Here is a 69,000-nt window from a genome sequence, read left to right as displayed (position 1 = left end):
CTCCTTTGGTCCCAGAGCAAAGCTGTACCAGCATTCAAGGGGCAGCCTTCCCAAAATCAGGGTTTTCTGTAGTATAATCAGTCCCCTTACAAGTGCCACCCAGCAGTGAAATATCCTCTCTGGCTGCAAGAGTATTCTATCTTCATCTATCTACCCATCTTCTGGTCTATCTCAAATAGAATCAGACTGGGCTTTGAATAATAAAGACCCCACTTAACAAAAGCCAAAGGTCTATTTTTCACATAAAAGTCCTGAGGCAGGCAGTCCAAAGCCAGTTTGAAGGTTTTATGCAGTCCTCAGAGACCTAAGCTCCTTCCAGCTCACTGCTCCTCCATCTTGTCTTCATGGTCCAAAATGGCAGCCAAGATTCCAGCCATCACAGCTGCATTTTGGACCATGAAGACAAGTAAGGTCTTGTCTTGAAGACAAGACCATGAAGGCAGTAAGACAGAGGAAGGATAAAGAAGAAGGAGGTGAATGGTACATGCTAGTTTACTTTATTTTTTCTTGGTACTTTACTTTTAAGAAAGATTCCTAGGGCTTCCCTGGTGGCACAGTGGTTGAGAGTCTGCCTGCCGATGCAGGGAACATGGGTTCGTGCCCCAGTCTGGGAAGATCCCACATGCCGCGGAGCGGCTGGGCCCGTGAGCCATGGTCGCTGAGCCTGCGCGTCCAGAGCCTGTGCTCCGCAATGGGAGAGGCCACAACAGTGAGAGGCCTGCGTACAGCAAAAAAAAAAAAAAAAAAAAAGAAAGATTCCTAGAAAATGACACATGACACTTCTACTTAGTCACACAACTAGCTGCAAGGGAGTCTGGGATAGTTTTAATTCCAGGTAGCCAAGTTCCCAGGTGAAAAGTAGGGCTTGTTTACAGAGGAAAATGGACATTGGGGGTAACTATCTCTGATACCCCATCCCTTCAATAAGCATTTATTGGATACTCCTTGTACTTACCCATGCTATAGTACTAATATGATTAATACCTTAGTATCTCATGAGCTATGAACAGTGCCTGGCATATAATAATTGCTCAGTGGCCATTAGTATTACTGCATCAGAGTGCTGATATAAGCACAAGCTTCTGTGAGAGTGGAGAGGAGGTCCCACCTGGGAATGTAGGAGGTCTTTCTTTTTGCTTGATCCTGGAGGGCTGAGATGGTCAACTGTAGCCACTTTAGGACCTTGTGTTACCTCCCTGACCCCCATCCCATCCCACCTCAACCTTCTCTGGGGAACGACTCTGATAACTCTGATAACACCTAAGCACAGGCTCTCCAGGGTGAAAAGTGCAACCATATGTTGGAGAAATTTGGCATCGGTTAAGGTGAGGGGGCTAGTTCTGAAGACCCTGGAATCTTCCTGAAGCCCTAGAATACTCATACTGTAGGCAGTCACACAATTACTTCTGAAATTGGAAAATAACACTAAAACGCCTCCATCTGACAGCATGGGGGTTGCAGATGCTCTGCGCCCTTCTAAGGTGATCCAGAGGAAGGAAATGCCAGACTCTGCCCTCCGGGGACAACCCTCAACCCAGGGCAGGATGAGGAAGAAGCTGAGAGCTCAGCTACACGGCCTTCCTTGGACTCGTGGAGGTGGAGGAGCCTGGGCAGTGGGTGCCTGGGCTTGGGTACCTCCTTCCCTCCCTCTACAGGGACTGTGGAGAGCAAGCTGCTGCTGGCTGACCGCCACTCCAGGCCTGGGAAAGCGAGCTACCAGTCCTTCCTGAGCACCAGTGTATGACAGGCCTGTGCCAGGCCTGTGGGGCACAGAGAGCATGGGGTGGGTGAGCCCATGAGCCTCAGGTCCCTTTCCCCAGGATTCTCTGAAAGCTCCCTCCATCCCTGACCTGGGGAGCCAGATAACACCTCCTCCAGGAAGCCCTCACTGATTTCCCTTGCCAGATGCCCACCCTCATTGTTCTCCCACAGCCCTCCACTGGGCTTTTTCCAATGCTGCTTGCTCAACTGTCCCCCACCCTTGGCTGATCCCTCTCAATATATCCCCAGTGCCTTGCACATGAGATGAGCTCTGTAGCTATGCATCAACTAATGAACAAGTGAGTGAATGAACGAATGAGTGAATGAGTGAGTGAGTGAGTTCCCTGGCTGCCAGGGTGTAGGTCCCCCAGCAAGGAGGCAGAGGCCTGCAAGGGTTAACCAGGAGCCCGCCTGTAGTCTGAGGTAAGCAGGGAGCGTATTTGTTCAGGTAAATAAGGAAGGATTACTTATAATGGGAAATCAGGCCCCGGCCAACTCTTCATCTCATGCTGCCTGACTTCCTCCCAGCACATTCCTGCACTCTGCCCGTGTCCACACTGCCCCGCAGACCCAGTCCCCTGAGCCCACCGTGGCCTCCCTCATAAGCCCCTCTGGCTGGGTCTTGCTGTGGTGTCAGCAGGTGGCCCTGGACTGGGGGCAGGGGGCTCCCTACAAGGGCACGCAGCCCTGAGATCTCAGAGGGCCACACCTCGAGGGTGGCCAGGCCCCCAGCGGCCCACCCGATTGCCACCTCTGACCCCAGCCCTGCTGGCCCCTGGTACCACTGGCCCCCCAGATGCCTGGCTGAGACGCAGCAGTGACCCAAGCTGCCCACACCTCCTCCTGGCCCCTGAGGTTGGCACTGCAGCGGACGACTCCTTGGGCACCAGGCAGCTAACGGGTAAGTCCAGTGGGGGGCAGTGCCCTGCCATGGCGGCCTTCCCCTGCCAGCAGTGGGGAGGTGGGTGGTTGAGGGTGCTTTCAAAGCCAGAACTGGTCTCCTGGACATCAGTGACCCTGATCTGGGTCCTTCACCTTCAGAAGCCCCTGATCCCTCTGCATGCTGCCCAGTCTGCCTCCCTGGGCTGACCCCAGAGCCTGGGTGAGCCCCCCTGGCCTGGAGAGGCCTGGGGTACCCCATGTCTGTGATGACCCCATCTGGGCTCCACATTGAGCCCAGCCTTGTCCAGCCTGAGGGGAGGCAGCTTTGTAGGTGCGGAGCCGCAGCCCTGAGACCGGGCCAGTTCTGCTTGGCTAACGAAACACAAGCAGCCTTTCTGCTGCTGCCAGCCACAGCTGCTCTGCCAAGGGAAGGGTCTCTCTGGGGCCTAGTCACGAGTTGGCAGGGGTTTGCTGGAGCCTAGAGGCTCAGGGCCAGGGCCAGGGTCCAGGTTGCAGCAGGGGGTACAGTCCCAGAGCCCAGGGGCTGGGTGGGGCAGTGGTGGGCACAGGAGCCAGGGGATCTGAGAAGCTGGGGAGTAACCACCTGGGTGCTTGGGTCCCCAGGGAAGCATGGGGCCTGTGGACCGGAGTCTGGGCACGTGAGGAAAGCAATGGGTTGGTGGGGGACAGGGGTGCTTGAAGGTGCTCATTTCTAGATTTGCCAGATGCCTCCTGTGGGGAGAGAGGGAAGTGGGTGGTGAGGATGACAGGGTAGAAAGCTGAAGGGTCTGGATGGCTGGGGGCTCCCCCTAAGCTGGACAAGGTGTGTGCATGCGTGCGTGCTTGTGCATGTTGGGGAAGGGGAAGCACCCTGAGCTAGTCCCGGGCCTCTCACCTCGCTGCCCTCTGGGCCCAGCCAGCAGCCCGCACCCAGGCCACAGGCGTCGAGTGGCCTGTCCCCTGTATGATGGTCATGGCCTTTCTGTCCCTTCTTGCTTAGGCCTGGGACTTGGCCTCATTTCCTGCCCCCACCTCCCCAATAAACAGCTTCACAGCAACCCCCAATAAAGCAGCATCTCCCCACACCAGCTGCTTGGCTGAGTAACAAAGCAAACAGGCATCCGAGCTGCGCCAGTCCCAAGGTGGTGGGCAGGGATGGGCAGGAGACCCCCCACCAGACGGGGGCGCCCAGGCCACGGCTCAGCCTGGCTGGCCAGTCCCACTCGACCCCTGCCCACCTGGGGGAGGGGTTGGAGCCAGGAACTCCCAGCTTGGAGCCTCCCCACCCCCAACTCAGGGAACTTCGGGGAGAGGGAGCATCCTCAGAGCCCCCAGGGAGGTTGGGGTGGTCTCTCGCGGGATGGGGGACCACCCTCCCCTTTGAGAGCCTGACAGGCGCTATGAGGGTCCCAGAGCTGAAAACTCAGTCCCTGCCAGACTTGGTTATTGTATTACTGATTATAAAACACGTTGGCAGATGTGATGTCATTTGGTTGTCACAAGGACCCTCTGAATTATAGAACTTCTCTTGTCAACCGAGCCTGAGAGAATAGGGTGGCACTCAGTAGATGCTCAGTCAACGCAGAATGTGTGATGCTGGCAGTAAGTAGAAGAACCAGGAGAACCCACTGTCTGCCACTGAGGTCACTGCAGTTAAAACATTAATAACCCTGAAACAACTAGAGCACAACTTTGTGCTAAACGACTTGGTGCAGCTTGAGTATAACCTGGGGACAAGGCCCTCTGGTGGAGGGCAAGAAGGGGCGGGTTAGGACCCACAGTGTGTGACCCTAGGCAAGTCACTTTTCCTCCCTGCACTTGCAGCTCCTTGTCTGTGAAATGAGAGGGTTGGACAAGGTGGCCTCCTTTGTTAACGGAGGCTTCATGGAAGAGGCAACCTGGAGTGGGGTTTTGAAGGCTGTGTAGGAGCTGGTGGAGGCAGGCTGTCTGTCTGGATTTGCCAGCTTTACAAGACTTGTGTGCTTTCCCAGCCTTGTCTCCTAGGCTGAGGTCAGGGGAGGTAGGGGACTCTGGCTCTGGCTCCTCCTAGAGGCCAGGGAGGAGTGAGTGAGGCCAGCAGCTGCCCTGGTCTGGGCTAGAGAGCAGGCTGACCTCAGAGCAAGGTCCAGGCCTCTCCCACCACCATTTTCAGCTCTCCCCCAGACTCCACCCTTTGGCCCTGCCCCTCCCTCCACCATCACCACCTGCTTCTTCCTTTATTCCCCTCACTCTTCACCTTATTACCTTTCCCTCCCCTCTTCTCCAGCCCCATCGCCTCACCTGCTCCCAGGTGCCACCTTCATGCCTGCTCAGCCCATCATAATTCACAAGGAATTTCCATTTGCCCTCCCCCTCAATCACCACAACCCCTTTAAGACATGCTCTTGACAGACAATTCAATAGATGGGACAACTGAGTCTCTTGCCCCAGTGCCAGACCTAGAGAGCAGGGAGTCAGGGCTCCAAACAGTGCGGGACCCTCCCCCTGCCCCCACTCACACCACATTTCATGCCCCACCCTGTGCCCCCAGCCAGGTGAGTGACCTGTCGGGTGGAACAACTCTTCCCAAAGCAAACTTTGCACAAGCCGAGTTGCCCTGGGCTCTTCCTGACATTTAATGCCAATCTCCTTCCCCTGCCTCGTTTGCATGTTCCCAGCCCAGGAGGTGCCCCCTGCCAGATTCTCCTCTCCCACTTCTCAGGGTCCTCCGGACTAGGGGAAGGTGAGCCTCCTCTTCCCTCTGGATCACTCCTTCCAGGCCAGGGACTCTGGTGGGGGCCTAATGGACCAGACCCCAGCCCAGGCTGTAGAAAGGAGTAATGAGGTTTCTCTGGGCACCACCAGAATCCAAAGGGCCCTTCCTTTTCCCTCCAGCTCTGGGGTTGAGGAGAGTGGTCTGGGAGTGACAGTCTGGGTTAGGGTCCCAGCACCTGGGACTGGTGACAGGGGTGGGGCCCACGTCTCTGCTCTTGGGGCAGCGAGTTGGTCTGAGGGCTGCTGAGATCCAACTCTTCCTGCCTCTGACTTCCATTCCAAGTCAGGCTGACGGGCAAGACGGAGGGCATGGGGTCATAGACTCCAGACAGTGTCTGGGCCAGAAAAGCTCTGGGAGATGACTTACCCAGTGGGAGAACAGAGGAGGAGACTGAGGCCCAGAGGGGACCAGGGGCTGCCCAGGGCCTTATATATGGTGGGAACAGGGCAGAATATGAATCCATATCTCCAGATGCTGAGGCCTCGAGTTCTTTCCAGACCACACACCCTTTGGAGCAAACTCAAATACAGGGGTGAGCTTGGGGCTGATGTGGGTCCCTGTACCTCCAGGCTTCAGGCATTGGTGCCACCCAGACCCCCCCCCCCAGTGCGACTTTTGTGGGGCTGGGGTTTTCTAGGGCTGGGCCCGCAGGTAGCCTGAGCGAGGCGACAGGGGTGGTCAGCAGGGGTGATCCTAGAGGTCGGAAAATGCCAAGTCATCAGCACCATCTGGAAAGAGGGCACCTTGAGTTCCAATCCCTGCCCAGTCACCATGGACACGTGCCCTGAGGCAGCCACCACCCCCTGCCTGTCAGGTGGGAATAATCCTGGCTGCGCCACTGCCCCAGAAGACAGTGGGAGAGCCAAAGCAGTTTATTTAGTTGGACTTCACTTTGTCCCTGGAAGAGTTGGAGGCGATGTCAGTGGCGGGGTGTATGTGGGGGGATTGGGGGTGTTGGATGCCCGTGGTACCCACACCACGGGAGCAAATGGGAGACAGTGCTGGTACAAACATGCCTTCGGGCTCCTGGCTGCCCCTGGGAACTGTGGGCAAAGCAGACCTGACCATAATTCCTTGATGTTCCCTGACTCGTTTGTTTCCTGTCCCCCATCCTCCTGCTACCTGGCCCTGTTCCCTAACTCCCTACTCCCAAGTCTCCCTGGGCCCGTGGGCTGGCTCCCCAAGTTAAATCTTCCCAAGTTGAACCTTTCCTCCTGCTAATTGGATCCAGCTAGTTTCTTTTCTTTTCTTTTCCTTTTTTGCCCGCGCCACGCAGCATGTGGGATCTTAGTTCCCTGACCAGGGATCAAACCCGCGCCCTCAGCAATGAAAGCGTGGAGTCCTAACCACTGGACCGCCAGGGAATTCCCTGGATCCAGCTAGTATGAAGAGCAGTTTCAAAGGACGAGGGAGCTGGGTTTTCATGGGAGGGCAGGAGTTGTCCAAGGAGCAGTGAGGGGGCTGGAGGGGGAGTAGCAGCGTGGGAAGGGAGTGTCTAGGGGAGCAGGAAGGCTGAGGCCAGAGGCAGGGAGGGTTCAAGGAAGCTAGACAGGTGCAGGCAGGCCCAGGGCACTGGATTGGGCAGGCCCGGCTTCTCTCCAAGGTGCTGACCAGCTGACTGGGGGTTGGGGGGACAGGCCCCTGTGGCCCCTGCCCACTCTGCATGGCTCCTGGCCAGGTCCTGATCGCACCCCCAAAGCCCCCTGATTCCAACCCATGAATGCAGGCCCAGAGGTTTGGAGGGAGGGAGGGAAGGGCTGACAACAGTGGGGAAACTGGAGGAGGTCTGCCCCCAGTTGGTGGAGTAGGCGGCTCTGGGCAGAGTGGCAGGCTCTGTCTCACCCTGGCCCCAGCCTCTCGCCCTCAGCGCTCTTCTCACGGGGCCTGCAGCTGGGGTGCTGGACTCTGGGCAGACTAAGGTTGTGTCTCAGGATTGAGGTGGGGGCTCAGGCATATTTACCCTACCCACCACCCCCTTGTGGGTAAGATCTGAGCCTGGATTGAACAGGACGTGAGAGACAGGCTCCAACCCCATGACAGCCCAGGGCCTTAGTAAAGACTCTGGTAACTCCATTTCCCTGGGGCTGTGGTTTCAGGAGATATCTGAGCATCTTTTGCATGTCAGGATGGGAGTGAGAACCTGGAGGCCGGGGAGTTGCCTCCCAAGGGGCAGGAAACAGCTGCTGTAAGTCTCTAACTTTGGGTCCCTCTGCCTTCTCTCCTTGCTCTGCCTTCCTGGGAGAATGCGAGGCACTGAAAAGAAGTGGCCCAGGTGGCTAATCCCTCTGGCTGCTACCCTGCAAATCCGCCTCGTTTCTGGGCCTTGGCCTCCGCCAGCTGTTATCAAATTTCTTTGTCTGGAGTCAGAGCCAGTGCCTCTGAGGCAGGAGGGAGGCAGGACATGCTGAGCCTTAATCCAAACACGTGGCTTAATCCAGAAAAGACCAGCTCGAGGTTTGGAAGCTGGAGCCATCGCTCAGGAGACGGGTCAGCCCCTCGGGGCCAGAGGCTGCCAGGAGGGACCTGGACCTGGCAAAGCCTGGGCTTGTCCCAGGACCCTAAGCCTATGGTGCAGTGGTCCTGGCTCTGCTGTGTGACTGTGGACACATCCCTGCCACTCTCTGAGCCTTATTTTCCCAGGGCACATGTGTCCCCATGGGTAGACAATCACCCATGAATGTAATCACAGCTGAATTGCGTGGCACAAATGGGGAGAGCTGGAAAGTCAGAGGAGAAAGCTGCTGGGGACGGCTCCCTGGGGGAGGAGGGTTTTGGGCTAAACTGTGATGAGAAGAAAGGGGCATCTTGGGCAGGGGGACGACAAAACAAGAGAAAATAGCCATGTCATGCCCACAGCACAGGGGCCAAGGGAGAAGCACCGTTCTCATCAGAGCCTGGATATGTGGTCACCATGTTGATCTCTGGTTCTGGTCCAGACCCTGCCCTTAACCACTGAATACATCTGTTTCCCACTCTGGCCTTCATTGTTCCCATCTATAGGGATCACATAGTATACGGTCCCTTCCAGCTCTGATTATCTGGCTCAGAGGTAGGCGCCAGCCACCAGGATCAGGCAGGGCAGGCAGTGGGGAACCATGGGAGGTTCTAGAGCCCAGGGGTGCCTGATGAAAGGGTTTTGGAGGGAAATGAACTTGACAGTGCAGTGGAGTGAGCAGCTAGGAGGCGGGCATGAACTTTGGAGGACCAAGCTGCCTGATCAGGAGGTGGGCAGGACCCTGGGAAGATGGGACCGTCCGGAGCCTCAGAGGGAACGTGGTACAATGAGCAGAGCCCGCACGTGGCCAGCTGGGGACCTTGGGCAAAAGCTGCACAACCTCTCTGAGCCTCACAGTCCACGTCTATAAAACAGGGCTCTCGAGTCCCCTGTGGGTAGTAAAAGGGTAACATGTACCAACGCTCTGGGCCCAGGAGGTGCTCCCCGTGTGTTCTCTTCCCACCCAAGTCCAGCCCTAGAGCCTGGAGGAGGTGCCAGGTATGCAGGCTGGGCACACCAGCCCCTGGCTCCCTGATCAGTAAACCCAGGTCCCCCACGCTTGGCTGCCGGGGTCCGAGCCTTCTGCACCACCTCCCCACCTGCGGACAATCGGCTCTTGCCTCCTGCCGCATGGTTAATCATTAACTTTTTTTTCACTAGATAGGTGTTGGAGCTGGGACCAAGCCTTGGTTGAGAGCAGGTTCCTTGGCGTTTAGGAGCAAGGTGACGGGGAGCTGGAATGTGGGGTGTGGAGGAGGAGGTGGGAGTTCTCTGCTGGTGAAGGAGCCCCGGGCCAGGAGCTGGAAGTCGTTTAGTTCTCTGCACCATAACTTCCCCACCACAGCGTAGGAATGAGCCTAAGGCCTGAGCTGCCGCTCTCGCGGGAGGGAACGAAGGCGAGGGCTTCAAAGCTCACTTGACAAATGTGTCAGGGATGTGTCATCACGTCCCCACCTGGCAAATGCTGCCACCTGTCCTGCCCATTCATCCTCACTGACCCCTCACACCACTGTGCCCCGAAACACAGCAGCTGCCTCCCATCCTACCTGTGGCCGAGGCCAAGCAAACAGGAGGGCCACGAGGGAAGCAAGTTCTCCTGCTTCTTGGGAAAGGTTCCGTCTCCCTGGCACCCGGCCCAAGGTGTTGGCAGGGACTGTCCTAACGTGGCAGGCTGGGGAGTTCTGGGGACGTGGATGGGGCGGGAAGCAGGAAGGGGGTGATGAGGGAAGGGTGGGGTTGAGAGGGGGCTCTCCAGGGATGGGGCCACCCAGGAGGTAGGGTGTGGACACAGGCTGGGGCGGGGACCCAGGGATAGAGCGGGCTGTTGGCTCTGCTTGGGTAAATAATGTGGACCCACAGCACACACGTGTGTTTGCACAGAAGGACTTGAAATGATTCCAGGCCTGCCCTCTGTCCCCCGCAAGCCCGGCTCCCCGATCCCTGCCCACCCCACCCCACCCTGACCTCTCCTTCCTTGTCACTTAAAGGAGCCCTTGAAAGGGAGATGCAAAATGAAAGTGAACAAACACTCTTCTCTCTTTCTTGCGTTCTCTCCGCCACGGAAAAGCAGGGCCGCCGTGTACAGTTGGGAAGGTTGGGCACTGCACAAGATGGGGGACAAGGGTGAGCTGAAGTTCCGCTTGGGCTCCATTCACCAAGCCACGCCACCCAGAGAGAAAAGGGCATCATTTTCTGAGTTGTACGCAGTTGCACTAGCTGCGGCCCTAGAGAAGCCAGAGCCTTCCAAACAGGGTTCTCTCTCTGCCTCACTTGCACGTTGAGGCTGAGCAAGTCAGTCTCACGAGGTGACTGGAGAAGGGCCAGGGAGCCCCCGCCCCACGGTCCTGGTGCAGTGCAGCAAATCCCACCGTTAGAGAGTCTACCTTCTTTCCTTCCAGTAAAGCCTACCCCTCCTACTGGCCAGATGCCTTCAAAGCAGCAATTTGCAAACTTGAGCACTCATCAGAACCACCCAACGGACCTGTAGAAACGCATCGCCAGGAATTCCCAGGCGCCACAGTGGTTAGGACTCTGCTCCCACGGCAGGGGGCCCAGGTTCAATGATCAGGGAACGAAGTTCCCACAAGCAGTGCGGCACAGCTAAAAAAAAAAAGAAAAAAAAAGAAACGCATTGCTGGGCCTCCCCCCGCCCTACTTCCCCCTCCCACCCCCCACCCCTGAGCTTCTGATTCAGTTACTCTGATGAGGGCCTAAGAATTCAAGTTCCTCAAAAGTTCCTAGGTGGTGCTGTTGCGGCTGGTCCTGGCACCACATTTTGAGAACACTGTTTAAAATGTAAATACCCCCAAGAAAGGACACACACTAACTTGCCCTTAACAGGTTTACCTGCTCCTTTCCTCCTTTTGGAATGATCCCCTGTGTTATGGGGAACATATGTTGTTGGTAATCTTCCACCTCTGTCCTGATTTATTCTTGAGTTTTGAGCCCACAAATCATGGAAATATCCCAGGGACCCCAGTTCTTTGGTGTATGTACATCTCGCAAGTTCCCTGCCTCACCCAAACCACGGACTCCAATATGGGGCTCAGAGAAAAGGGTCCAGGGGAAGCAGAGCCTGGGGACCCATGGGGAGGGACACTGTAGTTCCTCGTGTTGAGGCCAAATGGTGCCCCTTGGGAGGCATTGGGGCGGCCGGTAGGAGAGGAGTGGGGTCTGACTTGCTGAGGGACTCATTTGTCCCCCAGGGCCTGGGCCTTCTGACCAGCCCCTGCAGCTGTGGGGAAGGTGGGCCTGTAGGTCTGCACCTGGCACCTCCCACCTTGGGAGCTGTGAGTTCTTCTGGGCGTGAGGGGAGAGAAGAGGGCCTGGGAGCTGGGAGGGGCTGGGGAAGCACCTTTCAGGAAAGGACAAGGAGGGTAGGTACCAGGAACCCAGCCCTGAGTAGGGGCGGGGCCAAGCACACCTGTACGTTGTTGTTCAGTGACCACCTCAGCAGCGTTAGGCCGGGAATTTATTCGCACCCGCCAAGTGGCCCTGTGGGAGAGGAAGGGGGTCCGCCTCCCCAACCTGGGAGGAGATTCTACCCTGCCACACCCCTCACTTGCTCCTTTCATTCTTCACCCAGCTGGTGGAGATGATGGTGACCTTCTCCCTTCCCTACCCGCTCCAAGGGCAGAGTAAAAGAAAACAAGCTTTGCTACAGCAGAAAAGATTAGGTTAGCTCTTAGAAGGAGCTTCCTCGACAGGACAGGGGACTGGGATCTGGGTGGGGGCCGGCCCAGGGACAGAGGGCTGGATATTAAAGGCGTCTTGTCCAGGCCTCAGTTTGCTCATCTACCAAATGGGACTAATTGTGCCTTCCACTGTGAGGACTGAAAGAGGTCAAGAACCTCAGAAGATTGTTTTAAACAGGCTACACGTGTAAAGATTTGCTGCTTGCAGCCAACCTGGCTTCCCTGGGGAGTAAGGGAGCTGTCTGTTTACCGTCCTGCCCCCACTCCCACCCCACTGGCTTTCCAGCCACAAGACCTGTCTTCCCAGCCCTGTCCTAGCTGCCCAGTGACCCGGAAGCCCCAACTCTCTCCCAGGCCCAGCCACTGCCCGCTGGGCTCCTCATCTCTGTAACCAGCGTAGCAGCCCCCATGGGGATGGGGAAGCAGGCAGGACCTGACTCTCCTTCCTTTTTTATTTCTGTAGACGCAGCCGCCAGCCCAAGCAGCAGCGGCATGGGCAGCGCCAGCCCGGGCCTGAGTGGCGTCCCCACAAGCCGCCTCCTGCTGCCCCCCGACACTGTGCTACGGACTGGCCTGGAGAAGGTGGCAGTAGGGGCAGGGGCAATGGGGCCCGAGAGACGGGACTGGAGCCCCAGCCCACCTGCCACACCTGAGCAGGGCCTGTCCACCTTCTACCTCTCCTACTTCGACATGCTGTACTCCGAGGACAGCAGCTGGGTGGCCAAGGGCCCCGGGGCCAGCACTCGGGAAGAGCTGCCCGACGAGCCCGAGCAGTGCCCCGTCATCGACAGCCAAGCCCCGGGGGGCAGCCTGGACCTGGCGCCGGGTGGGCTCACCCTGGAGGAGCATTCACTGGAGCAGGTGCAGTCCATGGTGGTGGGCGAGGTGCTCAAGGACATCGAGACGGCCTGCAAGCTGCTCAACATCACGGCAGGTGAGCCCCTCCTCACGCCCCCCTCCGCCAGGGGACACAGGCCAGCGGAGGTCACAGGGAGGTGTGGGGGCACCGCCTGGTGCACTGTGGTCACCCCCAGAGATGCTGGTGCTTCTACACGTACACTCAGCCCCTAACACACAGCAGCTGCGAGCCTGGGATCCAAGGTTCCCACTCTCTCTGTGCCCCAGCCGCACCAGCCCAGCGTCCCCACTTGGTAGGTGCCGGGTGAAGCAAATACGAGCTCTACACCATCTGGCCCACCTCCTCCTCTCACACTTAAATCCACTCTACCCTTATTCACTCTGCTCCAGCCACTCCTGCCTCTTTGCTGTTGCCGCAACACACACACCTCAGGACCTTTGCACTTGCTGGTCCCTCAACCCAGAGCACTCTTCCCCTACATACCTACCTGGCTCGCCCCTCACCTCCTTCAGGTCTTGATTCAAATGGCACCATCTCGATGAGGCCTTTCCTGACCCCTCTATTGAAATTGCTCCCCATACCCCCACGTCTTATTCCTCCAACCTGCTTTATTTCTCTCACGTTTCCTACTGTCTGATATGCTGCATATTTATCTTGTTTACTGACTGTTTCCCCCACTGGAATGTACATGCCCCAAGGGCAGGGATTTTCATTTGTTTTGTTCACTGCTACATCCCCAGTTCCTAGGATGTTACCTTGTACATAATAGATGCTCAATAAACAATAACTTAATATACCAGGCCCTGTTCTAGCACTGGGGAATTCAGCGTGAACATAGCACAAAGGCTCCTTCGTTCACGAAGCTAATGTTACAGTGACAAAACAGATCATAAATAAATAGGATAATGTATCACTGGTCCAGTGGGGATGAGGGCTCTGATGAGGGGGGCACATCAGGAGGCCAGGCACGTGTCTGTGAGGGCCTGGAAGGTGTGGTTACGGAGCTTATGCTACTGGTTGAGGGGCTGCTGGGTCTCCAGTCCCCTGTCCCTCCATCATCTCTCCAGCTTTGGGCAAGCCTGACCCGTCTCCTTGGCCTTTGGGCCCTGGCATCTGAGACTCGCACACAGGAAGGGTCTTCAGGCATCGCTTAGGCCTGGCTCCTCCTCCTCAGTCACCCAGGCCCAGCCCCTGCCACCTAGTAGTCCCAGCTGAGGTCCCGCCTTGAGGCAGCTCCTGCCCAGGCCCCATCCTCCAGTGGCCCAATGCCAGCCCCCAACCCAGGAGCTTTTCCCACGGTGCCTCCGCTCCCACACCGAGTTGGGGAGGGCCCTGCCCTCTAAACAATAGGGACAGAAACAAATTGCTTTGACCCTGAGGAAGAAAATAGGTTTATTAAGTGAGGGCAGGCCAGTCTGCAGGTCACCCAGCTTAGACCACAGTGTTCACTTGGAGGCCCCATTGTGTCTGTGCCTGCAGCTTGGCCACCACCCACGTGCCCTGCTGGGCTCGCCCCAGGGCAGCTCCCCAGGGAAACTTATAGGACCAAGCCAGCCACTCGCCTCCGGGCCTTGGCCCCACGGCCACCCTGTACCCTGCCACCGCTCCCCCACATTTGGTGCACGTGCACTGAGCAGCTCCCCAGCCCCCAGCCCTTTGTTAGGTGTTGGACGAGGGGATGGAACTCTCTCTGTGCCTCAGTTTCCTCATCTGTAAAATACAGTGTGGGCGGAGAGTGGGGTTTGTAGAGCTAATTCTTGGTTGGGTTTTTCTCTGGTTCTTTGAAGGGTTTGGGGAAGGCAAGAGGCATCTGGGAAAGAAAGAAGCTTGGGTGTTTCTGGTTTAATGTCACTGTCCCCTCCAGAGCTGTGGCTCCCCAAAAGGCCCTTTGGAGGGGCTGGAGGGGTCTGGGAGGACCTGAGGTCCAGGTGAGATGGGGGTGCAGAGGCCCCAGGCTGCCCTGCCCTGAGCCATGTTTGCTTCAAGGGCCCTGGTTCCTTCCTGTCACTGCCCCCTTCATCGGTACCCCCTCCACAGAGCCCCTCAAGGCCCCATGTGGCCTGGCCTGGCCCCATCTCAGGAGTGCATGGTCCCAGGCCACCAGTTCCTATGGAGGCTGCATCAGAGCAGAGGGGCCACCTTGGGGGTGGTGCCCTCAAGCAGCCTCCAGGGCTGAAGGAGTGTCTCTTGCCCAGACCCTGTGGACTGGAGCCCTGGCAACGTGCAGAAGTGGCTCCTGTGGACAGAGCACCAGTACCGGCTGCCCTCCGTGGGCAAGGCCTTCCAGGAGCTGGGGGGTAAAGAGCTGTGTGCCATGTCGGAGGAGCAGTTCCGCCAGCGCTCGCCCCTGGGCGGGGACGTGCTGCACGCCCACCTGGACATCTGGAAATCAGGTGGGACAGGCGTGGGTAGAATGCCCCACCCCCCACCCCCCACTGCGGGCTCCAAGCCAGGGACACCAAGGGGAACAGTTAGGTCAGCATGCCTGTCTGGAGGCTACACTCCACTGGGTAGGCAGCCCCTTGTCCCAATCTGGGTTCTGTTCTGAATCCCAACCCCAATGACAGCTGCCTCCCCGGATCCTGGGTGAACTCTCCAGCCCTGACCCACTGCCTACCCTGGTCAAGGCCACAGAACTTAGGACAGAGCACATGGGAAGTTAAAAATAGAAGTTAGACTGTGAGGACACAGGACATCAGATACTCTAAGTCCTTCTTCTTTGTCCTTTTTAAAATTTTGTGTTTGTTTTGTGTTGTTTTCATTAAAGAAGAAATGAGGTAATAAATGTGCAGGATTTTTTAAAAGACCATCGTGAACAGCAGTGTACCATGAAGAATAATCCTCCCTCCCACCTACCCCGGCCCTCCAATCCCCCTCCCTAGAGGCAACCACTGTTGCCAGTTTTGTGAGTACCTTGCCAAGGAAAGTCTATGCATATACAAGCAAGAGTAAGTGTGACTTCTACCCCTTTCTAACGTGAATAGTACGGGTATCACGCTGTTCTGTACTGAACAGCGTATCCTGGGTCTTGTTTCCCATCACTCTCTATACAGCTGCCCCAGTTTTGATGGCTGCGTGCCAACCCCTTAATGTTTACTTGGTCTCAATCTTATCGGGCGCCCAGTGTGCCCTGCACAGAGCCGTGCACTTCAGAGGGGTCAGTCCTTGCTCCACGAGTCAAGGCTCCTGCCCCTCAGGGCCCAGGGTGAATAAAAGGACAGGTCCCACTCTCATGGCTCAGAAACCAGTGTCCTGCCCCAGCCCAGGCCCCTTGCCGGCGTCTGGCAAGAGCAGTGGACAGTGCCAGGCTATAAGCCGGGTGGTGGTGTGGACAGAAGCTGGCAGCTTCTGCCTCCCACTGCTTGTCTGGGGAGGGGGTCAGGTGGAGAGCAGGAGGGGATGGTGGTGCTTACGGAGCTTGGCAGCTGGAGGGCAGGGAGTGTTTTTATTATGCTGGGCACCGTGCAGGCTTCACCACCCTGCATCCTTGCAAGACCTGTGAGGGGGTGTCCCAGCCCCATTTCACAGGTGACAGAAGGGAGGCAAAGCAAGGCTTGACTTCCACTCCTCTCTGAACAAGGGGCTGCCTGCAGGGCCTCTAAGGCCCCTCCCAGCTCCGAAATCCTACCTTTTCTTCCAGGAGGAGGCTTTGTAAACAGCTGGTCTTCACAGGCTGGCGGGAGGGAGGGAGCCACGGGGGGGTGCTTCTCTGGCCCCACAGTTCCACCCAAATGCCCTCCTCCTCCCTTGGGGGGGTCTCTCTGGTCCCCAACTTCCTCTCTTTGTCCCGCAGCGGCCTGGATGAAAGAGAGGACGTCTCTGGGGGCGATTCACTACTGTGGTGAGTCAGGCAGGGCAGGGAGGCGGCCGGGGCTCTGGGGTCTGGGAGTGGGCTGGGGCAGCCATTGAAGAAGGGGGCTCCCCACTCACCGCCACCCTCCCTGGCTGCCCAGCGTCAACCAGCGAAGAGAGCTGGACGGACAGCGAGGTGGACTCATCCTGTTCCGGGCAGCCCATCCACCTGTGGCAGTTTCTCAAGGAACTGCTGCTGAAGCCACACAGCTATGGCCGCTTCATCCGGTGGCTCAACAAGGAGAAGGGTGAGCAGTGCCAGGGGCAGGAGGGGAGGGGGCTGCTGGGAGCCTGTGGTCCTGCCAGGCGCTGGGCAGGGAGGGTTGGGGGCAGGGCAGAGGGCTGGAGCTGCCCCCACCTTTGCCCTGAATGCCACACACGCACTCTTACTGGACCGGCCCAGGGTCTGTGTGCCGTCTGTGTCCACACGTGTTCCCGGGCTGGGCTCTGCCTGTTGAGGGTCCCCAGTGACACACAGTGCCTGGGACATAGCAGGGCCTTAGAACTCTGCTAAGAACCGGACACGGTCTTTACCCTCAAAACATCAGAGCTTGACGGAGGAGACTGACGGTATCCAATGAAAACTACAGTGCGGGCAACAGAGGTAATATTAGATTTTCAAGTAGCCACAATTAAAAATTTTTTTAAACAGGTGAATTTAATTTTAATAATACATCTGTTTAATCCAATGTTATAAATTCATATAATTTCAACATATAATCGATACAAAAATTATTAATGAGATATTTCCTAAGTCTTTGAAATCGGGTATACACTTTATGCTTACAGCACACCTTACTTCAGACCAGCCACATTTCAAGGGCTAAGAGCCACATGTGGCTAGTGGGGACCACCTTGGACAGCAACAAGGCTGGATGGTGTGCGGGTGTGTGTTTTAGAAAAGGCTCGGAGCCAAGAAACCTGGGTTCTAGGCCCCCTCCTGCCATTAGTAGCCGTGGGCTCCTGGACCCCAGTCTTCATGTTTGTGAAATGGACCAGATTCATTCATCCAGCAAACCTTCCCTGTGCACCTCCTCTGGTTCCACACTTGCTCAGCCGACATTTATGGAGGGTTACAGTGTCCTGAGGGTGTGAGGAGAATTCAGCGGTACCCCATCCTCCAGGGACCTACAGTCTTGTAGGAGAACCAGCAGTGAAATGAGCTGGTGTGCAGAATGTGTTGGGCTGTGATGGGGTCAGCCGTGCCTGGGTCCAGGAGGGCTTCACAGAGGAGTGACTTTGGGGCTGAGTGTGGAGCACGGGAAGGCGTTAGGAGGGGTGGAAAAGTTCCTGCACAAGGTGTGGTGTTCCCGTGTGTATATTTGAGACTGAGAGTGAGCCGGTACTCCAGGGAGACTGTCCCATGAGGGCAGGGAGATCAGGGAGGGTGGGGTGGTCTGGGGAGCCTGCCTGGAGAGGGTGTGCTGACCTGGGCTTTGCCAGGTGGTTTAGAATGAGAACTTGGGGTATTTATGAGTAATAGTTCATCCTAAGGGGTACTTCCTTCAGGTTCTGCTCTAAGGGCTTTCCGTACCCACTCAACAACATGACCACTACAACCCCCTCTTACTGACAGGAAAACGGGGTCTCAGACAACTTCTAAAGGTAGAAAATGGCAGAGCCAGGATTCCAACCCAGGTCAGCCTGGCTCCAGATCCACTCTTTCCACCATCTCCTACCAATTAATCCTGCCAGAAAGGGCTGTGTGGGCTTGAAGTGTCTGAGAATCGCAAAGCGGTCTTTCAGGCTCGGGAACTGCACGGGTGACCTTGCCAAATGAGCCATGTCTGCAGCCTGGAGCCCCGCAGGGCTTCTGCGTGGGGTGTGCACACCCCACACTTAGGAGCAGAGGCTGGCAAGGATCAGGCCCTCAGGGCCCCAAGTCGCCAACCAACGTAATGCAGGTTCACCCTGCACCAGGAGGTCTGTGAGTCCGTGGTAGGATTTACCACTTCCTGGGCCCTGTGGAACACCCTTCCCACATGTTCCTTTAACCCTCACCACAACCGTGGGAGAAGGTATCATGGCCCAGCGCCTGGCCCTACCCCGGGCGACTCTAGCCCCCCTGGCTGCGAGAGACTGACCTGCTGGTCTTGGTCTTTCTCCTTCCTGCCGCCCCGCCTGCACTGCTGGCTCTCTCTGGGCCCTCCTGCTGCCCCAGGCATCTTCAAAATCGAGGACTCCGCGCAGGTGGCCCGGCTGTGGGGCATCCGCAAGAACCGCCCCGCCATGAACTACGACAAGCTGAGCCGCTCCATCCGCCAGTATTACAAGAAGGGCATCATCCGCAAGCCGGACATCTCCCAGCGCCTGGTCTACCAGTTCGTGCACCCCGTCTGAGCGCTGCGGCCAGGCCCTGGGCCTGGTCTACCAGTTCGTGCACCCCGTCTGAGTGCTGCGGCCAGGCCCTGGGCCCGAACCTTGCCCTCGCCAGACCTCCCTCCTGCCTGCCCTGCCTCAGCCAGACCCTGAGCTGGGGGACAGGGCAGTCTGCTGGCATCCGTAGTTCAAGGTCAGGGAGGGGATGGCCCCTCGCTCCACGGGTGTCAGTGAGCTCTCTGGGGCCCGAGGGACCCCGGGGTGGGCATGCTTTCTCTTTGGGCCTCACTGCTCCTGCGCCCAGTCCACTGGAGGACGGTGGAAGCCAGGGCTGTTCTCAGTGTTCATGGCACCCCAGGGAAGGCCCTCCCTCCACCCAGCCTCTGACCCCAGAAGTTCCAGAGCAGAGCCGACAGAACGGCAGTGACTTGGCCAAGGCCACTCGCAGTCCAGTGCCCTCTGCCACCCATTCTGTACCATGCCTGGCATGGTGCAGGGACCTACACCCCCAAGTTGGGAAGCCAGGGGTGCCCTGGGGATGGATAATAAAGATACTAGAGAATTGACATGGCCCCAGTGTCCTACGTACGGTGAGAGAGTGGCACAGCCTGGAGGCCATCAATGCTCAAAAGGCTGTGGTCACAGGGGCCTGGGGTGGTCAAGGGAGGCTTCCTGGGGGAGGTGGCATTGAGCTGAGCCTAAAAGGAAAGGGGCAGTTGATTGGTAGAAGCAGTGGGAGAGAGGCAGTGAGTCCTCAAGGCCAACGAGGGGCTGGACTGGCCCTCATCTCCCCTGACCTAGTGTCAGCTGGAAGGAGGGCGTGGGCTGGGGCTGAAAAGGGTCTACGGCAGGACTGGAGAGATGGTGGCGTCCTTCCCATCCTCCTGCTCTGCTTTAGATCAGGACTTTCCCCTGGGGTGGGCCGAGGGCTGCCCCTCTTGTGAGGGGGTCCACAGCCCTTGCCTCTGCTTGGCCACCTGAAGGGGCTCTGGGCTAGGCAGCAGGGCTGTGGGAGAGGATGGAGCCTTCAGTCTTCCTCATGGGACACTGGCTCTGCAGCAAACAAGAGTGGAAGAGAGGTTGGCTTGCTGGCAATTCCTCTCTTGAGAGAAGCCACAGACCTCCTCAGGGGCCCGGAAGCTGTGAGCCCTGCAAGCTAGGTGTGAGGGGCCAGGGCTCCTGACGGGAAAAAGGGGTGGGTCTGAGTGTTCATCTGTGTGCTGAGGGAGACGGAACCCACTGCCTTCTTTCCTGGGCAAAGCAACTCGGCTTCCTCATGCTCCCCTCACGTTTGTTCATCCAGCTCAGCTGACCTGAGGGCCGACTAGGCAGCCAGGTGCTTCCACTGCTCTTTGTCATGAACCTTCCCAACAAAACTGTGAGGTAAGGGTCACCCCCCCACACACGCTACTTTGCAGCTGAGGAAACTGAGGCTCAGAGCAGTTAAGTGCTCGCTCACAGTCACACAGCCAATCAGCGGCAGAACCAAGAACTGAACCCACAAGGACAGGGCTCTCTCTCCCTGTTCCTCCATGCCTCCTGCTCTGTCAGCGCCCTTAGCCTCTGTAACGCTTAGCTTCTGATGACAGGCTTCCAGGAGACAGCCCAGCGCCACCCAGACCACTGAGGGTTAAATGCTGCCCTGTACTGTACCTTCTGCCCTCAGCAATTTTATTGTCTCCAGAAGAAAGTTTACTCCTGGCAGTGAGCAAACAGCACCTTGGCATCTGTCAGCTGGGATTGCACTGGGAGGAGGAGGAGGCCCTGCCCCAGGCCAGTGCCTCGCTGGGCCCCTGCTGTCTGCCCACCCCTGGGGAGGGGGCAGACTGGGCCCTGGCCAGAACCCAGCTCGGCTCTGCTGAACTGGTTTTGTCTCCAGCCTGCCCAAGTCCCTGGAGCCACCTGCTTGCAGGTCCCCAGCTAGGCCTGGGCCTGGAGAGGCCTCGGATCTCAGGCTGGGGCTGGGAGGGAGGGAGGAGGATTAGGGGTGAGGAGTGGGGAGCTGGAGGCGCTCCAGAACGCGGAGCTGCGGGGGGGCTTGGGTGGGGCAGCTCCCTGCTGTGTGGATCTGCAGGAGGCACAGAGGCACACACGCATCCAGTGACACCTCGCGTGCTGGCAGCAAACTCCGGAATCCTTTTTCTCCTTCACACACCTGCCTGTCAGAACTCCATCTAGCCTAGGTACTCCCTGACCTTCTGCAGGGGAGCCTGCCTCCAGGGCTCCCCATAACTGCATGGAACAGCCTGTCCAAATAAGGCAAACTTTTATCTTTACTTGAAGAGTCCTCTGGCTAAAACCAGGGGTTTGGCCCTGGAGGTGGATCTGGGGGATGAAGAATACGGGGGAGAGAACAGATCCAATCCCCAAATGGACCTTTTCTCCCTGCCCTGAGCATGCCCCAAGGCTGGGGGAAAACAGTAGGGGTGAGGGGACTATAGTATATTTACCTTGAACGAGGGTTTGTGTCAGGACCCTGTCAGGCTGTCAAGGCCAGAAGGGCCTCAGAGAGACATCTAACCAGACGGGGGAGGCTGAGACCCAGGGTGGGGACACAGTGACCTGATGGCAGGACTGGGACAGGGACTCCTGCCCTGCCCCAGAGGGGATCTGGCCGGAGTGGGGAAGCTGGAGCAGGGGCTAGGACTGGAGCTGAAGCTGGGCTGGGGGCTGAGCCCCGGTTATAACAGAGTTAGGAGCCCAGAGCCCCTGTCCTGCTCCACAAGGGGCCCCACACAGAAGTGCTGTCAGAGGTCAGGCAGGACACAGGAAAGTGTGGCATGGCCTGATGTCACACCACGGGGAGCCGGGACTGTGAACACCAGAAGCCACAGGCCTCAGCAGCCACTTTTAGAATTTTGCTTTAAAAATGGAAACCTATTTAGGGGTCAAATTCATCCTTAAACCATGAGTTTGGGACCCCGGGTGCCCCAGGTCTCCTGGTCAGTGCTCATGACCAGGCACCCGGATTCTAAAGGGCACAGCCTTGGAGCCTTAGAGAGCATCAGGTGTGACCTTCCCTGTACAGACAGGACCCAGGGCCCTGGAAGGTGAAGGGACCAGCCCTCAGGCCCCCAGCCCGTGGTGGTCGCCAGGACAGTACCCAGCGTGCTCCCCAACAGACGTCCAACCGCAGGCAACTCTCAGAGCGCTCGCAAGACACACAAGACTCAGGATGACAACGTCCAGCCAGGTTGACACAGTTCTGGATTTTATCCACAGTCATACAGTCACAACTTATATATATATATATTTGTATTTATATACCTTTAAATTACACAATCATGTACAAAACGGGTGCATTGCTGAGACCACGGAGTTTCACAGGTGTTGGACTAATGGAGTCAGGAAGCCTAGGGTGGCAGGCGGCGGGGCAGCCCCGGCTCCTCGCAGAGCCAGGCCGCAGAAAGGGCGCTTAACTGGGGACAAAACACGGTACACACCGAGCCCCGCAGAGCGCCCTGCGCAGCATCCAGGGGGCGGACAGGGGCTGCGGGAGGCGGTGGGCGTTGAGTGACTGACACCAGCACTGACAGGTGGGGCTCAGGGGGACTTCCGGGTGGGAGACCCTCCTGCCCTGGGGTCCTGAGGAGCCTGGGGACTGAGAGGGAGTGGTGTCCCCAACAGGGCCGTGGAGGTGGTTGCTCAGAAGGAATGGGTTTCGAGTCCCTGCCCCGGAGTGGGCTGCTAGAGTGCTGAGGGGGACAGGCCTGGGGTCCAGCCAGGGCCACAGCCCCTCCCCAGGTACCAGGAAGCCGCGGGCACAGAGAGGGGGAGCCCAGACCCAAGGTGCAGATGTGCTCGCTTCCTGCCTTCCAAGGGGCAGAGGCCTCCAAGCCCAACTCCTGCCCTTGGGGAGAGGCTGAAGAGGCTTTTGTTCTGGAGTCCGAAGGCCTGAGGCTTCCGAAATCTTAGTTCAGGCTCTGAGGGGCCTAGGGCACATCCCAGGCTGCAGCAGAGGCCCAGAAGGCAGACAATAACAAGAACAGGGGTGCTGAGAGGGGAGTCTGCCCGACCCTGGGGGTGCCATTGTCCCCAAACCCCCAACTCCCCTGGCCCCAAAGGAGGCCTGCACCAGCTCAGGCCCCTGTGACTCTGCCCAGGTCCTCACATGACCAGGCTCAGGGCCCTGAGGCTGGGGTCTGCGACCTCCTGAGTGGGCTGCTGGGAGAAGCACGGAGCAAAAGAGGACGGAGGCTGATGGAGGGGCTGGGGTATCACACTGTCTTTACCTGGAGGCCCGGGGTCCAGGGGCTGCTGGAGCTGAGCGGGTAGGGTGTCTGCAGGCCCGAAGCTCAGAAGTGGCGTCAGCTGTGAGCAGTAACCTCACCTGGTGCTGCAGGAAGCCTCAAGGCCTCACCCCGGAGGTTCCCGAGACGCCTCTTCCCATCATTCCCCTACCTCATTGGGTCTTGTCCTGCCCTGGTCGGCTTCTCAAGCACCCTCGCCCCACTCCTATGGGCAAGGCTGGTTGGTACCTGGTACGAATACCTGGTAATCCAGCACCACTTCCTTTCACCAACCACAGGAAACACTCCTGCTCTTGCAGGAGGCCCTTTGCCTCCTCCCACCCACAAAAGTTCTTTAACTGAGAACCAGGCTTGGAGAGATGGAGGGGCTGCCAGCAGGAGGGGCTGCCAGGGGCTGGGGTTGGGCGAGAGGGGACAAGGAAGAAAGACCTGGCGACTGTCCTGCTCCTGAGGCCGGGGCTCCTCCCTCCTGCAAACCCATGCCTCTCCCATTGGCCACAGGCACCGGGTCCCCAGTGCCTCCCCAGGCAGGCCAGAGCAGGGGAGAGAGGCATGGGAGGCCAGCTTAGCCCAGTGGTTCTACAGTTTTAGAGGGACATGGAGGGAGGGAGGGAGGGAGGCAGGGGGGGCAAGAGGCCCTCCTCCCCAGGAGGCTGCTACTGTTGTTGGCTTTGCGCTGGGCTTTGGGGCCCCTCCCCACGGCCTAAGGCCTTACAAGAGCAGGGGCGGGGGTCTGAGGAAGAGCCTGTGCCGGAAGTACTGACAGCTGCAAAGAAGGGCCCCAGCAGGGTCCCGGTCCTTCCGCTGACCCTGCTCCCCGTTCACTCACCCTCCTACACCCCAGTCACACTGTCACCAACTCCAACTCACCCCTCTTCATGTCCTGGGGAGTCTAGGGACCCCTGGAAAGCTCTATGGGAGAAGAGGGTGACTATCCCTCCTCCAGCCCCACCAGTCCTGAGGCGCAAGGCTAGGAGAAGGGTACTCCCCAGGCAGAGTGGAAGACTAAAGAGGAGGCCCCCTTCTTGGGGGTCTGCAGGGGAGGTCTTTCACAATAGGGAGGTGGTGGGAGGGGAGCAGGGTGGGGCTGGAGGCAGAGGTCATAAAACCAGGCCCAGAAAATGGAGGCAGGTGCCGGCAGCCTGGGGTGGGGAGGGGAAGGCTGGGGGGACTGAGGCAGGATGAAAGGGTCCAGGAGACACCCCTCTGGGCTCAGGAGACTCTCTGGTGGGATCTGAAGAGAGGATGTTGTGATGTCGCTGTTGGGCTAAGTCCTAAGACCCTCACCTACCCTGGGGCCATCACCCCAAGTCCCACCACCCTGGCCTCCAGGCAAATGCTCTGTCTCTTAGTATTTTTTTGTTTTGTTCTGTTTTGACTTTTAAAAAAATAAAAGCTTGATTGGAAAATATGTCTGGAACTCTATGGCGAGGGGAGGAGGACAAGAGTGGGCAGGGAGGGGAGGCGGTGGGTGAATAGTGGGAGTGATGTGGAGGGGAGCAGGGTAGCTAGATGGCCTCCACGTAGTTGGCGGGATAGAGGCCCAGCTGCCCGCTGTCCAGCCGCCCGCGGCACCAGCCCTGCTCGTCCTCCTCGCCAAGCTTGGTGAGCTCATCTCCTAGGGAGGGGACACAGAGGAGCTGGTTGACAGGAACTCAGAGAGGACTGACCCCCACCCCCACCTGCTGGGTAAGCCCTCTGATTACACTGGGCTGACCCCAGTGCCCCTCCCATTACTGCCCGGTTGCCAGCCCCCCCCCACCACCACCACGAGATCAGCCCCACCCACACCTCAACACCCACGGGCGGCCCAGCCAACCACCTAATCTCGGCTCCACCCCAGAAACCCAGGCCCCGCCTCCAGCTTCACTGCCCTAGTCCTGTCCGTCCTCCTGGCAGCCCTGCCCTCAGGCTCCGCCCCCAATACTTGTTCTGGCCCTACCCCCACCCTATTCTCGGGTCCAGATTCTGCCCCTGGCACCCAGTTGCCACTCTCAGGCCCTGCCCTTGCTCTCCAATTGAAGTCTTGCCCCCGAGGCACAGGTCGCCCTCCAGGTCTTGGCCGCGCCCATGCGCCAGGCCCCACCCCAGGTTCGACCGGCCCCGCCCCCTTACCAGCCTTGAAGCTGAGCTCGTCCTGCTCCTGGCCGTCGTAGTCGTAGAGCGCCCGCACACGCACTCCCTTGGCGTCTTCATCGAAGGGGTTGGAGCCCCCGTTGGCTTCATTTCCCCCAAATGGATTCCCGCTCTCGTCGTCCGACCACTCAGTGGCGTAAGTCTGGCCCCTGTCGTAGCTGCTAACACTGAGAGGCAGAGAGAGGACCCAGCATGAGTGGCCTCTCACCCTGTCCTTAGGGCTGCCCCCTCCTCCCAACCAGAGCCCTGACCCTAAAGTCCACCAAGGCTGGAGCAAGGACGGGCCTTGTAAGACGGGGTCCGGAGCCAGTGACCCTCACTGACAGCTCTTTAACCAGATGGGAGGCAGGACTATTAGCATTACTCAGCCCTTGAGTGAGGTGGTGCTGAAGGAGACCCCAGAGAACATCTGACCCCTCATCTGAAAGGGGTATTACAACCCAGTGGCTAAGAGTGAGGATTACTAGTACTAGGGATGTAATGTACAACATGATAAAGATAATTCACACTGCTGTATGTTATCTATGAAAGTTACAACAGTAAATCCTAAGAGTTCTCACCACCAGGAAAACAATTCTTTTCGAATTCTTGAACTTTGTATCTATATGAGATGATGGATGCTCACTAAACTTATTGTGATAATCATTTCATGACAGATGTGAGTCAGACCATTATGCTGTACACCGTAACCTTATACAGTGCTATGTATCAATTATATCTCAATAAAACTGGAAGAAAAAAAAACAACACAAGAAAAGAAAGAAAGAAGGCCAAGGCAAATATATGAGTGAGGATTCTGCAGCCAGACCTCTTGGGCATCATATCTTGGCTCTGAGGCTTACTAACCAGCTGTGTGACCTTGGGCAAGTCACTTAACCTCTCTGGGTGTTGATTTCTCCATCTGTAAAATGGGAATATTTACACACTCCTCAGAGTGCTGAGAGACATCAAGGAGCTAATTTATGGAAAATGCTTAGAACAGTACCTGGCACACAGTAGGTGCTCTCATGGGGTTATCTATCACTACCTTTGAGAGGAGCCCAAGCTTGCCATGATTTAGACCATTTCTTGTCTCCTGAGGTAAAACTCAGCTGTCCCAGGATGTGGACCCCCCTGGCCCCCAGGAAGCTCTGTAGGAGGCACTTACCTGCCACGGTCCCCAGCCTGGGATGTGGACTCCACCATCCCAGCAGCATTGGTCAGCACTACCCCCTCTGCCTTCTTGGGCTGTTTCTCCTTCTTGGTGGTGGTGTGCGGGAGGTCTGGGTTCCACTCCTGGGGGGTGTCAGGGGAGCAGTCAGGCTGGGGGGCTGCCCCCCGAGGCTCCTTCCAGCTGTTTCAGATTCCCCTTCCCCATCCCCACACATCCTCACCTCAAACTGGGGCCAATTCATGGGCATGCCAGGGCCGCTGGTGCTGCGGAACCATCTGAGGTCGTCCTGGGCGTCGGCCCCCCGGATGGCCTGCTCCAGCTCCCGGTACACTTGAACGTAGCTGTGCACGGGGGAGATGGAGAGGTGCAGGGCAAGATGCACCATGGCCCCATCTCAGCCTCAGTGAGGGCCAGAGCCTGTTCAGGAGACCAGGGTGCTGGCGTGCCCCCCAGCTGGGAATCAGGCTGCTTCCCAAGGAGCAATCTCTGAGTGGGCAGCTCCAGGTATGCCCAGTGGGCACCTTTCTCCATCCCCACCTTAGCCACTCACCCATCCATCCAAGCATGTTTCTTGAGTATCTGGTGTACGTCAGCTTACACCCAGGCAGCTACTGGCCCCTGCAGCTCCGCCCTCCCCTTCCTGTCACTATAACATAGGGCCCAGGATGCGCTGCTGCCTCTGCCTGTGCCCACCGTGCCGCCACGCCCAGCTACCTGCTATTCTCAGCTAGGTTGAGGTGACGTTTGATGTCTAGCAGCACCTCCTTGAGGAAGACCAGCCTCCTTTCCTCAAATTGCTGGCACTGTTCAAACACCTGCTCCATGCCCTCCATGTACTGGGGTGTGGTCTTGCCCACGTCATCCAGCACCTTCTCATACTTCTCCTGTGTCTATAGGAACCAGGGCAAAGTGGGGGGTGGTGGTGAGAGCCAGGCCTGCAGCTCCCAGCTGCCACCCACTCCAAGGGGCCCTGAGACCCCAGCCCGACCAGCACCTTCTGCACATCCTGCTTGCACTTGTCCACTTTGTCCTGCAGCTTCTTCTGCTGCTCAGGTGTCACCGACTGCTCCGTCTTGCTATTCATCTCCCGGGTCATGGCCAGCTTCTCCTCTTTGCAGGCCAGATGGTAGGCCTTCTTGGCTGCCTCTAGCTGTGGGGAGGGGGGAGAGGGGGCAGGGTGTAAGCAGAAGCAAACGTGGTCACTTTCAACCCCTCCCACCTGCCCACTCCACCGGGAGCTGTGAGCACACATTCTTAAAAGGCGGAAGGGATGCAGGCCCCAGCTCCAGGTATTCAGGAGCAGTGCCCACCCATCTGTGCATTTCCCTGCACCGCCTGCCCCTATGGACACCCTCCCCTCGGGCACTGCAGTGCCTGCCCCATCTGTGGGTGTTTCTCTCTGGCAGGCAGTGCTGCTCTCCTGTGGGCCCAATACCAGCGGGCAGTGCACTGCCTGCCACATCTGTAGAGACCCTCCCTCTGATCAGTCTGCCCCTCTGAGCCCAGCTGCCCAGCCTCGCCCCTTCCGTGGCAGCCGCCCACCAGGCACCTCCTTCATCTTCTTGGCCCAGGGCTTCTGGGCCTTGCGGAAGCCGTCTTCAGCCTCCTTGGTCTCCTTGAAGCCGCCCATGATCTGCTTGTGATAGGCATCCTTCTGCCAGTTCTTGACCTTCTCCAGGTCCTCGTTCAGCAGGCTGTTCTTCACCTCCTGGTGCAGTTCGCTCACCTTGTCCGCCTCCGTCATCATGGCACCCCAGGCCCGTTCCAGGCTGCCATACTGTGGGCCTGAGGAAATGGCCATGTGGTCACGGGGTCCTCATTACCCCTGGCCCAGAGGCTCGCCTCACGCCTCCTTTCTCTAAGGCTTTCCCCATACTTCCCATGGCAGCAGAAATGCCCTCCTCTGCTCTCCCTACAGTTTTATCCATCTTCCAGGGCCCATCTTCCAGGGCCCAAGAACAGCCACCTCCTTCGGGAAGCCTTTTCTGAGTACTCTATCCTCACACACCTCGGCCTCCAGCCCTCATGAATTCTTCTTACAGCGTCCATCTCTGGGCCTACTCCCTGTCTCCCCCATCAACTTGTCAGCCCCATGGGCGGCAGCCTGGACCCCCATGAGCTCTCACAAGCCAGCATAGCACCAGCCACACAGTCGGTGCTCCAGGAATGTTGACTGAAGGTAAAACTGAAGAACCAACTGGTGACAGATAACAGGAAGCCACCGGGACCAGACATCCCACAGGATCTGGACCAGCAAGAACAATTGCTATAATAAAATTTGCATATGGGCCACATTAAACGCCCTGAATTTGATAGCTGAACTATGGTTATGTAAACAAATGTTCTTATTCTTCGGTGATACATGAAGAATTTAGGGTGAAGGGGCATGTCTCTAACTTGAATGGTTCAGAAGAGCTATGCCTATAAATAGAGAGGGAGTGAGAAAACAAACGTGCTAAAATGTGAGCTGGTGAGTCTAGGTGAAAGGTATGTAATTCTCTGTACTATTCTAGCAACTGTTCTCTAAGCTTAAATTATTTCAAAATAAAAAGTTATTTGTTTTTAATCCAACCTAAAATTGCAGAAAGTAGAGTTGACCGGGGACAGGGAGGCCTGCGTGGTTTGGGAGGGGAAGTGTGCAGAGGCAGGGCGCTCCCGGGACCCAGACAGTGGGGGGCCGGTTAGCGCCTGGGGTGTGCGCGAGGGCTGGGCATGGGGCAGGAGGGGGAGGGGCACCTTTCTCGATGAGCTGACGCCAGCGCTTGGCCCAGTCGGTGAGCTGCTGCGCATACGCCTTCTCGATCTTGGCGCGCTCCTGCACGCAGTTCATCAGGTCGTTGCACAGCCGGTGCCCGTCATCGATGCGCTTCACCGTCCGCTTGTAGTTCCCCACCTGGCGGCCGAGCAGCGAGCACGACTCCCGCGGGCTCCCCGCCTCGCCCGCCCGGCCGCCCTGGCCACCCTGTCCTGCAGGGGGCGCCCGCCGGGCCACCCGGCGCTCACACCCTGGGGGCTCTGGACCCTCAAACTGATGGAGACTTGGACACCCCCCCTCACACCCCACCGTCTATACACTGCCTCATCCCACTTTAAACAGAATTTCCTCACTGCCACCAAGTGCAGAAGGATATTTATAATTTGGACTTAGATGAATTATTCATTTTGTACTTGCCGTGCTAAATCTATTATATTTATATAGAGTCATATAAGCGTTGAGCTGATCTGCAGCTTCCTGACACAATATTATGTTTTGTAGACATCTCATTAAACACTTATTAATTTAGGTTTGGCAGTTTTTACTTTGGGTTTTGGAAGCCGATGGAAAATTTCTTTCTGGGTCTCCAATATTTTGGAAGGCTCCTGCAATGCTGACTCCACCTCTTTGTCGCTGCGGGGCTCCCTGAACTTGTACCACTTCTGTGACCAGTGCTCCGCCCCCTGCCCACTGCATAGGGTAGGAGGCGGGGCACGGCTGTGAAAGGCCACGCAAGCTGTAAAGTGCTGCACCTGCCTGCGTGAAGCACAAGGAGTCTGAGCCGCGGCCCCCAGAGCAGGGGGTCAGGAGGGCCCTGTTCCACATCATAAATTCCACAGGATCTCTCCAGGGGCAGCTGTGAGGCAGAGGGGCTCTGGGCTCAATGGTCTGTAGGAACCACTTGGTGGCAACAACTGCCCGCTGGACACGGAGGGCTTTGGAGGGGTCCGTGGGGCTGGGGAGCAAGATCTGAGGTCACGGGTGGGTGGGAGCCTGGACCTCCACACAGCCAGGCTGCCTGGTCCCCAGGACCTGGGGAGCATCTAAGCCTCACCTCCCAGAAGCTGTCGGTGGTCTCCTCTGGAGCGAGCGAGGCCTCATCGTAGGAGCCGGACATGGTGTGGCCGTTGCGGGGTGGACAGGTGTGGAGTGGCGGTCAGCAGGCTGGCTGCTCATGTGCTGGGAGGGCAGGAGAGAGATCCTGGAGATGAGGGCAGCTCCCCGCATGCCCCATTCCAGGCCTGGGGCCCCAACTTGCTGTGGGGGCTCTACAGGCATGAGCTCGCATTGGATGGGGGCTTCCTGCCCAGAGACTGGCTCCCCATCCCTAGGGTAACCCCAAGAGCCACCCTATAGCACCCCTCGTGCCCACCGCTCGGTCTCTCCACCATAAGCCCTTCACTCCACATCCTGTCCCTCCCCTCTCCCCTAAGTCCGTCATCCATCTCAAGCGTGAGCACCTCTTCTCAGAAGCCTGCTGCAACCACCAGAACCATGGTGCCTGCAACTGTTTTTGTGCTCCTGGACTCTTAGAGCTAAAACCTAGGGCCACGTAATTACATATTTGCTTTATATAAATCCGCAGTTTGCTTCACAGACACACACAACTCCTCAAAGCCAGCAATCAGACTTATCTCTGTGCGTGTCCTGCACTCCCTCCCCAGGACCTGGCACCCTGGGGCTCAATGATGAACCGTAGAAGGCTTCTCAATCTGCCCACCTCGGTACTGCCCACCCTGACATAGCTGAATCCTTGCACCTTGTGCAAAAGACCCACCTCAGCTACCCCCCAATCCCCAATTGATGCAGAACCCCTGGTCTCAGCCCCTAGAACCTCCCTGAACCCCCCCCCCACCACCACCTGAAGCCTGGACCCAAGCCCCTTGGAAAGCTGGCAGCAGGGCCCCTCCTACCTCCCACCCAGGCTCAGCACCTCCTCAGTTCTCTGAGCTACTGGGCTCCTGTAAATGCCCTTCCGGCTGCCCTGGTGCCCAGCCTCAAAGCCTCCATTAGCCGCTTACGTATCTCCTGAGTCCCAGACATGTGGCTTCCTGGCCCACAGGTCAGAGCACCGCAATCTGCGTGAACATCAGGGTGGCTGTGTGTGCCACGGATCTGTCAGCAGGCATCACGGCTCTTCAATCTAGGCCATGTGCTGCCCCCGGGCCAGGGCAGGCACTGCCCTACTCCCATCCCCCAGTCCTCATTGCCACCCTGGACAAGAATGGCTCAGTAGTTAGGAGACAGGACTCAGAGAGCTAGGGGTCTGGTCTTCAAAGGGGCAGCGAGTCCAGGCTGGGCCTGACTCTGAAATGGAGCAGGACCCTATGATCCTTGCTGCCCATGTCCTCAGCCTGCCTTTTGTCTGTGGAAAAACTTTAGCCAAACAGTAAAGTTTAATCAGATAAGTGAGAAAATGCAGAAACAAGACTAAAAATCTGAGTCTAAACAAGTCCAACAAGAGAAAATAGTAATAGTTTAGTCATTAAGCATAGTCAAGGACCTTTAGTTCTTCTTCAAGGGCTATAGATAATATTCTGAGCCATATCCTGTGAGCTGTCTTACAGATACTAAAACCCCCACCAGGTGGAAGAAGTTAACTACATGATGACCAGGCTGTAGCCATGACGTAAGCTGCCACAATTCCAAGAGCTGGCCTCAAAGAAACGGGAACAAACCGACCCTGGAACCGAAGACTAACCGTACGTAATCAAGATGACACTGGTCAGGCCACCGATGACCAATTTCAAGATGACTGTCACAGCTGACTGTGCTGTTTCTGCAAGTAGCCCCTTCCCTTCACCTATAGAAGCTCTTGCCCACTGATTGTCAGTGGGGGAGAATTGGCCTTTGGACAGGAATCCGCCCTCCCCCCAGGTTGCTGGCCTCCAAAATAAAGCAAACTTTCCTTTCCACCAAACTTGCCTCTTAATTGGCTTTACAGCAGCGAGCAGCCAGATCCCCAATTTCGGTAACAGTTTTTGGCACCCGACGTAGGGCTGCCGCACTCTCACAGCATCTGGCTCCCCGGGGTTTTCCCGAGCAGACCCGCCCACCATGACCGTGTGCTGGGATGGCTGCGAGGAGCCCGCTGCTCGTGGCTAGCTGGTCCTGAGAGAGGGATTTGTGGGGGCGCTCCTACCCAAAACCATTTGTTTCAGGAATCCTCCCTGTTTCTCCCCTGCTCAGCACTGGCTGCCAATGTACGTTTTTCCTTGGTGGAACGGAAACATGCATCTAGACGAGCTGACAAGCTCCAAGACAGAGTAAGTCCACTGGTGTGTACCCAGGCAAACTTCTATTTTGAGCACAAAGTGCTATCTGGGCATTTTGCCAATTGGTTCTGACATGTGTCTGACACTGAGGACCATTTGTGTTGGGGAAATATTTGTTTGGGACTCTGTACCAGTCATCCTCTTGGAGGATTTGTGACAGTTCTGTCTTCTGGTGTGTGAGTGTATATATATTCCATTTGTGTGACTGGAAAAATTTTAGCTATGAGATTATGGCTAAAGAAAAAAGACAATTTTTTTTTGGCCACACTGCTTGACATACAGGATTCTAGTTCCCTGAACAGGGATCGAACCTGTGTCCCCTGCAGTGGAAGCACAGAGTCTCAAGAACTGGACCACCAGGGAAGTCCCAAAGATACTTTTTGTTACCAATATAAGACAACAGTATTCTTTAGACTCTGGAGAAAATTGGTTAAGATGAAACTCTTTTGAAATTCCAAGAGTTTTGAAATTCTTCTGGTTCTTTCTGCATCTGCAGTTTGAGAAAGCTAGCTTGATAAAATACTCTTTTCAGAATTCTGACCCTCAGAGAACAAAAATATGCCTAGGAGAAAACTTGAAGTTAACTCTTATCATGTCCTTGGAATACAAACACAGCCCACTTTGCCTGAGACTTCAGCCTTGGGTTAATTAGTAGAACTTCAAAAGATGTTTGGGTTTATTAAACATGCATCTTGTACCACAATAAAGAGAAACTATGCTATGCGAAAAAATGTGAGTTTTTAGAGGTTATGGAATATGTTCTTTTAAAAATTAATTATTTTATTTTTGGCTGCGTTGGGTCTTCATTGCTGCGTGCAGGCTTTCTGTAGTTGCGGCGAGTGGGGGCTACTCTTCGTTGCAGTGGACGGGCTTCTCATTGTGGTGGCTTCTTTTGTTGTGGAGCATGGGATCTAGTTGCACAGGCTTCAGTAGTTGTGGCGGGCGGGCTCAGTAGTTGTGGCTCGCATGCTCCAGAGCGCAGGCTCAGTAGTTATGGCACATGGGCTTAGCTGCTCCACGGCATGTGGGAGCTTCCTGGACCAGGGATTGAACCCGTGTCCCCTGCATTGGCAGGTGGATTCTCAACCACTGTGCCACCAGGAAAGTCCCAGAATATGTTCTTAAGTTTGCCAGTCAGTAAATGCTGGTATAACAGTTCAATTACTTATTTCTTGGTTTTGTTAAGGCTTTTAAGTGTTAAAAACTGAAATATGTAATTAAAGCTACTAAAAATGATAAGGGAAGCATTTCAGTGTGTAAAGCAAGTAGGATATGCATGGTCGGCAGAGAAGGTATAAAGAATGGAGATATTTTTGTTGAGGAAAGATGATGGTAATAATCTTGTCCTAGAGCTGGTTATTTCTGGATGGGGAAATCATATGGATACAAAAGTGATAAAAGGTTTGCAAAAAAAGGGAACCTTGAGAAAAGAATTTTGTACACTGTCAGGAGTGATTAAGATTAGATTGGATTTAATTAGGTAAATATCTATAGTAAGCTGGTAAAGACTGGAATTTGGTTTCTTTCTCCCTGTTAAGAGAACAAATTTTCCTGGAATACTGAGCTGCTTTTAATAACAGATTATAAGTTTCTTTCTTTTTTTTTAAAATAACACCAATATTTTTTAAATTAATTAATTAATTTATTTTTTGGCTGCATTGGGTCTTCATTGCAGCGCATGGGCTTTCTCTAGTAGCAGGGGCTACTCTTCGTTGCAGTTTGCAGGCTTCTCATTGCGGTGGCTTCTCTTGTTGTAGAGCACGGGCTCTAGGCGCGCCGGCTTCAGTAGTTGTGGCACACAGGCTCTAGAGCACAGGCTCAGTAGTCGTGGTGCACGGGCTTAGTTGCTCCACAGCATGTGGGATCTTCCCGGACCAGGGCTCGAACCTGTGTCCCCTGCATTGGCAGGCGGATTCTTAACCACTGTGCCACCAGGGAAGCCCATAAGTTTCTTTCTCTAGCCAACTTTGAGTATTCCAAAAGGCCCCTAGGCATCTCAGAAGAAATATTAAAGCAACTAGGATTTCGTAAGTTAAATTATATGGACAACATTTGATAACTTTCAGATCATACTGCTGAACTGGGTAAGAAATTTAAAGAATTCTAATGAAAAGCTATTGTTTTGCTTCAAACCATATACGTATATATGTATTTGGCTGTGCCGTGCAGCATGCAGGATCTTAGTTCCCTGACCAGGGATTGAACCTGTGTCCCCTGCATTAGGAGTGCAGAGTCTTAACCACTGGACTGCCAAGGAAGTCCCTAAAACCATATTTTTGACCCCAATGCTCAGGATGGAAAAAATTGGCTAGTTAAGTTATCATAGAGTATAATTACTGATGATGTGTATCACTGCTGGCTTTAAGTTTACTACTAAAAGCACATGTACAGGGACTTCCCTGGTGACACAGAGGTTAAGACTCTATGCTCATAATGCAGGGGGCCCAGGTTTGATCCCTGGTCTGGGAACTAGATCCCACATGCATGCCTCAACTAAGAGTTTGCATGCCACAACTAAGGGGCCCTCGAGCCGCAACTAAGGAGCCCACCTGCCGCAACTAAGACACAATGCAACCAAATAAATATTTTTTAAAAATAAAAGAATATGGGGCTTCCCTGGTGGCGCAGTGGTTGAGAATCTGCCTGCTAATGCAGGGGACACGGGTTCGAGCCCTGGTCTGGGAAGATCCCACATGCCGCGGAGCAATTAGGCCCGTGAGCCACAACTGCTGAGCCTGCGCGTCTGGAGCCTGTGCTCCGCAACAAGAGAGGCCACGACAGTGAGAGGCCTGTGCACCGCGATGAAGAGTGGCCCCCACTGGCCACAACTAGAGAAAGCCCTTGCACAGAAACGAAGACCCAACACAGCCAAAAATAAAAATAAATAAATTAAATGAAGGCTCAACATTAAAAATATATATATTTGAAAAAAAAATAAAAGAATAAAAAATAAAAGCACATGTACAGTGCTTGTGTGACAATTAGGTATTAGTGCTAAAATGTGTAGCATATAAAATGTTTCCCCATCAGCATACCCCTGTATTAGTTTGTTATGTCTGATTAGTTTTCCCCCATCATGGATAACTAGGCCAATATATAACCAAAAAGTAGGTCTAGCACTGAGGGACATGAATGAACCCAGAGCAGGCAATGGAGCTACATCTGGCAGTGCTGGAAAAATATATTGATTATCAATGCTTTCTATGCAAACATTTGCAGTTAAAGTGGGGGGGAAACGATGGAAGAAATTTTCACATATTGAGGTATGGGGAAGTCATTCTGGCTTACACATGATTTAATATGAACTTTAGACTAACCAAAACAGCCTGTTTGTGGCCTAGTAAACATACATTGTATATCTGCTTTAACGACTAAGGGAAAAAAAACAACAACACATTCAGAGAATAATACAAAGATGCATTTTTACTGTTATCCTCATTGTAATATGTCTACTAATTTTCAAATGTTTGTCCAGGTACTATGACAAGTAATCAAAGAGAGAGTTAATGTTTTCATAATATAAAATGTTGGGGACTTCCCCAGTGGCGCAGTGGTTAAGAATCTACCTGCTTGGGCTTCCCTGGTGGCGCAGTGGTTGGGAGTCCGCCTGCTGATGCAGGGGACACGGGTTCGTGCCCCGGTCCGAGAAGATCCCACATGCCGCGGAGCGGCTGGGCCCGTGAGCCATGGCCGCTGGGCCTGCGCGTCCGGAGCCTGTGCTCCGCAACGGGAGAGGCCACGACAGTGAGATGCCCGTGTACCGCAAAAAAAAAAAAAAAAGAATCTACCTGCCAATGCAGGGGACATGGATTCGATCCCTGGTCCGGGAAGATCCCACATGCTGCAGAGCAACTAAGCCCGTGCGAGACAACTACTGAGCCTGTGCTCTTGAGCCCGCGAGCCACAACTACTGAACCTGCGTGCCACAACTACTGAAGCCTGCGTACCTAGGGTCCACGCTCTGCAACGAGAAGCCACCACAATGAGAAGACCGCACACTGCAACAAAGAGTAGCCCCCACTTGTCACAACTAGAGAAAGCCCGCGCGCAGCAACGAAGACCCAACGCAGCCAATAAATAAATTTTAAAAAAAATGTTGATGCTAAGCTTGCAACTTGAGATTATTTCCAACTCTGTGTCCATTCCCAAAATGAGGCAGGACTATGCCCCACTTCAGCAGGAAGTAGCGAGAGCAGTTGTTGCCCCATTCACTCAAAGATTTGGGGGAAACTGGAACAGAAATGGGACTAAAACAGAATTCCTCTACCAAGTTTACAATTAACCTCTCTATCCAAAACTTTATTCCCTTTCTTGTTTTGTACCTGACCCTCCTCAATACTAAGGAGTATCAAAGAAAACGGGGTATTGAAATGGAGCAGGACCCTATGGTCCTTGCCCCACATGTCCTCAGCCTGCCTTTTGAGTGTGGAAAAACTTTAGCCACAGAGTAAGTTTAATCAGAGAAGTGAGAAAATGAAGAAACAAAGGAAAACAGTCCAATAAGACTAAATAATAATAGATTAGTCATTAAGCATAGTCAAGGACCATTAGTTCCTCCTCAAGGGCTATAGATAATACTCTGAGCCATATCCTATGAGCTGTCTTATAGATACTAAAACCCCACCAGGTGGAAGAAGTTACCTACATGATGACCAGGCTCTAGCCATGACATAAGCTGAGAACTGGCCTCAATTCTGAGAGCTTGCCTCAAAGAAATGGGAATAAACCAACCCTGGAACTGAAGATTAACTGTAGTTAAAATAATCAAGATGCTCTATGTCAAAAAAACAAACAAGCCAATCAGAAACTGGACAGAAGATCCAAATAGACATTTCTCCAAAGAAGACACAGAGATGGCCAAAAAGCACATGAAAAGATGCTCAATATCACTAATTATCAGAGAAATGCAAATCAAAACTACAGTGAGGTATCACCTCACACTGGTCAGAATGGCCATATCAAAAAGTCTACAAACAATAAATGCTGGAGAGGGTGTGGAGAAAAGGGAACCCTCCTACACTATTGGTGGGAATGTAAATTGGTATAGTCACTATGGAAAATAGTATGGAGGTTCCTTAAAAAAACAAAAATAGAGCTACCATATGGTCCAGCAATCGCACTCCTGGGCATATACCCGAAGAAAACCATACTTCAAAAAGACATGTGGGCTTCCCTGGTGACGCAGTGGTTAACAGTCTGCCTGCCAATGCTGGGGACACGGGTTCAAGCCCTGGTCCGGGAAGATCCCACATGCTGCGGAGCAACTAGGCCATGCACCACAGCTGCTAAGCCTGCACTCTGGAGCCCGCGAGCCACAATTGCTGAGCCCGTGTGCCACAACTACTGAAGCCTGCGCGCCTGGAGCCCGTGCTCCACAACAAGAGAGGCCACTGCAATGAGAAGCCCGCGCACCGCAACGAGGAGTGGCCCCTGCTCACCACAATTAGAGAAAGCCCATGCACAGCAACAAAGACCCAATGCTGCCAAAAATAAGTATATATATAAAAAGACACATGCACCCCAATATTCATTGCAGCACTATCTACAATAGCCAAGACGTGAAAGCAACCCAAATGTCCATCCACAGAGGAATGGATAAAGAAAATGTGGTACATATATACAATAGAATATTACTCAGCCACAAAAAAGAACGAAATAATGCCATTTGCAGCAATATGGATGGACCTAGAGATTATCATACTAAGTGAAGTTAAGTCAGACAGAGAAAGACAAACATCATATGATATCACTCATATGTGGAATCTAATTTTTTTTAAATGATACAAATGAACTTATTTATAAAACAGAAACAGACTCACAGATTTCTAAAACAAACTTATGGTTACCAAAGGGGAAACATGGCGGTGGGGGGGAGGATAAATTAGGAGTTTACGATTAACATACACACACTATTATATATAAAATAGATAACCAACAAGGACCTACAGCACAGGGAACTCTACTCAATATTCTGTAATAACCTATATGGGTAAAAAATTGGAAAAAGAACAAATATACTATATGTATAACTGAATGACCTTGCTGTACACCTGAAACTGGCACAACACTGTAAATCAACTCTACACCAATAGAAAATTAAAAAAAAAAAAACCAAGATGACGCTGATTAAACCACTGCATGACCAATTTCAAGATGACTGTCAGAAGCGAATGCTGTTTCTGCATGTAGCCCCTTCCGTCTGTCTATAAAAGTTCTTGCCTACTGATTGTCATTGGGGGCGGGGGGTTGGCATTTGGACAGGAATCCACCCTCCCCCAACAGGTTGCCGGCCTCTGAAATAAAGCAAACTTTCCTTTCCAGCAACCTTGCCTTTTAGTTGGCTTTAGAGTGGCGAGTAGCTGGACTCCACTTTCAGTAACAACACTACTAGGAGCTGTGAGCCTTGAGCAAGGGACAGCTCACTACTTCTGCACCGCAGCCTTGGACACTGTGAACCCTGACCAGTGAGGATGCTGGGCTCTGCAAGATTCAGCCCAACCAGGGGATCCAGGCTGGCCCTCAGGCTCTGGGCAGACACGTGGCACCAACACCTAAGGATACTTGGTCAAGGGTGTCCCTCCCCTTCTCGGGCCTCAGCTTCCCCATCTGTTCAGAGGCTGGTGCTCTTTTGCTCCTTGCTCCTCTCAGGCACTAAATATATTTTGTTCCTTTTGCCTTAGCAAAGCCTCAGACACACCTTCCCACACTCACGCACAGTGGTGGTAGGTGGGCAGGAAGGCAGCTGAATTCATCAAGGGACAAAGAAATGAGTCTAATTTTTTTTTCTTCTTCATTTGGCACTTTTCACTTATAAAGCAGTACTTGCTTCATAAAGAACATTTTGAATTTAGGTTTGAAGAAGTAAAGGGCAGGGATATTTAATGAAAGACTTAGACCATCTAGAACCCTTGGAGTCACAGAGCTCTGCTCTTTGGGATCTCCAGCACGTACAGCTGTTAGCAGCTGGCGGTGGGGGCGGGAGGGGGGGTAGGGACATTTGGTTATGGGAGCAACGGCGACACGGTTGAACCCACCCCTGGTAGTGGGGAAGTGACTCCACACAAGCTTGACGGAGGGCAACTTGGTGCTCTCTCCCACCCTTAGAGGCACACACCCTTCACCCAGCAGCACCACCCCTAGGAATTTACCTGGAAGGTAGTGCCACCCAATTTTATCTACTGCAGCACTGCTTGTAAAAACCAAAGGCTGGAAACAACCCAGATGTGCGGCCGCAGGGGACCAGTTAAGTAATTTACCATGCAGGCCCGCAACACAATGCTCCGGTCTTGAATGGAACCCTCCAAGCCATGTCACTAAAGCAGAACGAGCCAGGTTCAGCACAGTGTGGCTGGATGCTTCCATTTTTATGGGGGGAAACATATGAGCAGAGAATATTTTTGGAAAGCTGAGTAATGGTAGTTGCCTTCAGGGAACTAGGTGGCTGGGGAACGGGAACAGGGAGGGATTTTTCACCATGGGTCCTTTTGTGTCCTTTAGATTTTGCCTTGCATAAATTGTATATTTTTTTAAAAGCCTCCAGCCAGTGCTGGAGAAGAGCTGAGGGAGCTGGGAGCCAGGATCGAGGGTGCACTTGAGCCGTGGAGGGAGGGGACAGAGCAGTGCAGATCTGGCAAGTCAGGCTAGAAGGGAATGCAAGAAGGCAGAGGCCACTCTCCACCTTGTCCAGATCCAGGGAGGGTGGGACTGGCTGCGGCCCCACCCTGGGTGTAGGCAGGGTTTCCCAGCCTCCCGGCTGAGGTAGCACGTCTAGTAGAAATAGCTCTACCCTTGGGGTCCCTGCTCTGCCACCAAACTGCTGTGTGACTCACATGGCCTTGCTGTGAAATGTGGGTGATGCAATCAGACTTAAGGATTAGATGAGCCAGCGGTGAGGGTCCAGCCCACACCCTGGGAAAGACCCACACAGAGGTGGCCCAGGAAGACAGGCAGGCAGCGTCAGGGAAGGGACGTGGGAGGGGGCATGGGAGCACCCCATCACCCCGTGGCCAGACATGCCACCCCACCCCGCCCTCCTCCAAATCGGCCGCACACCGGCACCCAGGGGCTTAACTCTGGCAAATGCCAGGTCCTTCCTGAATGGCGGTCAAGGGCTGCCATCACTGAGAGTGCGGCATCTCTCAGGTCAGGAAGCTGGCGTGGCCGCGATCTGCTGCTCCCGGTGGACAAGCCCCATCCGCTCTCAGCTGTCCTCAGCCCACCAAACGGGCACAACGCCTATCTGACTTTTCTCATTGTGGTTGTAAAGCTACTGTGGTCCTGGAAGCCCTGTATCGTTAATAATAACAGCTGGCATTTATGGAGCACAGACTTGGTGCCAGGGCCTGTCGGCATGTCTCAGTGCCTCTAATCCCCACTGCAGCCCTGTAAGGCGGGGGCCGTTCTCACCCCCACATTGTAGATGAGCGCCCAGAGGCTGAGACCCGACTGAAAGAGCCTGTCAGCTCTCACTTCTGATTTGTCACCTCTGTTGCTGGAATAGGGGTGAGAGTCCCATTTCAGGATGGGCCCTCTCTGTCTGTGGAGCCAGGGAAGGTGCCGGGCCTTTCTCACCCCCGAGGATGCTGTAGCCCTTGGCACACATGTGGCACGGGTGGTATTGGGCTCTGGCCCCAGCTTGACCTCTTTTACCAGTGAGATCTCGGCCGGGTTGCGTCATGGGTGTCTCAGTTTTCTTACTCGTATGATGAGAAAACAACACTTGAGTCTTCAAAGAGCAAATGATAAAAGGGTGGTAAGTTCGTTTTGAAAAACACAGATCACTATGGAAATTTGAAGTTTTAATGCAGGCCTTGAACTTGCCTTTAAGGAGAAAAGAGCCTGAAGGTGAAAGGTGTTCCCCCTCAGGCCCCAGGCCCACTGCCAGCTGCCTCTAAAAGACCTTGGGGGGCAGAGGCCTTGGTCATGTTCCCTTGACCCCTGGCTTGGAGAAGGGATAGAGAAATTAAAAGCATGAGCCCAGGGAGGGCAGGGGGGTGTGGACGGCACCGTGTAGATTCCTAGGCATTAGCCACTAACAACCACAGGCCTCGGAGTCACCCAGCTCCTCTTTCTTCTCGCACCCCACACCCAACCCATCAGCAGGTCCTGAGCAGTGCCTGGCACGTAGTAAGTGCACGATCCTTATTTGTAGAATGATGAATAAATGCTAAGGACCTTCTGGAACATTCCTTCATTAAATAGCAGAAACACTGAATTCTGTACCCTAGAGCCAAACATAGTCACCTGCACACAGTCGGTGTTCAATCAATGTTGATAATGATGGTGACACAACCAAGAGCCAAATCCCAGAGGAGGGGGTCCCAGATCCCTCCTGTCCTCTGTTTCCGAGCCCCTCCTCTCCTCTTGGTCAACCCTCAGGGTCCAGTTCCAGGGTGTCTTCCTCCTTGATCCCCCGTGATGATTCTGCCCTCGGGATGGTGCCCTCCATCCCTAGGGATCCCGCAGCACAGACAGAATAGGTAGCAATCGGGCTGTCACGTCACCCTCTCTTCACTCTCTCTTCATATTAACCACAACCATTTTTGAATACCTACTATGTGCCAACCTCTTGATGCACTTTATTTCTAATTCTCATAACAACCCATTGAGATGGGTGGTGACTTCCCTGCCCTCTCTGAGACTCAGAGAGGTTAAATAACATGTCCAAGGTCACACAGCAGGGAGGAGGCAGAGTCGGACCCAGACCCTGACACGTTGACAGGTGCCCGGTCCAGAGCCCGTACTCCATGGGTGTCACCCCAGCCCTCCTGGCCTAAGGGACTGGCTCAGCTCAAACCTGGGCGGGGCCATGAGAAGCCAGAGCTGCCTCCCCCTCACCCAGGGTGGGTCTCCGATCCCACAAACGTTCCCAGCAGCTCCCCCACCCCTCACCTCACCCAGAGATGGACGGGCTCATTGTGCCTGACGTGGGGCCGCCCAAGGACCCTTACCAGCCTCCGCTGGGGCTTCAGATGCAGCGAGAAGGATCCAGGTCAGCTGGAATATGCTGTCCTTCCACCCCTCCCTGTGATACACACCCCAAGCTCATTCCGGGCTCTGCTCCTTTGCTCATGCCTTCTCTCCTGCCTGGGGCGCATGCTATCCTCCCTCCCATGGATCACCCCTCCCCAGAACAACCCTGCTTCCCTTCAAGGGCCAGCTCAGTCCCCCACCAGAAGCCTACCTCAGCCCCCACCCGGGTGCGGTTCCTCATCACACCCCGCCGTCAACCACGTCCTGCTGGCTTCAGGATGCAGCCTGCTCTCCCGACATGCACAGCACCTCCCACCAGATCAGCACCACGAGCAAATTAGTTAAGGGCCCTCCCTTGGGGCCAGACAGAGCGACTGGGTTCAAATCCCGGCTCTGCCACTTTACTGGCTGTGTGACTTTGGCAAATTGCTTAAACTCTCTGCGCCTCAGTTTCCTCACCTGCAAAATGGAGATGACGATACCACCAACCCCATGGGGTTGGCGTGAGGGTGAAATGAGTAGCCACGGGAAGCACCATGTTAACTGTTATTATTACTATGGGTTTTATTACCCGCTCTTGCCACAGCTGCAGAGCTTCCAAAACAGGAGACTGTCTGGATGATCTCTCTGGATGACCTCATGTCTCCTTCTCCCCTCTTTGGACTAACATATCCCCACAGACCTTTGCTAAGGATTGACTTGTGTTCCCCTCCAATTTATATTTTGATACTCTACCTCCGCAAAGTGACTGTATTTGGAGATAGGGCTTTAGGAGGTAATTATGGTTAAATGAGTTCGTAAGGATGAGGTCCTAATCCAACAGGATTGGCGTCCTTATAAGAAGAGGAAGAGCTCGCCCCCTCTCCCCGGGCTCAAGCAGAGGGAAGGCCGTGTGGGGACACAGAGGGAAGGCTGTATCTACAAGCCCGGAAGAGAGGTCTCACCAGGGCCCTGATAGGCTGGCATCTTCATATTGGACTTCCAGCCTCCAGACTGTGAGAAATAAGCGTCTGTTGTTTAAGCTGCCGAGACTGTGGTATTTTGTTACAGCAGCCTGAGCTAAGACCACCTTCCATGACGGTTGGGTCTCGTCTGGAACCCCAGGTCTCCAGGTCCCCTGTGAAGAGAAGATCCCAGGCCCGGCTTTCTCTTGCCTTCTCTTCGGGTCTATAAAACAGGCTCCCCAACCTCCATCTCCTGTGAGGTAGGTCCCCAGGGCAGTCCCCAAAGCGCCCTGCCTTCAGAAACAATAAACTCCAAGGTGGGGAGGCAGGAAGAGGACGGAGGTAAATGGGGAGACTGAGGGAGGCAGAGCCTGGGTCTCACTTGAGGCTGGAGGGCCCCAGAGGGACACAGAGCTGAGGGAACGGGTGGGCCACGGGGTTTGTCCCTGCGGGAAAGGGTTGAAGGCACTGCACCCCAGCCGCCCCTGGCTGGCCTCCCCTCCCCTCCTCCTGGCCACTCCCCTGACTCCAACCTTCAGCCCTCACCACCCCTATCCTATGCCTTCTCCCTCCAGCCCCATCAGGCCCCAGGCCCTCTCTCTCCTCCAGAAAATCACCCCCAAAGGCAGCCCCCCGCACTCCCCTGCTCCCAGGCCGCGGATGGGGCCACGTCTCCTTAGGCCCACCCGTCTCTAGGGAGCCTCTAAGACCATTCTAGGTGCTTCAGGCTCAGCAGGGAAGGAGACCAGGCCTTCCCCCCATGGAGCCTACACCCCAGTGCAGACAGGAAGCCAAGCAGTGGATAAACATCGCCACGTTCGGCGATTAACATTAACAACAGCTGAAAAAACCAGGCAGGGGAGAGGGTGGTCAGGGGCAGTCTCAAGTAATGACCGGTGGAACAGGTGTACACACACCCCAGCTCCGCACCTTCCTGGCTACACTGACTCTCAGAGGTGCCCAGTGGGATCGAGCCCCAGCTGCCCACAGTGGGAACCGGCTCACTCAAGCTCCCTTCATGCCTCACCTCCACACTCTGTGTTTCCAGGGACCACCTCCCAATGAGCCACTCTGATCATAGCCTTGTCTCAGCCTCCACAGATGGGGAGGCAGGAGTGGGAGCTGGTGGGAAGACAGGCCCCCATCCTCCCTGCTCTGGATGAGTCTCCTCGAGGCCAGTCATCCCACACATGGGCCCTCTGTCCTCACAGGGTGTGTCCTGTCCTGAGCCCTCTGCATCTGTGGTCTCCTGGAGGGCAGGAACCAGGTCTGCCCGCCCTGTGGATGATGCAGCAGGCTTTCCCGAGGCACAGAACTCTGACCAGGAAGAAGGGGCCCTCCGTCTTGAGCAGCACTGGGGGGTGGGATGCATGCAGCCCACTCTTCTCCCCTTCCTGGCCAGGTAGAGCTGTCCTGGCCATGGCTGGGTCAGAAAAAGGCAATAAGTGTGCACCCAGTCCATGCAGGACATCCGGTCCAACTCGATGCCCTGGGGCAACTGCCCAGCCAGGGGGTCATTGCATCCCTTCCCCTGTGAGGGCTGAAACCATTACAGCACGGATGCAGGGGGCCGGCCACTGAGGCAGAGACTCCTGGCTTTAACTGCAGCCCTGATCATCATAGTGCAGCTCTGGGCTACAGCATGAGCAAAGCAGAAACCCGCCTGCCTCATGGAGCTGACATTCTAGAGGGCTAGACAGACAAGAAACCAGATGAAAAAGTAAATGATCAAGTGCAGTAGAAGGTGACAAAAGCTCTGGAGAAGAATAAGGCAGTGAAGGGGTCAGGGAGGGATGGTGGGGACTTAGGGGCAATGCTGTTTTACACAGGCTGGTCAGAGAAGGCCGTTCTCAGAAAGTAGCATTTGAGCAAAGACCCGAAGGAGGTGAGGGAGGGCACCATGCAGATATCTGGGGGAAGAGCATCCAGGTTGAGGGAACAGCCAGTGCAAAGGCCCTGAGGCACAAGCATGGCTGTCATGGTTAAGGAACAAGGGGGCCATGTGGCTGAAACAGAGGGAGTGAGGAGAGGGGAAGGCTGAGGTCAGAGAGGTTGGTGGGGAAGGCGGGGAGAGAATGCAGACACGTGATGCCTTGTAGGTCAGAGCGAGGCCTGTGACTTTTCCCCCATCAAGTGAGACGGGAGCTACTGCAGGGTGTGAGAAGAGGTGGGATGTGATCTGGCTTAGAGTTTTTGTTGTTGTTTTTAATATTTATTCATTTATTTATTTGTCTGCACCGGGTCTTAGTTGCCGCGTGCGGGATCTTTTAGTTGCGGCATGCGGGATCTTTTAGTTGCGGCACGTGGGATCTAGTTCTCTGACCAGGGATTGAACCCAGGCCCTCTGCATCGGCAGTGTGGCGTCTTAGCCACTGGACCACCAGGAAAGTCCCTGGCTTAGGTCTTAAAGGATCCCTGGCTGCTGGGGGCATAGGAATAGGGGACTACAGGGGGCAAGAAGTACAGGGCACCTGCTGCAGGTGGCTGTAGCCCTCCCATCAGGGAAGATGGGGGCTCAGACCAAGGTAGTAATGCCAGAAGCAGGGAGGGGCGAGTGGGGTGGTACTCTGACGTGGGGCCAACAGAATTTGCTAATGGTTTGGCTGTGAGTGCGAGAGGGAGGAGGAGTCAAGCGTGGCATCAGGGTTTGGGCTGGAGCAGCCGGCAGGTGGGGTGCTGTTTCCTGAGCTGGAGAGCACAGCAGGAGGAACAATTTAAGGGAGGTGGGAGCTCAGTTTTGCCGCCCTGAGAGCCAAGTGGAGATGTTCCTTCTCCCCAGAGCTCCTGCACTGGGGGCACGTGGGGAGGGGCCCCCCCTGGGCCAAACTGTTCCTCTAGTCCTGGGGTCCCGGCCTCTGAGTGATCCTGGGGCTTCCCTTCAGCTCCCTCTGATGCTGGGAAGGCTGCTGGAGGTGGGGGGCATGTGCCCTGGGCTGTGAGCCCACTGGGGGTGATGGGGTGGGGCTGGGAAATGGGCCCCAGGAGGCCATTCTGCTGGCTAACTGCCCCAGAGCCTGGGGGCAAGAAGGGTAGGAGAGAGACAGAGCAAGCAAAGACAGACCCCAGCGGGGCACGGGACAGAAAAAAACTGAAGAGAAGGGGAATGTGGCCTAGAGAAGGCCAAACAGGAGTGGGGGCGGGGCGGTGGTCAGGGCCAGGCCTGAAGGGCCTGAGGAAGGGACACATCCTTCCAGCTCTTGACCTCCAGGCCTCACGGGCCCTTGTTGTGGCCGGGATGGAGGCTGGCCCAGCTGTAGGAGGTGAAGCAGGATAGATGCCAGTGCCAGCCCCAGGCCCTGATCTGTGGCGGGGCTCAGAGAAGCAGGGGGCAGATGGTGATGGTGCACACGGGTTACTGGACTGCCAGCTTCTGGGCAGATCTGCAACCCTCACCCAAGCTCCTGCCATCTGAGACCCGCCCTCTCACCTCCTGGGCCCTTAACCCTGAAGTGGGAGGCCCTTGTGCCTATACTCAGCAGGTGCAACTAAGGTTTGCAGAAATGAATGGAGCCACGTCAGCCTCTCAGCACGTATTCCCCGGCCCCATCACGCTGGGCCCTGTCCCGGGTGCTCTCACTCCCCAAGTGCCCGAGAAGGGGAAGCTCCACAGAGTGGTACCAGGACCCAGCCAAGCTCTCAGGGGGTGCTGGGGACGGAAGGCAGGCAGGAGAAGGGGGCAGACCCTCCAAGGCCCAGACACCCTAGGCACGCCTGAGATTGCACACACCACCCCCGCCCCCTCAGGCTGGGATCTCCTCCCCACGCCGGCCGAGGCACTTTAGCTGTGGCCCAGGGCCCGCCAGGACCAGGTGCACTCCACCCACTGCGCTGCTGCAGGCCCTCCTGCCCCCTCTGTGCCCAGAGCCAGGCAGTGCGGCCCAACTCCTCCCCAGGCCCGGCCCCACCCCCTCCTGGGCAGCAGGCAGCGGCGGCTCTGCAGTGCCCCGAGCTCCCCCAGCAGCAGTGGAGTCATCCCCAGAAGCAAAGCAGCAGAGGCACAAAGAGAGGGGGAGGGAGGACCACAGGCACCCCCCACCCAATCAGGGCCCGCTCTCCTATACCCCAGCATGGGGTCCCTGGGCTTGCTGGGGCGGTGGGACAGGGGTCCTGGGGGAACTGGGTCTGCAGGGGAACAAGGAGGGGTAAGGGCCTCAGCTTGGGGGAGAAGAGAGATGCCTCTCCCCTGACCGGGGCTCTAAGCCCAGGGCCTGAGAGCAACGGGGCCAGCAGGGAGGCTGCTGATGGTGGTGGTGGTGGGGTCTGCTGGTTCCAAATGGCCAGGGCCCAGCAGTGCCCTGAGCGGGGGCGGGGGGTATCCTCACCCACGCCCCCCCGCCCAGCCTCAGAATAGGGAGCAGTCACTTTGGGTTCCTGGGAGTTCCAGCCCCCTTGGCCTGCTCTGCCTGGGAAGAGGCATTTCTCCAGTCGGGACCTGTGGCAGGGGTGGAGAGAGGGACAGAAGTGCAGAGGAGGAGAGGTAGCAGGGGCACAGTCCTCCTGATGGGGAGGACCCAGGTTCTGAAGAGGCCTCTCAGGATGCAGGCTGCTCCCCACCAGTTCTACTGGCCCTGGCTCCTCGGCCCCTGTGCTTGCCACCAGGTACTGCCGGTAGGAGGGCAGGGCAGCCCCGGGGCCCCACTCTCCGTGCAGCCTCTTCTGGCTGTCCCCACCGGAATGCCTACCTGGGCCCGTCTGGGCACCTAGCCAGGGGCACGTAGGAGTGCACTGTCCCCACTGGGCCAGGCCAGGGCCGGAGGGGCCGGCTGTCCTCCTCCTTCTCCGTGGTGGCGGGCAGGGAGGGGGCCTGGCGCCCGGGCCGGGAGCTCTGTCCTCTTGGGTTCCCTCCACCGCTCGCTGCTCGGGAAGGCAGCAGCGCCCGAACTGCAGAAGCCAGCTCCCCGCCCCCACGGCCGCCTCCTCCCCCTCCCGCCTCCCGACCCGCCTCCTTCTCCCGCCACCCACCTCCTTCTCGTGTCTATGGCAACCGGGCAATGCTCGCTCAGCCAGCCTCCTCCCCGCGTACACCCGGGGACGCCCGCCTACGTTGCGGCTCCTGCATCCCCGGGCTGTTGGGCACGCGCACACTTCACCTTCCCAGGCTCTTGCAACCACGCCCCACGGGGGGGGCGGTCCCTGCTCCAGCCCCGTCTCCTCTTTCTGCCTGAGACCCTGCTCCCCCAGCATCCCTTCAAGGCACTGTAAGCTGCACCTTTCCACATGCCTCCCTCAGGTCCTTAAAATCTTACCGCGTGCCTCTCTGTAAAACATTTCCACTTGCTTAATCATGTATTCTCATTCAGTCATTCCTCAATTCCAAACTTCTATTCTGAGATTTTTCTGTGTCAGGCCGAGTGTGAGATGCTCGTCTACAATCTCATTCCATGAGATTCCATACCCATTTTACAGATTGGAAACTGAGGCCCGCAGTAGTGAAACAACTCGTCTGGGCATCCAAGGCTCCTGGGCTTGTTATTGGCAGCAAGGCTTTGTGATCTGAATTCTGATGCTGCTCCCACAGGCCACAGCTGTCACACACCCCGTAGAGCAAACATCTAGGCTTGTACCACACACGTATGACTCATTAGCACCAACGTGTCCATGCACATGTGCACCCCGACACATATATACACACATTACGTGTATTTGCACATGTGCATTTCCACAAATCTGTGGATCTACCTATACACGCACAGGTAACACACACACATACTTACACATAACTCTAACACTAATATCAGTGTACACACATCTACACGGATCCAGAACATGTATCACACAAACCCTTCCTACATAAAATCACAGCTATACACGCAAGCCCCCAACCCTAGCCTTATGGGACGGATCGGTGACACCAGTAAGTGTCCCAACCAGGTGAGGATCTGTCTGCCCACCGTGTCTTAGCTTGGCTGCTGGAGGGACTGGGGTTGCGAGGAGACGGGGTTCACCCTCCCCCACTCCCTCTCCCTCATTCTGAAAGTCCTCTGCCTGGTCCAGACTAGATCCTATCTAGAGCCCCCTCAGCCTAGGAGGCTCACAGATATTCCCCCCACCCTCCAGCTGCTGTCCAGTCCTGGTACTTGGAATTATGACAAGATTGAGTAAAATGGGACCCTCCTCCCCCGAGGGAGTTCCAGGCTCAGACAGCCCTGCCACCCCCTCCTCCCCAGGAGGGATAGCATGCAGTGGGGGCCAGAGCAGGGTCTGTAGATCAAGTGGAGAAAGGGGCCCGGGACACACAGTGTTCCCCACAGGATGTGCTGACCCCAGCCCAGCACTGCCTCAGAAAGACCTCAGGCAGGATCACTGCAGCCCCTGTGCCCTAGGGTGATTCTCAGGGACCCCACACAGCCTAGAGAGGGCACACACAATCAGAAAGAACCAGAAGCCCACCAAAAATTAAGCCAAAAAGTGCCTGTTAATAATGACAGCCTCTTCCATAGTTCATCCCATCTGAGACCCGTCTCAATCATAAGACTGCTGCCAATTAAAACGAGACATGCTATAAATTGTATGAAGCATCCTAATGTCAGTGATGTCAAATGTGAGGGGAGATCATCTTAGAATAGATGAAAATAGGGCATTTCATTCATGCAACCGATATTTACTAGGCACGCACCATTGTGCCACGAACTGTTCTAGGTGCTGGGACACAGGCCGTGGGCAAAACAAAGTCCCTGCCCTTAGGAGTGATGAGCTAGTGGATTTACTGATTCCAGTTCTCCTGTAGCGTCTCCGTCTCCGTGTCCGGCTGTCACGGCAGCCCTGCAGATGAGGTCACAGGACTGATTAGGAAACAAAGGCTCTGAGAGATTGAGCAATTTGCCCAAGGGGACAAAGCCAGAAAATGCCTGGGCTGGGACTTGAACCCTATGCCTGCCAAGCTTTTCCCGATGCTCTATGTTGGTTCCATTAGGAAAGATCTGATTAGGAAACACAGTAACAGCCACCCATTTTCTAGGAGTTTCACAGCCAGGGTGCTTCTCATCCTTAGGTCAAAGGCAGGACAGGGTCATAAGTACCTGAAGTGCCAGTGACATAGTGGGCGTGAGTGAGGACCCCTCCCCCAAACAACCTCAGAGGTGACTTCCAGCCTGGCCTACTTGGGCCAGAAGCCTGACGCTGCGTGTCCCCAGGACTGGAGGTCCTCAGTAGTCAGTGAGGTCGACACCCAGGCCAAGAGGGTGGGGATGCCTGGTGCCTGAGAGCAGATTCCCGGGAGAGCTAGGGGGTGGGGAGGGATTGAGTTCCCAGGCCCTGTAAGCAGAGCCCCCTGCCCACCTGCCAGCCCCCAGCCCCGGATCATCTTTCTCCGAAAGAGCCGGTTCCATCCAGGGATACCAAAGATAGCTGCCCCCGACCCACCGCCATCAGCCTGATCCAGCCCCATCTGCTGCCTGGCGGACCCCTGAGTTCTGCCCTCCCACACTCAGGCAGGTTCTGTGCTTCTGAGAAGCTGACCCCTTCTGTCGCCCCCCACCTTTCCCAGGCCAGAGAGCATCCACCCCACCCCACCCTACTGTCAGCCTGATCAGCCCCATCTGCTGTTGGGAGGGCCCCCAAGACAGGTATCATAGGGGTAGAAGACAAGATTGGGATATCCTTAGTTTTTGTCAAAGTTGACATCGATAAGAGGCTCCACCAAAACCAGCAAAAATACGGGTAATAGGTTACGCCATGTCAGCCTGTGCCCTTTGAAACTACTCCGTCTTTAACTATCTCCTACCTCCCTCGTCTCCTTCTTCCCAAGTGAACCCCATTCAGGGGAAAATTGTCCTCTGCCACAGTTTTGTTGCAACTTTCCTCTGCATGTTAATTGGGCTAGAAAAATATCAAGGAGTCGCCATCTGCAGCCTCCACTCCCCTACTTGTAGGCCCTGGACAGGCCCAGGGACACCCCCCATGACCTCCCCCGCCCCCACACACACACCATGCCCGACCTCAGCCCCTACTCCTGGACCTTAATCGTGTTCCAGTCCCACAGGTGGGATCAGTCTACAAATGAGGAGGGGGCCTCACCCAGGCCACAGGGTAGCTGCTCTCGTGCCCCCCAGGAGCAGCCAACCTGTTCTGTCACCACCTCCTTGTTCAACCCAAAGAGTATAATTGCCCCCCTCCCCAGCCCAGCAGTTATCCTCCGTGTTCCCCAGTGCTGGGCAAATGCAATCAGGGTTCATTAACTGCTGCTTTGTATCTCATTTGCATAATGCCCCCATGACTGTCAAAATGCCAGAATCCTCCCAAAACCTCTGCCCATGACAGGAGAATGGAGCAGATTGCTTGCCAGCTATGGAGAAATAAACTGGACAAGGCTCTGCTGAGGGTCTGTGTAGAGGACTAAACACATGGGGATGGAAAGAATCAGAGCGAGAAAACCAACAACTACTGAGTTTCAGACCCTGAAAGGTTCCCCAGAGGAGGGGCAGTTGAAACTTACTGAGTGTGTGCTAAGGCCAGGCACCATGCACAGTGCTTTACACACTTCACCCACTTGTTTTCAACAATGAGCCATTTTACAGGTGTGGAAACTGAGGCTCAGAGCAGTTACGGCCTCACTATTCAAAGCCTGGGTCCCAGGTCCCACAGCTTGGGCATCACCTGGGAGTTGGTAGGAAAGGCAGAATCTCAGGTCCCACCCCAGACCTCCTGATCAGAATCTGCATTGTCACAAGATCCCAGGAGATTACAGTCTAAGGGACTTGGCCCGTGATATAGCTTGAAGTTGATAATGGTGTCAGAACTGAGGCATCTGACCAAATCCCATGTCAGTGTCTTTAATACATTTAACAAACATTTCCTGATCACCTACTACGTGCAGCGCTGCTCTAGGCAGCGAGACACAGCACATAACCATGAGATAACCCCATGGATGTTTCATGCCAAAGTGGGAGACACTCAACAAATAAAGAGTAAAAAGTTCAAGTGATGATGGGAACCATCAAGAAAAATAATGTGGGTAAAGGGATAGAGAGGGTAAGTGGGGGCCATTTTAGAATCCCTCTTTGAAGAGATAACATTTGAACAAAGACTTATATAAAGGGGAAAAGGAAGTATGTGATAACTTGGGGGGAGACTGTTTCTGGCAGAGGGGACAGCAAGGGCACATGTCCTGAAGTGGGGGTGAGCTCGGCACACTGAAGGCACCCAAAACTGAATGGGTGGGTGGACAGGTGGGTTGGTCGGTGAAGCGACAGCAGAGAGGGGAGTAAACAAGGTAGGAACAAAGAACAGGCAGGGGCTAGATCCTGTAGGGCCCTGTGGACCATGGTGAGGATCTGGTTTTATTCTAAGCAAGAAAGGAAGGCACTGGTATTTTTGAGCAAGGGTGGAGAAGAGGTCCAGTTAATGTTTTTGAAAGATCACTGTGGCTTTGATATGGAAAAGTTACTAGAAGGAGGCAACAGGCTAAAACAAAGAGACCAGTTAAGAGGCTTTTGCAATGTTTATTCCCAACAGAAATGAGTGTTTGTGGTCACTGAAACGAATGACCAAGAGCACTTGTAGCAGCTTTACTCATAGTAGCTCCAATCTGGAAGCAACCCAAATGCCCATCCACAAAAGGACTGATCAAAAATTCGTGTGGGGGCTTCCCTGGTGGCGCAGTGGTTGAGAGTCCGCCTGCCGATGCAGGGGACACAGGTTCGTGCCCGGGTCCAGGAGGATCCCACATGCCGCAGAGCGGCTGGGCCTGTGAGTCATGGCCGCTGGGCCTGCGCGTCCGGAGCCTGTGCTCCGCAAAGGGAGAGGCCGCGGTGGTGAGAGGCCCACGTACCGCAAGAAAAGAAAAGAAAAAAATCATGTAGTTATTGCATGCAGTTGAGGCAGTTTGCTTTTTCACTGCTGTCTAGGACTCCACTGTGCAAATGCTACCGTGTGGTTTGCTTACATAGTTGAATACTATACAGTAATGAAAAGCATCCAGCTACACACAACCACATGAAAAAAATCTCAAGACGTCATGATGAGCAAGAGAAGCACAAACTGAGAAGAACATACATAGTGGATTCTATTTTTTTTTTTCTGAGCAGGGGTCAAGTGGGGAGCCTTGCCTGGCAGTAACCAGTGCCCCATCCCCTACCACCAGGGTGTGGGGTGGTGGGTTCGCTGGGTGGTGCTTTCCCACATGGCCTCAGCTGGGGCTAAAATGTCCAAGACAGCTTCTTCATTCACACAACTGACCCTGCCCCTCCCCCTCCCCCCTTCCCTCTCTGCCTTCCCTCCCACGTGCTCTCTCCAACGGGGTACCTGGCCCTACTTAACATGATAGCTCAGGGCTCCAAGAGCACACATTCCAAAAGGACAAGTTCTAATGTGTGGCCACTTACCTATCAAGCAAGCCTCTGCTTCTATCACGCTGGCCAGTACCTCACTGGCCAAAGCAAGTCAACATGGCCAAGCCCAGCGTCCATGTGGCAGGTGGACAGGGGTGGGGAAGTGGGGGGAATTGGGGGGTGAGGCTTACCTAGGGTGTGAATAGCAGGAGCTGGGGCTCACAGGTGGGGTTAGGGAGCACCAGTGTACCCGACCACCACAGTAGGTCTATAACGGCCCAAGAATTGGCATTTTTTATGACTTTCTTTCCACGTAGCTCCCCATTGTGATACAGGCAGCCCAGTGAGCACACCTGCAGCACTGCTCCTATCCTATAACACCTATTCCATGACACCGTCATCGAAGAGGCTTTTACACCTCCCCACCTGTCTGGGCACCGATCTAAAGGAATGCCACAATCGCTGTCCTGGGGGGCAGACAGCCCAGGACAGACACACACACACTGTGACACAAGAAGCCTGTTCAGACACTGGCCTCTCCCACAAGCCTAGGGCTCTGGCTTTTAGTCCTGACTCAGCCCCATCCCAGCCCAAAGCCCTGGCATGGGTCTCCCCTCTCTGCCGGTATCAGATTCTTCCCTCAAAGTGAGGGGGTTGGACTAGATTATCAATTTCCAACTTCTGCACCACTCAGGGACACTGCATATTTTTTGACCCAAGGAACCCCACGTTTTGAAAGACTTTTGTCTACCAAACAAACCGCACATGCTAAGTAATTTTTTCAACTGGAAAACAAATTGACTTTTTTTTTTTTTGCCGCACCACGCACCACGCAGGATCTTAGTTCCCCCAACCAGGGATCGAACCCACACCCCCTGCAGTGGAACACAGAGTCTTTTTTTTATTATTATTAAATTTATTTATTTTATTTATTTATTTTTGGCTGCGTTGGGTCTTCTTTGCTGCATGCTGGCTTTCTCTAGTTGCGGCGAGCGGGGGCTACTCTTCGTTGCAGTGCCACGGCTTCTCATTGAGGTGGCTTCTCTTGTGGCAGAGCACAGGCTCTAGGCGTGCAGGCTTCAGTAGTTGTGGCACAAGGGCTCAGCAGTTGTGGCATGCAGGCTCAGTATTTGTGGCTTGCGGTCTCTAGAGCGCAGGATCAGTAGTTGTGGCGCACGGGCTTAGTTGCTCCGCGTCATGCGGGATCTTCCTGGACCAGGGATCGAACCTGTGTCCCCTGCATTGAAAGGTGGACTCTTAACCACTGGACTGCCAGGGAAGTGCCTTGACTTTTTACTCAATTAATTACCAGGTAGCGTTCTTGACCGGTATGGTATAATCAACATTTCTACGCTGAACTGAGAAAATTCTCACCAAAAGCAAAGAGCTCTGAAATATTGGGTGGACTGAGCTGCCTCAGCTGGGAAATGCTCAATGTTGGGGCAGCTTTTCACAACATTCAAAACAACCACGCCTCAGGAATTCCCAAGCAGTCCAGTGGTTAGGACTCGGCGCTTTCACTGCCAAGGGCTCAGGTTCAATCCCTAGTCGGGGAACTAAGATCCCACAGGCCGCATGGCGTGGCCAAAAAAAAACCCAAAATAACCGAGCCTCTCTCTGGAATCTGGGGCCGGTGGGCAGGGGATGCCAACTGAGATCGGCTGAACAGGGAATCCTCTGAGTATGAACCCATCCAGCTCTAAGTAGTCTGTATGCTGAGTGCTTCTCGGGGCCCACCACAAGCCAGCACACTGTGGAGAACCATGGGGACAACTCAGGGCATCTAAGGTGATACGGTCCATCCAGTTGCCACTGTCCATTCAGTTAAATAGATTTAAATAAATTTGAAAATTCAATTCCAAAAAAAAAAATCAATTCCTCAGCTGCACTAGTCACATTTCATGTGTTCAACAGCCACATGTGGCTAGTGGCTACCATCTTAGTGCAGAAATAGAACATTTCTGGGCTTCCCTGGTGGCGCAGTGGTTATGAATCTGCCTGCCAATGCAGGGGACACGGGTTCAAGCCCTGGTCCGGGAAGATCCCACATGCCACAGAGCAACTAAGCCTGTGCTCCACAACGACTGAGCCTGCGCTCTGGAGCCTGCGTGCCACAACTACTGAGCCCGCGTGCCACAACTACTGAGGCCCATGCGCCCTGGAGCCCGTGCTCCGCAACAAAGAGTAGCCCCTGCTCACCGCAACTAGAGAAAGCCCACGCGCAGCAACAAAGACCCAATGCAGCCAAAATTAATTAATTAATTGCTTTTTAAAAAGAAATAGAACATTTCCATCATTGCAGAAAATTTAAAGAGACAGTGCTAGAAGGTAGTCCATACAAATGCAGGCATGTTCCAGTGTCACACACTTGATGGGGCCCAAAAGACGAGTTCCCTGCACATTACGTTCTAGTTGCTCCCCTGCTCATACGACACGATGGGGCTGCATTTCTTAGACCAAAAAAAAAAAAAAGAAAAGAAAATGGTTCCAAAACAGTGCAAAAGTCACATTTAGGGATGTAGCCAACCTTTAAAATGGTATGTTTACAGAGAGATGATTAATCTCCTGACAAAACTGCATGACCAATAATATTTGGAGCAAAAGCCACCAAGTATGACCCCTGTCAACACCCCCCTCCCCTGGCCAGGATCCCCCCCCACCACCACCAAAAAAAAGGAGAGAGCCAGGGGCTGTGTGTTTGCTCCTCCTGACAAACAGAAACTTCTTTGACCCTGCCAACCCCATTCTTTGTATTTCTCATTCTATAGTATTTCTCTATTTCTAAAGAAAGGGCTTCGCCACAAGGGGGCAGGGTGGGAAAGATGGTGGGGATGTCTGATTTATTGTGAAAGTAATTTCCAGGAGCAGACACTGTTGGTTCTGTAACCACAGTCATTCCTCTTTGGCTCTTGCTGACCAGAGTCCTGACTACATAACAAGTGACTCAGAAGAAATGCTGACTGGCCTAAGACAGGGTCTCTCAACTTCAGCACTGTGGGCACTTGGTGCTGGATAATTCTTTGTTAGGGGGTTGTCCTATGCATTGTAGGATGTTGGGCCTCTACCCACTAGATTTCAGTAGCACCTACCCCCCAGTTATAACAAACAAAAGCTTCTGCAGACGCTGAATGTCCCCTGGGGGGGCGAAATCAACCCAGATTGAGAACCACTGGTCCAAGATACAAACTCTAAGCCAGTGGTTCTCAAACTTGAACATTCAGCAGAATCACCCGAAAGACTTGTTAAAACAGATTGCTGGGCCTCACCCCCAAAGTTTCTGATTCAATAGGTCTGTGGTGGGGCTCAAGAATTTGCCTTCCTATTGAGTGCTCAGGTGATGCTGATGATCCTGATCCTGATGCGGGGACCCCACTTTAAGAACCACTGCTCTCTAAGTGATTTGTGGCACACCTGTTCCCCTGGCCAGTGAGACCAGAGAGAAAGACTTTCCAGGAAAGGATTCCTTGTTGATGATAAGAGACATTTAGGAAGAAATAGTCTCATCTTCTTAGACATTGTGGAGTCTGCATGTGATGTCTGGAGCTGTGGCAGCCTAATAGGAGCTAGGAGGAGGGCCAGAAAGAAGTGGTTTCTGGAGGTGATTGAATCACAGAACTAACCAATGCTGGAGATGTCCTCGGGAGATCCTGGTAACCAAGGTAATGAGTCTCCCTTTTTGTTTAAGTAAGTAGTTCCCAAACTTTGCTGCCCATTAGAATAACTGGGAAGCTTTAAAAACTCACCCCATACGAATTAAGTCAGAATCTCTGAGTGAAGGACCCAACGATCAGCATTTTTTAACCTCCCCCAGGTATTTCAGCCAAGTTTAAGAACCCTTGCTACTGAAAGTGTGGTTGGGAGACCATCAGCATTAGTATTACCCGACAGCTTATTAGAAATGGAGACTCTCAGGCCCCACCCGACACTCTGAGACCTACTGACTCAGAGTTTGCATTTTAACAGGTAATATGTGATCTATTTACACAATAAAATTTGAGTCACAATGATTTAAACCATCTTGAGTTGTTTTTTCTGTTACTGGCATCCCAACTGTTACCATCTGCAAGACTCACACGTCTGAACACAGGGTTCACATATTTTAAAATATCATGTTGAAATAATTCTTTCAAGAGACCCCAGTAGTTTCCCCAACACTGGAGAGTACTGTGATGGTGGGCACACATCACAGTGGTGGGTCATAAAGTTGACCATGCCCATTCCAACAACTTAGGATTCTACTTCTTGGCATACATTCTTGAGAAAATCTTACGTCCTCAAGAAAACAAACACAAAAATGTCCTTTGCAATTTTGTTAAATCAGAAAAGGAAGAAAACCTAAATGTCCATAGTTGGTGAAATTGATAAATTATGGTATATTCATTACCATAATATTATCTAACATTTACTGAGCAGGAACTGTCCTAAATGCTTTAGATGGATGGCCTTGTTTAACTTCATAGCTTCCCTATAAGGCCGGCATTATTATTATTCCCATTTTATAGATGAGGAAACTAAGGTACAGAGCAGTAACTTGCCTAAGTTACTGCACAGAACTCACTGAGCTAGACAGGATTTGAGACCAAGCAGTCTGGCTCTAGAACTGACCGAATCATTACAGTAGCCTGCCTCATGGGGAAAAAAATCTTCCCTGACCCTCTGACCTTTTTACACAGATATGCCCATCCTTTCCACATACACACTCATGTCTATCCCAGCACCTGTAGTACTTAACTGCAACTATTATTTTCATACTGGTCTGCTGGCCCTTCTTAGAGTGCTCTCAACCCAAACGTACATGAGAATCACCTGGAACACTTTTTTTTAAAAAACTGTGGTGAGGGAATTCCCTGGTGGTCCAGTGGTTAGGCCTCCGTGCTCTCACTGGCAGGCGCTAGGGTTCCTCCCTGGTTGGGGAACTAAGATTCCGCAAGACACGTGGTGCGGCCAAAAAAAAAACCTGTGGTGAAATATATATAACATAAAATTTACCACTTTAACCTTTTTTTTTTTTGCGGTACGTGGGCCTCTCACTGTTGTGGCCTCTCCCGTTGCAGAGCACAGGCTCCGGACGCACAGGCTCAGCGGCCATGGCTCACGGGCCCAGCCGCTCCGCAGCATGTGGGATCTTCCCGGACCGGGGCATGAACCTGTGTCCCCTGCATCAGCAGGCGGACTCTCAACCACTGCGCCACCAGGGAAGCCCTTTAACCATTTTTAATCGTACAATTAGGTGTATTCACATTGTTATACAACCACTACCACAATCCATCTCTAGAGCTTTGCATCACCCCAAACTGAAAGTCTGTACCTATTAGAAACTCCCCATTCCCTGCCTTCCCTCCAGCCCCTGGCAACCACCATTCTACCTTCTGTGTCTATGAATTTGCCTAGTCTAGGAACCTCATATTAGTGGAATCACACAATACTCGTCCTTTTGTGTCTGGCTTCTTTCACTTAGCATAATGTTTTCAGTGTTCATCCATGTTGCAGCATGTATCAGAATTTCATTCCTGTTTAAGGGTGAATCATCTTTCATTGTATGGATTTACCACATTTTGTCTAACCTTCATCCACCAATGGACATTTGGGCTGTTTTCACCTTTTGGCTATTGTTAATAACGCTGCTATGAACAATGGTGTTTCAGTATCTGTTTGAGTCCCTGCTTTCGATTCTTTTGGGTAGATACCTAGAAGTGGGATTTTGGATCATATTCTATGTCTAACTTTTTGATGAACCATCAAACTGTTTTCCACAGCAGCTGTACCCGTTTACATTCCCATCAGCAATGCAGAAGAGTTCCAATTTCTCCACATCCTCACTAACACTTGTTATTTTCTGCTTTTTTTGATAATGGCCATCCTAATGGGTGCGAAGTGGTATCTCATTGTAGTTTTGATTTGCATTTCCCTAATGATTAATGATATTGAACATCTTTTCATGTGCTTATTAGCCATCTGTATATCTTCTTTGTAGAAATGTCTATTCAAGTCCTTTGCTTATTTTTTAAACCGGTTGTTTGGTTCTTTGCTGTTGAGTTGTAGGAGTTGTTTATACATTCTGAATATTAATCCCTAACTAGATATATCATTTGCAAATATTTTCTCTCATTCTGTATGTTGTCTTTTCACTCTCTTGGTAGAGTTTTAAATTTTGATGAAGCCCAATTTATTTATTTATTTTTTCTTTTGCTGCCTTGCTTTTCGTGTCATATCCAAGAAATCACTGCCAAATCCAATATTATGAAGATTCCCCCCCTTCATTTTCTTCTATGAGTTTTATCACTTTAGTTCTTACATTTAGGTCTTTGATCCATTTTTGTATATGGTGTCAGGTAAGAGTCCAACTTTATTCTTTTGCATGTGGATGTCCAATTTTCTTACTTATGACTCTTTATTTTTTTTTAATATCCTCAAGGGTTTTTCTTTTGTTTTTTTTTCTTATTTTTGGCTACGTTGGGTCTTCATTGCTGCGCGTGGGCTTTTCTCTAGTTGCAGCGAGCAGGGGCTACTCTTCCTTGCGGTGCGCGGGCTTCTCATTGCGGTGGCTTCTCTTGTTGCGGAGCACAGGCTCTAGGCACGCGGGTTTCAGTAGCTGCGGCTCGCAGGCTCAGTAGTTGTGGCTTGCAGGCTCTAGAGCACAGGCTCAGTACTTGTGGCGCACAGGTTTTGTTGCTCCGCGGCATGTGGGATCTTCCCGGACCAGGGCTCAAACCCATTTCCCCTGCATTGGCAGGCGGATTCTTTCTTTCTTTCTTTTTTTTTGCGATACGCGGGCCTCTCACTGTTGTGGCCTCTCCCGCTGCAGAGCACAGGCTCCGGACGCGCAGGCTCAGCGGCCATGGCTCACGGGCCCAGCCGCTCCGCGGCATGTGGGATCCTCCCGGACCAGGACACGAACCCATGTTGCCTGCATCGGCAGGCGGACTCTCAACCACTGCGCCACCAGGGAAGCCCTGGCAGGCGGATTCTTAACCACTATGCCACCATGGAAGTCCCTTACCCATGACTCTTTTAAAACTCCTCAAGTCCATGCTGCACCCCAGACTCTCTGTGGTGGGGCCCAGGCATCAGCAATTCCAAGGTCCTCAGGTGGTTCCCAAGAGCATCCCAGGCTGAGAGCCACTGTCCTACTGCACTGAAGCCTTCTTAGTCCCAGGCCATCTCGTGTTGGTCTCTGTATTCCCACTTTCTAGCACAAGGCATGGTCCATGAGACATTCAATGGGGTTTATGCTGGGCTTGGGGTGATCATGGGAGACTCTAGCCCTGGAACTTCTCAAACACATGGGCTTCTCAAACACATGTCCAGGCCCAGGGCTGTGACAGGTGCATCCAAGGAGATGAAGCAGGATCAGCCAGAGGCTCAGCCCCAGGGGAGCATGGGTGGCCTCGGGAGAAGTCACAGAGTCCAATGGAAACAGCCTACTGGACGGTGTGGGACAGGCTGGAATCAGAGAGGTCTGGCTGCTGGGGAGGGCTGCCAGGGGCAGGGCTGGGGTGCAGGCTTGGAGGGGCAGGGAGGAAGGGGAGCTCAGGGCAGGAGGAGCTTGAGCAGAGATGTAGAGGTGAGCTCATATGGAGCAAATGGGGGAGCCTCCCAAGGAGCACAGAAGGAGTAATCTTAGCAGCAGCCGACATCTGTTGGAAACCTGTCTGCTTTCCACCATTATGTTTCCTCATCTTAAAATGGGGGTGATGGCAGCACTGACCTCACAGGGCAGCTGGGGGGACAGGAAAAGTCCCAGAACCGTGCCTGACGCAGAGGAAGCACTCAATTATGCCAGCTACAGAGTCCATTGTTATTATCCCCTTTAATCTCAAAAACAACACTAAGAGATGTCTACCATTATCTTTTTTTTTTTTTTTTTTTTTGCGGTACGTGGGCCTCTCACTGTTGTGGCCTCTCCTGCTGCGGAGCACAGGCTCCGGACGCGTAGGCTCAGCGGCCATGGCTCATGGGCCCAGCCGCTCTGTGGCATGTGGGATCTTCCCGGACAGGGGCACGAACCCGTGTCCCCTGCATCGGCAGGCAGACTCCCAACCACTGCGCCACCAGGGAAATCCCTATCTTTATTTTTTAAAGAGGAAACTGGGGGTCAGGGAGGTGAAGTCAGCAGCCCAATGTCACACAGCAGGAATGAGCCATGATTCAAACTCTATTCTGACTCCAAAGCCCATGCACGAATCTTCCACAAAACTGGGGCACCAAAGGCTGGATTCCTGGGATCCAGATCTGGAAGGGCCACTGTGTCTGGACCAACTCTTTCGTTTTGTAGAGAAAGACAACCAGAGAAGGGAGGTGAGCACAAGGCCCCACAACATGTCAAGCTGGAGGGATCTGGGGCTGAAGCTTCTAGAAAGACCGATGAGCAGAACCAGTCACTGCCCCCGCCAGTGGTCACCGCTCACCAGGTCAGCGAGCACCACCTGCCCTGCTTCCAGCCAGCTCAGCCCGGAGAGTGCTGGGGAGCTGGAGCGTCACCCAGGGGGAGGAGGCTGCCTCTGCGCTGAGAACTCACCACCTGCCTCCCCATTCAGGCTGGCAGAGATCACCCTGAGCGGGCTCCCAGCTCCCAACCCCCTCAGTCGGGGCCTGCAGCCCAGAAACCCCTTGACAGGCCCCCACTGCAGCCCTGTACTCGCCACAGGGAGGAAGCAGGGCAATTATAGATGACCTTTGCAGGGAGCAGAATGTAAACTGGAATCCGTTTGCCTGTACAATCTTCATCGTTACCACAGCAATTATCTGCAATGAGCCATTGTGACCAAGGCTTCAGTGCAGGTGCTGGGCCCCAACATGCTTTAGCCCCTGCCTTCCCCCTCACAGGCTGTCCTTTGTCCCACGGCATAATCTCCTGCATCTGCACGACCGGCTGCCTCTCCAGCTACAATGGCAGGGTGGGCTGGGGGGCTCAATCATCAACCTAGGTTTGGGAAATGTTAGGGGGTACAGGAAGGGATTCCTGAATATTTCCTATTCTTTCCCTCACTGTCAACTTTTCCAACAACTGAAAGCTCCTTTTTGTCCCACATCTAAATAACCACTGGAAGAGTTAAGGGACAAGATGTGAGTCATTCACACTCTAGTATAATAAGTTTACACAGCCAGCTTTCTGCCTGATGCCTAGCTGACATCCTGCCCATTTGGGGATCGGGGTGGAAATTAGGAGTGTTGATAGAAGAGGAAAGAGAAGAGAGCAGGAAGTGGGAGAGGAAAGAGGTGCTCCTGAGAGAGGTGTCAAGAGTAAGGGACTTTGAACTGAGCCAAATGACTTGAATGGTACATCCCATAAGGGGAACTGGAGACAGGCTTGAACTTGTAGTAACTAACACTCATGCCAGAATCCAGACAGTAACTAACCAGTGTTTGCCCACGTTCCAGGAGGCATTCCAAGTACAGCATAAAGACCCGCCTATAAAGCCCTTGGCTGGGAAGTGGTCTGAATCCTCACCACCCGAAGTGTGGTCCATGGACCAGCAGCACTGACATCACACGGGAGTTCGTGAGAAATGCAGAATCTTGGGCCCACAAGACCTCCTAACTCAAGATCTTCGAGCAAGGTCCCCAGGAGACTGCTGAGAACATCAAGGTTGGAGAAGTTAGGCCCAGAGAGGCCTTGGAATTACCTGCTTCTAAGAGGACCTTGATGGGCAACAGGCAGGGGTACACCATGAAACAAGGAAGGGGGTTGCTGTGGGGCTGGCCCTGAGTTGCTTTCTAAAGGAAGGGGGGAACCAAAGGCCAATAAAACTAAGAAGGAAATCTGGGGCCCTGGACTTGGAATCCACTGCTGGGTTCATGGTCACTTTGCCACTAACTTGCTGCATGACTTTGTACACGTGATTAGCCTCAGTTTCCCCTTCTGTCCTATGGGGCTGATACTATGTTCTCTTGCTGCCTTTGGGGGCTGCTGTGAAGCCCAAAGGAGCTCGGATGAGAAAGCATTTTGGAAACCATGAAACACTGGACAGGGTGCGTCACCGTGGATGCTTCTGGCTGTCCTCATGAGATCCACAGAAGCGTGGCCTCACAGGCAGCAAAATTGACCTGCTTCCTTCCACAACCCTTCAGAGCTGGAATCTCAGGCTGAAAGGAGATGGCCAAACCAAGTTACCTGAGGGTGTTATTATCTGATAGCATTTTAATGTATCTGCCAGGATTTGGTTTTGGAGAAGACACTTGGAAATGAATATCAGGTACAGTCAAGTGGGGGTGGTCCTGGAATTCCCTGGCGGTCCAGTGGGTAGGACTCGTGCTTTCACTGCCAAGGGCCTGGGTTCGATTCCTGATCAAGGAAATAAGATTCCACAAGCTGCATGGCACAGCCAAAAAAAAAAAGTGGGGGTGGTCCCAGGGCTCCCCAAATCTCATACCCACCCACCTGCCAGGGAGCAGTGGTTTCCCACCCTGACTGCACATAAGAATCACTGATGTCTGGACCACCAGAATGGCTAAAATAAAAGGGCAGACAATACCAAGTGTTGGTGAGGATGCAGAGCAACCAGAACTCTGGAACACTGCTGATGAGAATATAAAATGGTGCAGAGGACTTCCCTGGTGGCACAGTGGTTGAGGGTCTGCCTGCTGATGCAGGGGACGCGGGTTTGTGCCCCGGTCCAGGAGGATCCCACATACCGTGGAGCAGCTGGGCCCGTGAGCCATGGCCACTGAGCCTGCGCGTCCGGAGCCTGTGCTCCGCAAAGGGAGAGGCCACAACAGTGAGAGGGCTGCATACCGCAAAAAAAAATAAAATTAAATTAAAAAATGGTGCAGCCACTTTGGAAAACTATTCAGCAGAGATTTCCCTGGTGGTGCAGTGGTTAAGACTCCGTGCTCCCAATGCAGGGGGCCTGGGTTCAATCCCTGGTCAGGGAACTAGATCCCACATGCATGCCATAACTAAGAGTTCGCATGCCGCAACTAAGGAGCCAGTGAGCCGCAACTAAGGAACCCGTGAGTCACAACTAAGAAGCCCACCTGCCACAGCTAAGACCCCATGCAACCAAATTTAAAAAATAAGAAAGAAAAAGAAAACTATTTGGCAATATCTACTAAAGTTCACCAACCCTGCCACTCTCGAGTAGACACCCAACAGTAACGAGTGCACATGGCCACCGAAAGACACGTACACGAGGGACATTCCTGGTGGTCCAGTGATTAAGATTCCACACTTCCACTGCAGGGGGTGTGGGTCTGATGGACCATGGTCAGGGAACTAAGATCCCACATACCGTGGGGCGTGGCCAAAAAAATAAGGGCATGTACACAAATGCACACAGCAGTCGGATTCACACTAGCCCCCAAACAACCCAAACGTCCACCAATACATGAAAAACTAAATATTGATAAATTGTGTGCTGGGCTGTGTGCTGCGCCGCCCAGAAGCCTGCTTCAGGACAAAAGTATCCCCCAGCTGTGGGGAATATTTACTGCTGACAAGTCTCAGTCCCTCCCCAAGGACTGCCCTCCACCTTACAGCCCTGTCGCAGGGGAAGCTCGCATCCAATAACTGGTTGACACGGGCCTGGATCCCTGGATCCTTAATTCAGGACGACTCTGAAGCACCATCCCAGCCTCAGCGCTCCCCAGGCGATCAAGTGAGGCGGGTGTTAAAAGTGCACCGTCGGTCCAACCCCTCCCTCTCTCTGGCCTGTCCTGCTTCCCTGCCCTCTTACAACCAGAGCAAGATCCCATGACCCTCCCTCACACAAATCATTTCAGAGTCTGTTTGCCCGGAACCCAACCTAGCCAGTAGCTCTAGGAAGCAGCCCCTGAACAGTGGGATGGAGCTGGGTCACCCACTGATGGCGGGCAGTGAGGACCACAGCTGGGGCAGAACTGGCAGCCTGCAAGTAGCAGCAATGAAGCTGCGAACACCTTTCCAGGTTGGACTCGGAGGGAGCGCGCTGAGGGGGCGGGGAATTTCTCTGGAGTTTGAGAGGCTAGGGGAGTCATAATTAATTATAAAGCCCAAGGAATGGGCCGGCTCTTGCTGGGGCTCTTATGCACTGGAGAAAGACAATTCTAAAAGGCTGAGAGTGATTAATCACTAATTTAAGGCCAAACGTGGAAGCCAAGGACCTCCTTAGCTGCATATAAATTCTCTTCTCCTGCAGGTGCAGGGGAGGGAAAAGCTGAGGGGCAGGCGCAGGGCTTAATTATAAGCAGAGCAGAATGTCAGAGAAGGTTGAAGTCTCAGCCAACAATGAGTCTGCAGCACCAAGGTCAGGCCCTGCTCCGGAAACAGTGGGACTTGGAAGTGACCCCTCAGAGCACAGAACACGCCCTGCTTGAGGATGATGCTGAGGAACCTCCCTTAGAATTGCCCCCCTCCTCTCCTGGCCACCAGAGCAATAGCTAAGGTAAGTCACACCTCAGCCGGAGGCTTGAAGGAGCCCTGCATTGGCAGAACCAGGAGAGCACAGGGGATGCGATCTAAGGGGCTGGATCAAGGTTGGGGGTGGGGATGTAGAGCCGAATAAGGGAGAGTTAATACCATAAACAAGCACTGACACCCTGACAAGGACCCCGAACGATGGTGTTAGCACATTGCTTGGAGAAAGTTGTATCCCAGGGAGTTCCCTGGAGGTCTGTGGTTAGGACTCCACGCTTCCACGGCCAAAGGCACGGGTTCGATATCTGGTTGGGGAACTAAGATCCCGCATGCTGCGCAGCGGGGCCAGAAACAAAGTGGTATCACAGCACAAGAAGTAGAAATGCCAGGGCTGCCAGGTCAGACGGTGGAAGAGGGGCCAAAAGGCTCAGAGAAGTCACAGTGTCAGGTGAATATGGCGTGTCAGGCTGGAAAACCCACCAGATGTCCATCTTCTGCAGGACAGTCTGATCGACTCTCCATTTGCCAAAGCCATAGGAAAGTGCTGGTTACGGGGCAGGGGGTGGGTGCCAGCAGCCTGACAAGCTCAGGGATGAGTGTCCTCTGAGGACCTGAGACTAGGAGCCGCTGTTACGGAACTGGGCACCCTGACAGCAATGGAGAGGACAGGATGCCCAAATAAGAAGCCAGGTGGCAACACATACTGATCAGAAGCAAGGTGAGTGCATTTATCACAGCTTTTGGCGAGGTCAGAGGGCAGTTGGGAGGGCCTGACATGCACAGCTTTGGAAATGGTTACTAGAACCGGCATCCCTAGAGGCAAGCCAGATGGGCAGCCAACCGGGACACTGCCCACTCTCTGTAATCAAAAGAAACCAAGGCCTGGGAATTCCCTGGCGGTCCAGTGGTTAGGACTCAGCGCTTTCACTGCCAAGGGTGCAGGTTCAACCCCTAGTGTGGGAACTAAGATCCTGCAAGCCTCGCGTTGTGGCCAAAAGAAAGAAAGAAAGAAACCAAGGCCTGATGATCTGGATCTGAGGGCTGCACCCCAGTAAAAAGTCCTGATCCTTTGCCCAGTTTCCACACCTGAGCAAGGTTTCAGGTCCAACTGACTGAAGGAGAGCGAGGGCCCTGCGACCCCAGAACAAGTATATATGGTAATGATTCCATCAGGTCCTCCCCAGAGGGACTCACACAGCCATTCATTAGGGAAACCACCAGTGGAGAAAGAGGATACCCAAATACACAGGCAATTCAAGGACTATTAGACACAGGGTCCAAACGGACCTAGGCACCAGGGGCCCTGAAAGTCATCATGGGCCCTCGTTAGGATGGGAGCATATGGGGACCAGGTGATAAATGGATTTCTGGCCCAGGTCTAGCTCCCAGGGAGTCCACTGGGTCTACCCTGTGTCCCTCTGTATTATGTGGGGGCAGTCACCTCGCTGTCTGGGTCTGATGTCTGCCCTGCAGGTGAAGGGCTGACCTAGGCGGAGAGGCTGGAAGAGTGGGATGTAGATTCACATCCTGAGATCCACACTCCCCTGTGAACACCCAGAGGAGTGTCCTTGGAACCCACCAGACCCTGTTCAAAATCCCAGTCCTGCCCCTTCCTGGCAAGTGACCCTTGATTTCCTCATCTGCAAAGCGGGGCGAGGACACCTGCTCCACACAGAGGCCATGAGAACCATGGTGAAGACCAGCGTTTCACACCACCTCCTCCTCCCGAGCTCTCAGCTGAGGCTGTGACGATGATGCTGAGAAAACAGGAGCCTAAAGAGAACGGCCCACACTGGCTCCCCCGCCACTGCTCCCCACCCCCAGGCTCCGCCTCCCTCCCACTGGGCACCAGCCCCCCCCCAGCTCCCCAACTGCATCGCCCCAACAATTCTCTCCCCTCCCCCACATGATCGGTTTTTCCCTCATATAGGGAAACTTTCCCATCAAGGGAGAAACGGTGGTTTTTCTATCACTAAAAAAAAAAAGTCTCTCCGCAGACTGCAAGCTGCCCTCAGCCCCTGCCCGGTGGGACTGCTCCTTGGCTCCTAGAGGACACCCCTGGGAAGGCCGCCCACCCGCCCTGTCTCCACCCCTTCCCAAAGCCCCTCCAATAGGGCTCTGGCCCCCACCGTGCCAAAGCACCCCGTCCCCGTCTAATCCTCCTCCTGCCGTGCTCAGCGGCCACCCCATCGTTGGCCCTGAAACACGTGGCCCCTCAGCTTCTCTGACACCACGCCGCCACCTGGGTCACTCCTTGGTCTCTCCAACCTCTAAGCCTGCGCACCCAGCCCGGGCCTGGGGCCCCTCGTCTTCCCCGTCTACACCTGCTCTCAAGGGGAGCTCATCCGGCCTGTGGCTTTAGTACCTCACTCATATTTCCAGCCCCAACTCTGCCGCTGAATTCCAGCCTGTAAACCCAACCACCTCCTTAATGCCCCATTTGGATGTTGAACATGTAGACACGTCCCAGTGGAACTCTCTATCGCTCTGGTCTTCGCCCTTCAGAAAAGGACACCACTGTTCACCCACATGCTCAAACCAAAGACCTAGGTTCCTCTCCTTCCCTCACCCCCATAGCCCCCACTGACTCTCCCTTCACCAGACCCAGAATCCAGCCACCCTGCAGCCCCCTGCCATGGACAGTGGGTCCACACCACCATCGTCTCTCCCCTGGAGGATGTGTAGTTTCCTAAAAGGTCTCCTTACTTCCACCCTTGCCCCTTCTGTCTGTTTGCATGACAGTCATCTTTTTAAAATATAAGTATAATTTTGACGTGTCACACCCCTGCTGAAACCCCCCAGTGACTCACCATTTCACTGAGAACAAGTTGCTCAGGCTTGCCAGGCCTACAGGCCAATGTGGAATGGACCGAGCTGTTTGTTTGTCTTCACCTCCGACCTCTCCCCACACCCCCTCACTCCCCTCCTGGCAGTTTGTCCTTACTGCGTCCCTGACACAAATCAGGCTCTGCCCTGCCTCCGGGCCTTCGCATTTGCTGCTCCCTGTGCTGGGCTGCCCTTCCCCTGATATCCACAGGCTTATTCCCTGCCCTGTTTAGGTCTCCGATCAATGTCCCTGACCCCCCCACCTCATCTAAAACAGCCAGCCCACCCCCATGGCTCCCTAGCCCCTTTCCCCTGTTCTATTTCTCCATTGTAACACTTATCACTCCCTGATGTTACTTTTTTAAATTAACAGACTTTATTTTTCAGAGCAGTTTCAGGTTCACAGCAGAACTGAGCAGAAAACAGAATTCCCACATAGCCCCCCCGCCCCCACCAACACACACACACAC

At 54.3% G+C, this 69,000-nt stretch overlaps 2 protein-coding genes and 1 non-coding gene across 6 annotated transcripts; 1 reads left to right on the top strand and 2 right to left on the bottom strand.

The window, feature by feature from the left end:
* The first annotated feature begins 12,079 nt into the window (after nucleotides 1-12,079).
* Nucleotides 12,080-19,183, top strand: SPDEF (SAM pointed domain containing ETS transcription factor). Of its 2 annotated transcripts, XM_065886033.1 has the most exons (6): nucleotides 12,080-12,521; nucleotides 14,642-14,839; nucleotides 16,240-16,287; nucleotides 16,400-16,546; nucleotides 18,460-18,638; nucleotides 18,692-19,183. In XM_065886033.1, the coding sequence occupies exons 1-5, from the start codon at nucleotides 12,080-12,082 to the stop codon at nucleotides 18,636-18,638; spliced, it is 1,014 nt and encodes a 337-aa protein (XP_065742105.1). In that variant the 3' UTR covers nucleotides 18,692-19,183. The 2 variants fall into 2 exon arrangements, with proteins under 2 accessions (XP_065742105.1, XP_065742107.1); XM_065886035.1 differs by lacking the exons at nucleotides 16,240-16,287; nucleotides 18,692-19,183.
* Nucleotides 19,184-24,229: 5,046 nt separating this feature from the next.
* On the bottom strand, nucleotides 24,230-53,799 carry PACSIN1 (protein kinase C and casein kinase substrate in neurons 1). 3 transcript variants are annotated; one of them, XM_065884661.1, is made up of 11 exons: nucleotides 53,789-53,799; nucleotides 51,119-51,182; nucleotides 29,966-30,090; nucleotides 28,893-29,049; nucleotides 27,706-27,941; nucleotides 27,151-27,306; nucleotides 26,871-27,046; nucleotides 26,377-26,497; nucleotides 26,151-26,278; nucleotides 24,983-25,170; nucleotides 24,230-24,485 (listed from the first exon to the last, which is right to left on the bottom strand). In XM_065884661.1, the coding sequence occupies exons 3-11, from the start codon at nucleotides 30,026-30,028 to the stop codon at nucleotides 24,376-24,378; spliced, it is 1,335 nt and encodes a 444-aa protein (XP_065740733.1). In that variant the 5' UTR covers nucleotides 30,029-30,090; nucleotides 51,119-51,182; nucleotides 53,789-53,799; the 3' UTR covers nucleotides 24,230-24,375. The 3 variants fall into 3 exon arrangements, with proteins under 3 accessions (XP_065740733.1, XP_065740731.1, XP_065740732.1); XM_065884659.1 differs by lacking the exons at nucleotides 51,119-51,182; nucleotides 53,789-53,799 and having other exon boundaries at nucleotides 24,376-24,485; nucleotides 24,983-25,234; nucleotides 26,158-26,278; nucleotides 29,966-30,028; XM_065884660.1 differs by lacking the exons at nucleotides 51,119-51,182; nucleotides 53,789-53,799 and having other exon boundaries at nucleotides 24,376-24,485; nucleotides 24,983-25,204; nucleotides 26,158-26,278; nucleotides 29,966-30,028.
* Nucleotides 34,371-34,443, bottom strand: TRNAR-CCU (transfer RNA arginine (anticodon CCU)). The gene has a single exon. It is a non-coding gene; the product is annotated as a tRNA-Arg (tRNA).
* Nucleotides 53,800-69,000: the final 15,201 nt, after the last annotated feature.

The sequence above is a fragment of the Phocoena phocoena genome, chromosome 10 (genome assembly GCF_963924675.1).
Source record: "Phocoena phocoena chromosome 10, mPhoPho1.1, whole genome shotgun sequence".
Taxonomy (NCBI): domain Eukaryota; kingdom Metazoa; phylum Chordata; class Mammalia; order Artiodactyla; family Phocoenidae; genus Phocoena; species Phocoena phocoena.
The sequence above is the reverse complement of the archived record's forward strand: the minus strand, read 5'-3'. Positions and strand labels throughout refer to the sequence as shown.

What these genes read in the sequence shown, in the direction of transcription:
- SPDEF (XM_065886033.1), top strand. Translation starts at nt 12,080, where the DNA reads ATGGGCAGCGCCAGCCCGGGCCTGAGTGGCGTCCCCACAAGCCGCCTC. An exon ending in CCTGGACATCTGGAAATCAG is followed by an intron (nt 14,840 to 16,239) that starts GTGGGACAGGCG and finishes TTTGTCCCGCAG; the next exon opens with CGGCCTGGATGAAAGAGAGG. An exon ending in GGGGGCGATTCACTACTGTG is followed by an intron (nt 16,288 to 16,399) that starts GTGAGTCAGGCA and finishes CTGGCTGCCCAG; the next exon opens with CGTCAACCAGCGAAGAGAGC.
- PACSIN1 (XM_065884659.1), bottom strand. Translation starts at nt 30,028, where the DNA reads ATGTCCGGCTCCTACGATGAGGCCTCGCTCGCTCCAGAGGAGACCACC. An exon ending in GGGCCAAGAAGATGAAGGAG is followed by an intron (nt 27,307 to 27,705) that starts GTGCCTGGTGGG and finishes CCCTCCCCACAG; the next exon opens with CTAGAGGCAGCCAAGAAGGC. An exon ending in GCAAGCAGGATGTGCAGAAG is followed by an intron (nt 27,047 to 27,150) that starts GTGCTGGTCGGG and finishes TGGTTCCTATAG; the next exon opens with ACACAGGAGAAGTATGAGAA.